The following is a 72,089-nucleotide window of genomic DNA, read 5'->3' as shown; positions in this document are numbered from 1 at the left end:
TCTTCCACTACCATCTTATTCCACCATATCCACCATCTTCCTCCCCTACCACAATTAACCACGTCTACCGTCTTCCTCCCCCACCACCCACCACAACGCATGTGTCTACACTCACAAACCCACACTACACACCAAAATTGGTGCACACTGTAACGTCCTAGTCGAAAATTACTTATAAAAATAAATAAGAAATAAATTTAAATAAAACCACGTCATTTATTCCCAATTATTTCCCAAAATACGAAAAACATTTAAAACTTTTATTAATGTGCAATAAATGCACTAATTCATAGTTTATAAAACAGAAATGATATTAAAAGGACTCATGAGAGTTTACAAATTTATTTCCTAAACATAATAATTAAAAGACTCCCATGCTATCCCCGCTCCGTGTCTATGCACCTGCCTGCTCACCTGCATCAACATCTGCTCCCATGTAACAAGTTACATGATCATCGCCACACACACACACACAAATAGGGTGAGCTCGTGTAAATAAAAGCAAACAAATATCATAAATAAATACATCAACTCAACATTAACCCTAGGTTAGTATTCTTCTCCCTTTTTCCTTTCTTCTCCACTTCCAGCACTTGCATTAGACATCTATCATTTCTATACCCTTTAGGTGAGATCAATGATTGATCTTTGCTGCACGAGTGTCTACTTGCCCCTCCGACTACAGGCCACCACCTGATAGTCCACACGTGGAAATAACTTTGCCATAACATCTCACCGTGACACCAAGTAGAGCTCCTCAAAACAAGCATAATGTTTGTAGCTTTTCCAGACTACCAAAACTCCATCAGAATGCACTGAGGAGGGCAATCACCCAAACCTCGCCGTACGAGCCACAACTCGCACACTCCACTGGACTTCCTAAACCACCAGGCTACAACCTAGAGTGGTCACGTGTTACTCCAATATGAGTTACACTCTTTACTGGACCCCTAGCCAAAGCCTCGTATCATGAACATCACCTAAAGCTGTGTAGAAACCGTTCCTCGCGCACCGACACTGAACCAAATCCGCCTGGTGCGTATCACACGTCATTAGGCGGAAACTGGGTCCAGACCGCCTAGCAGGCATCACACACCGCCAGGTGGACTCCACCATGCCGCCAGGCGCCTTGCACTGTCTGTCACTGCCTGACGCATCGTCACACGCCGCCAAGCGCCAGCCTCCCTCCAGACCTTCTGTTTTCACATTCCGCCTGGCGGGACCATCCCTACCGCTAGGCGCCCTGCGCGCAGTGTGACTATTGTCATTGTTTTATGTTTCTACCGCTTGGCGGCTCACTCACGCAGCCAGGCGCCATACCAGTAGCACAATGCTACTGGTTTCTTTGGTACTTTAACAGATAACAAGGATCCCAATTCATACAACACACTAAAGTATAGAACAATTATGTCACACCAAAAACGATTCTATTCCATATTATCATCCACACCATTTAATCATGCAAATAATAACTATCAATGTTGCACACACTTCTTAAAATAACTCAAACAATGTAACATATTAGCTATACCCCTAATAAACATAATTTTCATGCATCTAGGCCTATTCATCAAACTGAAGTTGCAATTTACACCTTGCACTTGGCATTTTTCTCATTTAGTAGCATACCATCTCTTCAACAATAATGCTACCTGCTTTTTCACACTCTTTATTTTACCATGATACCAAACTTTCTGTATTATAACTCATTTCATAAAAAAAACAACCAATTAACACATCTACTACATCATATCATCATTTCCACTTCGCTTGCATTAACCTTATTTAATCCCTATCATGCCACTTGCAACTACATACTCCATTCTAATCAGGTACATATTAATTCATCATTTAAATGACTAAAGATGCAAATTTCATACAAAATCACATAGCAAATTTCATACAAGATGCCAGGCGGTGCATGCATAACTGGGTTCTGCCAAGTTCTCTCAGCACAGAAATGCACCCCAATATCTCAATTACAACATCCATTATATTGTCATAAACTTCATGGCACACATCATAAAAGAATAATTGTATTTTCATGAACACTATTTGTTTTTTATACCACGAATCATCTATAAATTACCAATTCCAAACCGATTCATCCTTGATTCCAATATGAACCCTAAATTCTCAATTTCACACAACATTCATACCCTCAAGATATCAATATTCCCCACAGACATTTACAACATAGAATTCATGTTCATGCACATCACTCACCATGGAAATCATCACAGAAGACACCAAAAATATCAAAGCAACCAAAATTGGGCCACGCAGTATATGTCGTCTGGCAGGTCACCCCCGGCCGCCAAGCGGTTCATGGTGAAACCTAGAAAAAAAATGGCGAAAACGTATGTGTCGCCTGGCGGCTCACAAACTGTCGCCAGGCGGTTTTTGGAAAACCCAAAAATGCGGATAACACGAGGGAAAAACGGATTCCACAATTCCATTATGATTCAGATCATACATTCACAAGATAGATAAATAAAACAAGAAATAAGAACTCCCCTAACCTGGTTTTTCCTTCGCTTAAAGCTTTGCAAATTTAGAAGGTCTCCCTACACCAAGTGCCTTCTTAGCCTCTTCTCAATTTAGCCCCCAAAACTCACTCAAGCCTCACCACACTCAGAATTCGTGCTTGGTTTCTGGTTATAATTTCAGCCTTGCCAAAATCTTTCCTAATACTCTCATTTTACCTTTTAAATGGTGCTTTAAAGTTAGGTCAATAATGCAAAACGAAAATGCAACTTAATTGGTGGTTAATTGCCCTTCATTGTTCCATTATGGGCTGTTTTACAACCACCCTTGGCTGCTAGTTCAGTTAGGGTTTTCCTTTAACCCTTCCCATTCCATCCAAATCTAACATTAGCAAAAAAATAAAGTTTAATTTAGGTTCCCCAAGGCTTGAACCCATAACCATGCAATTACTAAGTCAATACCAAACCATCATGCCAATTCATATTTCATGCCAACTAATATAATTCAAATATTATATTCTTAATTAACACGCAAATCATGTTATTAAAACAATAATAATGAAATAACACATAATTAGCATACATAGGACTCAAACCCAAGTCCTCTCACACATTTAAGTACTCTCAACCATTTGAGCTAGTACTTCTTCACGTCATATCAACCACTATTAAATGCCATAAAGGCGTCCACGACCCGCATTTATTAATTAATTAATTATTTAATTAATTAAATTTCACGGGTCTTACACACACACTTCATTGGTTCACATGTTTAAAATGAGGGTAATTTCATAATGTCACGCAAATTACAGTCAAATCAACTCAATTTTGGGTGGATGAAATAAACCTTTCATCTCGCAAATTCGCACTCGCATATCGCTGCATATACGCTGAAAAGAACATAAAAAAGTCCAAAATTCGTCATTGGTTTTTCAAAAATGTAATCTTGTAAGGATTTTGTAAAACTTTTGAAATAGTGGAAAGTCAGGCTAAGGTTGCCTTAGCAATCTGGATGTTTCTCAATTACGAGTGAACAAGAAGATCATTTTTATAAAATCCTCAAGACTATCATTTTAATCAATCTTTTTGTGTAATTCAAGAGCTTTAATGTAATATGGTGTTCAAAAAGTGCTTCTACTAACAATTGCTATTAATCTTGCATTAATTTAGTTTTCTGCATAATTTTTCCTAGTATTTCAACTTATTCCTATTTCTCAATCTGTTGAATTATTCTGATATTTGTGTGAGTCTCTGTTAGTTATTTCAATCTATTGATCATGGTTTTAATCTATTAAAATGCATTTTCAGGAAGTGATAGATTGCTAAAAACTTGGCTAAACACTTCTTTTACATCTTATAATTGGTATCAAGAGCAAGTTCTTGAAAGTTAATCAACTTTGATCCTAAACCCTTTTTAAAATGTTAGAAAAAAGCTTTCTTTTATAAAAGGTGCCTGTATACATAAGCCTCTTACGTTTAGTGGTGTGAACTATCAATTTTGTACAACTCGCATGAAAATTTTCATAGAATCTATTGACCAAGAAATTTTGAATGCTATCATGAATGAACTACTCATTCCTAAGCATACTCTTAACATTTAGCAAGTAGACAAGCCTTGGAACCTATGGACAAAAGATGAGAAGAATAAAGGTCAATACGATTGTGTTGCGTTGGAACCTATGAATTTTTCAGAATTTCTCAATGCAATAGTACAAAGGATATGTGGGGATGTTCTTGAAGTTGCACATGAAGGAACCAATGATGTGAATAGCGCTAGGAAGCATGAATTGATTCAAGAGTATGAATTGTTTAAGATGCAACAGGGAGAATCCATAACTTAAGTCTAGAAAAGGTTCACATATATTGTTAACCATCTCATAGGCTTGGGAAAGGACTTTGACAAAAAGGAGCTAAACATCAAGATCTTGAAGTGTCTTTATAGAAGTTGTCAACCTAAAGTCACGACCATTTCAGAATCGTGGGATTTGTTAACAATGACTACTACAACCTTATTTGGAAAGCTTAAAGAACATGAGAATGAGATGAATAGGCTGAATGAATAAGAGAGTAGTGAAAAAAAGGTAAATAACATAGCCTTTAAGTCAAGCGTAAAGAAGAATGATCAAACAAATTAGGATGTGGCTAAATCTAGTGAGAATGAAAACCTGAATCTACTTGCAAGAAGTTTGGATAGTTTCTCTAGAAAAGAGGTAACATAGGTAAGTAAAGGAGGTACAACTCTAAACGCAACAACCTTCACGAACCAATAGTCTTGGTGGGAACTTTTATGCACTGGTCATAGTAGATGATTTCTATAGGTTTACATTGACACTATTTTTAGCATGTAAAAATGATAGTGATCTTGCTTTAAAAATACTTGACAAGGTCTTAGAAAATGAAAAGAATTCTATAATTGTTTTTATTCAAAGCTATCATTGAAGAGACTTTCAAAATGAAAAGTTTGAAAGCTTTTGTGAAAAACATGGTATAAAACATAACTTTTCTACTCCTAAAACTCCACAACAAAATGAAATGGTTGAAAGAAAGAATAAATCACTTGAAGAACTTGCTAGGAGCATGTTGAATGAAAATTTATTGTCAAAATACTTTTGGGCTGATGCTGTCAACATAACCAATTATGCTTTATCCAATAAGAGGGAGATTGTTAGCATAAATGGCTTTGAGGGATAAAGATTTGATGAAGACATTGCATAAAGATTTGATGAAGATATGAAGGATTGATAAAGATATGATGAAGACTTGATAACGTGATGAAGACGTGAAAGATTTGTTGTGTTGATCAAGCTTAAAGTGTGCTTAATCTGGCTGCATGTGAAGATCTTGAGGCTTGAAGATTGGAGCTTAACCTGAAGAATATTTGACATAGAATAGTTGTCCGTGTTTGGTTGCATTCTTTTAGTCTGTTGAAATGGGTTTTAACAGGCTAATTGACTTATTGTTATTGTTTTGGAAGTGACATATTGGATCGGTTAAAACAGTATTCAATCAGTTGATTTCACTTAAGTCAAGTGAAATTAACAAATTGAACAAAAAATTCAACTTGTTCAATAATAAGCTAAAAGACTGTAAAGCCTAGGTTTTCAGAGAGAATATGAGAGATTAATTTTACTAGCATGAAATCAGTGTGATCATTTTGGAAAACTCGTTCTCTTTGAACTTCACAGTGTTGCGACAATTCGTGATTGATTCTTGAAGTCTTGGAGCCTTGTTGGCTTGGTGTGGGTGCTTTAAAGAAAGCTCTTGGTTGACCAAGGAGAGCCACCACTGAGGTTTGATCTTTCTTAGGCTATTATGGTTTGTCTGGTATGATTTTAGATCTACAAGTGGGAGTCTAGTTGTGTTGTATTAGATTCAAACTACATATTTTTTTCAAATATAAAATTGAACTTAATTTTTAGAAAGAGCGAATCGCACTCCCCTGTCCCTTCTTGGCTAAATACTTATTTTACATCCTATAAACATAAGTTCTAAAAGGAACTCAAATTCAAAATAAAACATAAATGTATCTATATTGAGATTTATTTTTTTTTAGAGAAAAATATCTAATTATTAATGTGTATGAGATCTTTTTCCATGATCAAATACCAACTTTTAAAACACATTAAACAATTTCAAAATGTTGAATTGACTTAAGTAAACATGTTAATCTATGTCTAATTGTCTTGTCAGGTTAATGGAGCATGGGATAGGTAGTGCAACACTATTAGAGGGTAGAGGTGATGTGGAGCTTATGTGGAAGAGAAAGAAAGCACGAAAATCATAAAGCAAAAGTAAATGTACCTTTAGTGGTACACTTGGACCACATGAAGGCTCTTGGCAAAAAAATCCTAATATGAGTGCTTATCTCATTCCTTTTGTTGCACCATTTTGACATACCTTCTAGAATGTGGGGTTTTTTAATTGTTATGTAATGATTTTGGACTTTTTTTTTATTTCCTAAAGGCCCCTAAAACTCTCTTTATAAAGGGTGGTCTTTAGCTAGTAATAGGGTTGAACATTTTGAAGTATACATTTTTATTGTCTCAACCAAAACCATGAGCTCTCCTCCAACGAGTGATGTCTCCACCTTTGCCTTATTTTGCTTGCAAGTGGTGGCTATCCTCACTCATCTCTAGGATTGGTTAACCTTATGGCCCCCCTATGAGTGATATGCTACATTGCCATATTTACCATCTTCACTCATCTCTAGTTTATTTCTTTTTTTTCAATTTGGTTTTAATGCTATATTTTCCATTTTATTTTTTTCTTCAATCAATCCATTACTCTCCTTCTCTTTGATCCTTTTGAAGTGCACTTTCACATCTAGATAGCTTGCTATCTTAATTTTATATTAAGACAACATAATGAAACCTTAAATTTGCAAGCCTTTTTTCATTCATCATGTGGTCATTCAAAACGAAAATCCAATTTACTTGAAGCTTATTTCAAAAGCAATACATTAGTTCCAAGTAACATTCATTGAGTGTGCAATAGTTGCCTCATCTTGATGTGAGAAGTCAGGTTAATATGAAGACCAACAACTTTTCTTCCATTTTAAAGTTTCCAACATGAAATCCTTTGATTTCATCATTAGGCCTTCTAAGACATTGCCTATAGAATTGTACCTTATTGAACTCCTCCACGAATTTAATTCCTCATTTTTTAGCTTACAACCCTTTTTGCTTCAAACTAGCTACATTTTTCAAGATTTCACTGGTTATCTCCTTTTCAATACCTTTGACGCATGATCTTAACACACCACTATCAAACTAAAAGTTTATGAAAAATACCTTAACCAAGTCAGGGTAAATATTCACTAAAAGCTCCAAAAATTTTTTCAATCTTTGATGTTCCAGCAACTTATAGATATTATTAAGGTTTTCAGCATTAAGCCATGAAATTCGAAGCACCTTTGGAATGTTGATTTGCTTCCTAGTCATTTGAAGCAGGAAAAACTTGAATCTTCTTGATGAGCCATTATTTTCTCCTATTTTGTTACCTTTTTCTACCCATCTTAATTGATGTTTAGTACTTAATTATATATCCTTAATGCATTTTCATCTTTTGGGCTTCATTAAGCAAGTAATTTGGATTTAAATGGTCTAATTTTTGTATCTTAATTATTTTCAGGTATTATTGTCAAGCATTTCTGGCCTAGGACATTTGTTTTTGTGAGGAGAAGAGTGCCACATTAGTGTCACATCATCTGCGCCACATTAGTGTCATATCATCGGCGCCACATCAGCCCTTGTTTCCACGTTAGCATTAGTGTTGGGCCAACTTTTATTTCAATCCAGTGGCAATTTTGTAATTACTTTGAGCAGTGGCAATTTTATAATTTCCTTGAACAATAACTTAGGATTTAGGAAGGGGGTTTGATATGACCATATCCCAACCCTCATCTTTGATAAACAAAATTTGTTTTAGAGGAAAGGAGGCTTTCTTTCATATTTTGGCTTCTCCTTGCACCTAGGACAACACCTATTTCGTTTACTCTCTTCAAGTGGATGTTTGGAGCTCCTTTGGTTGAGTTTACTGCTTCCTTATTTAATTCCCATGATGTATTTTCATTTTGCAATGTCAATGGATAGCTAAATTTCTATTCTAATATTTTGAGGATAATGCAAAGCTTTGAGGTTTAGTTCATCAATGTTCAATGTTGTTTGAGTTTTCTCTTTGTTATTTAATCATCGTGCTTGAATGATTTTGTTTTAGGCATGCTTAATATCTAGTATCATCTCCATTCACTAAACTCATGCTTAATGGGTTTTGTTGTTGGCTGTTGATATTATTGAACTCACACCTTGCTAAATGGTATGATGAAACTCAGTTAATCTTCGCCTTGGTTGTTAAGTGGATTGACAGTAAACCCAAACTACGTAATCTATTTTTTTGAACCTAGGATAAGCTTCATTTGAATTAGGGAATCAATTATTTTAATTTTCTTTCTAATTTGTTTATTAATTGAATCTGTTTGAGTAATTGCATTTGAATCTGCCAATACCCCTTTGTGTTTGCGATTGGAACCTTTGATTGAAAACATTGGTCACTGGGAGACGATCTTGGGTTAGCTCCTAGGTACTATATTTAATCAATTTATTTTTTCGGGTACGACCCCAATCACTTCTCTTCATAACCAATGAACCAAGTGTCTAACCTTCCCTAATTTGAATCTCTTAATTACTTAGGAGTGGTAGGAGTGGATTTCTCTTGATCTTGTGGAGAATTGCGAGAGACATATCTAGGCATTTTGTTATAATCGGTGCAAAATGTATAAGTATGTGTAGAGTATATATGATATCAACATTTAAAAACAAATTAATTAATTCATACATGACACAAATTCATGTAAATGTACTTAAGGCTGCTTTATGGTCAAAATGACAAGAAAAAAGAATTAAAACTGTTGAAACAATAAGTGTACCTTGTAATATGATGAAGTTTTGACCGAGACAACTAAAAAGGTTGTGACACATCACACATTAGTTTTTCAAACTAAATTAACATGTACAATGATAAGATTAACAAGTTGATAATGCATTTAAGACACATTATTCATATAAAAACTTCTTAGTTCAGTTCTTACCTTGTAAAACCTATCATGTGATAGTGGTTTAGTGAATAAATGGCTAGTTGATTTTCCTTTTTATCAAACTTAATTTCACAATAACCTTTTGGTACGTGGTATCTTATAAAGTGATGCCTTATTTCAATGTGCTTAGTTTTAGAATGTTAAATACGATTCTTTGTCAAGTTAATTGCACTAGTATTATCACAATAAAGAGATACCTTTACCAACTTAACTTTATAGTCTAGAAGTTGATGCTTTAACTAAATAATTTGTGCACAACAATATCGAAAAGCTGTGTAATTTGCCTTAGTTGTAGAGAGTGCTACACATGCTTGCTTATTGTTATTCCATGAGGTTAGACTTGAACTTTTCCTTGTACTTTTCATATCCAATTTACCACAAGTCAAGTCTGAATCTGAAAAGCCAATCAGGTTGATCTGTGTATGTCCTGGATATAATAAACCAACGTCGATTGTTCTTTTTAGATACTTGAGAATTCTTTATGTTGCCTTATAGTGTGATTCCTTTGGATTGGATTTAAATCTTGCACATATACCCACAGTAAATTTAATATCATGTTTACTTCTAGCTAGGTGGAACAAGGAACCAATTAGCCCTCTGAATTTGGTTGACTCAATAGGTTATCCAGCTTCATTAGAGTACATATAGCAATTACTAGCTATCAGAGTTGCTATTTCCTTGCAATTTTCCATCTTAATTTTTTTTAGCAAACCACAACAATATTTTTAATGGCTTAAAATGTTCCATGACCAAGTTGTTTGACTTGTAGCCCAAGAAAGTAGTCCAATCCTCCTATCATGGATATCTCAAATTCACTTTGCACACCTGAAACAAAATCTTCACATAAGGAGTGATTATTGGAACCAAAAATTATGTCATCAACATAAACTTCAGCAACCAATAAATCATTTTCATGTTTTTTAATGAATAGTGTTTTATCAATAAAATTGCTAGTATATCCTTTTGGTAAAAGAAAGTTACTTAGCCTCTCATACTATTAACATTTTGTTTGCTTTAAACCATACAAGGTGTTTTTAATTTGAAGATGTGATTAGGGTATAACTGATCTTCAAAACTAGGTGAGTGTGATACACATACTTTTTCATTTAAGAATAATTCAAAAATGTGCTTCTAACTTCCATTTGGAATAATTTAAAATTACTCATGCAAGCATATACTAATAACAGTCTAATTACTTCTAGCCTAGCAATAGCTACATAGGTTTCACCAAAATCAATTCCTTCCTCTTGATTACAGCCTTTTGCAGCTAGCCCAGCTTTGTTCCAAATGATATTATCACATTGATATCATCAGTTCTATGAACTACCACACATAATTTCTAGTAAATTAATCAAGTTATTTGATGAGCCATTATTTAATGCTTAATTGTTTACTATAAGTGTATTTTCATTTTTTGAGCTTCATTAGGATAGTAATTTGGATTTTAATTAATTTGGATTTACTTGACCTAATTTTTGTTTATTAATTATTTTCAGGTTAGTGAAGCATTTTCACACTAAAGATAGGGGTGTCATATCAATGCCACACATGCGCCACATCAGCCCTATTTCCACGTTAGCATTTGGGACTAAAATGACAATTTTGTAATTCTACGTCGGGTTTAAGGTTTTAGGGGCCATAACCATTGTTTTTTTTTTCTGTTTTGTCTTCTTCTTGGGCGTTTGAACTCCACTTGGAAAGCCATTGAAGGAGCCACCACTATATTAGACATTTTTCTTCATCTTAGACAATACCCACTTAGGGTTTTCACATTTTTTGCATGGCTCCCTCTAGTTCACATTTTTTTTCTCCTCATCTCTTCAATTGAATGATCAATTCTCATTTTCTTTGAGTTACAATTCGAATTCCATGGCTTGTTAAAGTCTATATATTGATTCCTTGAATAAAATGAAATGAAACCTTGAGGTTATTGTCCTGTAATGCAATTTCAGTTCTGTTTGCTCATCATCTTCTTTAATATGCACTTTAATCAGCCATTGTTCATGCTGAATGAGTGAGTTGTGTCATAGTTGCTTAATTTGCGTGCGAAAAGTTGAATGATGTGTGCTTTGCTTAATTGCATAATGAACTTGTGTTTTAATCTTTGCATAGTTGCTTAAATCATGGGTTTCATGAGAGTTAATGTAACTGATTAATTTTATGATTCATAATTGGTGGATTTTCATTCGAACCGAGGAATCAATGTTGTTTTCACCACTATTTTATAAAGTATGAGTTTGCATTTTAAATTTGTTTAGAGTTTCTTACTTTGCCAACCCCCCTTGTGTCGTAATTTAAACCTTTGATTGAGAACATTGGTCACTAGGAGATGACCTTGGGATAATTCCTATATAACACAATTATTCTATTTATTTGTTTAGGTACGACATCAATCATTCATCTTGCATAGCAACAACATAATTACTATCATTCAATGCATGATTAACAATTTTAGGTTCAATTTGTCATACAAAGGCAACATGTTCACAAAAATTGTTAAGCGTGAGTCTTGTAGAAACTCCCTTATCAATTTCATCAATGATATTGTCTTTGATAGCCCTTTAGGAGTCTTCCAATCCTTAGGCAAGTTGTTTGAACAGGATTTTCAGTTGTTGGTTCATTGCTACAAGATGGTCCAACTTCATTTTCAATATGCTTTTCCTGAATACATATTCCTCATTTGCATCAATAGACATTTGATCTTGCAATTTTGGATTTGATTCATCAAACACATGTGGACACATTCTTCAACAATCATTAATCTCTTATTATATACTCTATATGCATGACTATTTGACGCATGACCAAGAAAGATCCCTTCATCAACTTTTGCATCAAACATGCCAAGTTTTTCCTCACTATTAACATTTAAAGCCAAATACCTTTAGATGACCTCGAACAAACTTTGCTCCCTTATAAAGGTCGTAAAGAGTTTTCTTTAATATGGGCCTAATCAACATAGTTCAACATATAATAAGTTGTGTTGACAACATTTGTGATCAAGGTCATACACAATCAAATAAAACTGATAAAATGTAATACTCAGCAGTTAACTGAAGGTCGTCTCCCAATGACCAGTGTTTTCGGTCAAAGGTTCCAACAACATAAAAAGAGGGGGTTTGGCAGATTCATAGAGTAACAATAGTTCAATAAAACAATGATTAAAGGGGTATTGATTCTCTAATTCGAATGTAATTCCACCTATCACTTATCACCAAATTAAATACTTTATCCACAAAACTCTCATGAAACTGCAATTAAACCACTAAGTGAAGATTAAACCAACTTTATTATGCAATTAAGCAAAGTATACATAATTTAATCGCACCCACTAATTAAGCATCCATGAGAACATCTAGAAACAACAACCCAAAAACATTAAACATGATTCAAGTCTCTTTCAAAATCAAGAACAAGTTCCCTAACATTAAGCATACCCAAAATTTGTAATCAACAATAAAGTATTGATTAAGATAAACAACGCAAAACATTCAGAAAATATAAAGATTTCATTCCATTCTATACAAAGATTCAATACTCAAAATTAGTTCACCATGGGATTTGAGTTATAACACAAACCAGAATGAAAATGCATCATAGAAAGGAAGAAATTGAACTAGAACATAAATAATCAAACCAGAATGTGAAACCCTAACTTCGGTGTTGTCCAAATTGAACCAGAACGTAAAAATAGAGTGGTTGCCATCAATGGCTTATAAAAAACTCTCTAAAAATACAAAAGAGAAGATTGAAAATGTGAATACCAAGTTTTGAACCCTAAAACCCTACAAAACTTGTGGTCACATCACCACACACGTGCATAATTACAAAAATGTCATTCTGGTAAGCAGAACTACGGAAATGCGACTATGGACTCAAATGCTAAGGTTGAAATAAAGGTTGATGTGGCACTCTTTGTAAGATCCGCTAAATTTAATTAATTAATTAATAAATACGGGCAGTGGGAGCCTTTATGGCATTTAATTCTGACAAGTACGACGTGGAAAAAGTACTAGCTCAAGTGGTTGAGAGTACTTGAGCATGTGATAGGACTTGGGTTCAGGTCCTATGTATGCCATTTATGTGCTATTTAAATTATAATTATTTTAATTATGTAATTGTTTTATATAATATTTTGGTTCTGGGGAGTGATATTACATTCTTAAATGATTAAGAATTATCACGAAACATGAATTGGTTGAATGGTTGTGCATTGAATTGGCATTGGCATGGTTATGGGTTCGAACCTTGGTAACTCTAAATTAAACTTCCTTTTTGCTAAAATTAGTTTTGGCAAGAAGGTGAAAGGGTAGAGAAAACCCTAGATGAATGAGCAACCAAGGGAGGCTGGAAAACAGTCCATAAGTGACTTTGAATGACAATTAACTTCAGTCTTAATGTCATTTTCGTTTTCCCTTCATCATTGCTAATTAAGACACCATTAAAAGACAAATTGTGAGAGAATAAAGGGGTTTTGAGGCTGGATTTTTGAGAGCATTTGAAGGTGCACGTTAAGAAAAAATAGTGATTAGAGAGTGAATTAGAGGAGCTAAATTGAGGTGGTGCTAAGGAGACCATTGGTGATCAAAGGGTGAGCTCTAGCATTGCGTTTTAAGCAAGGAAACTAGGTTAGGGGAGCTTTACGCGTTAATTCCACGTGTAAATCTGATTGGCATGCTAAATATAGTAGCTTTACGCGTTAATTTTATTTTAAGTCTGATTGGCATGCTAAATATGGTATGATTATGCATGAATTATTTTATTCTGTTTAAAGCTTGTAGTTCTGGAAATTTCCAAAAACTGTTTGGCTGGCGATGAATTGCCGCCAGACGACTCTTTCATTTTCTAGGTCAGTTAGGGTTCCTGTAGAGGAACCACCTACTAAAATATAGTGCCAAATAGTCTAGTTGACCAATTTTGACCAATCCTTGCACATATTTGATTGGTTAACCAGTTTTGACAATTTGACTACCCATTGAGAAGCAAACATGTGGCAGTGTGCTTTCTCTCTCCAAAATTTGGGTTTTCCCATGTGTTTCTTCCATGGTTAACGGCTATTGTGATGGTGGTTGATTGGGCTGCCACGGGTGGTTGGCGATGACTTTGAATACACTTCTGACAAGGCTCACGGTGCACCGCATGATGGTGGTTAAGTTTGGCTAGAATTGGTGCAGATCTGTGAATGTCGAGACTCGCGTGCAGATGCGAGATCTTGCTTTGTCTCCTCGTACTTGTGATAGGAATGTGAGCTTGAGGAGAAAAATGGAGGATGGTGGCGCGACAAAAGAAGCGAGCTGCAGCAGCGTGGCCTTGGCTGTTGCAGGTCGCGAGCAGTATTGGTGCAGCAGTGGTGGTTCAGCGTGCGTGCAAAAACGGGGTTGCAGTTTCCGACGTGAACGCGATGGTGGTGGCGCGATGGGAAGAGGCGAGTCGTAGTGACGTTGTGTGGCTGATGCAGGTTATGTGAGTGGTGCTACAATGGTCGTTTTCCGGCAACACGATGATGGAGGAAGAAGGAGGGGCGACAAATATGTAATGGAGGTTGTGTTGGGCTACGACAGATGACTACTACGATGGCGCGACGAGAAAGGGGTTGCTCCGGCGAGTTGCAGGCGTAGAGGAGGAATTCAACGACGGTGCGGTGATGGCAGCGTTGTGCACGGCGGCTGCGGCATGGTGAGGGTGAGAGAGGAGGAAAAATTAGGGTTAGGGTTTCTGAATGTGTGAATGAGAGAAGATGATGAGGTGTTATTCTATGATTGGGTATTTTAGTGAGTGGAGGATTGATGAGGTGGCATGTTTTAAGTTATTATTTTAGTGAGTGGAGGATTGAGGACGTGGCAAGCTTTAATTGGTTATTTTAGTAAGTGGAAGATTGCCACGTGACTTAATCTGGTTGAGTGGAGTTTAAGTGATATTAGGGGTGCAAATTAGTAAAAAGAAGGGGTGCAGAATAGAGTTAGAAGACCCAATTTCAGGAGGGGTGTGGAAAATAAAAACTCGTCGTGCATTTAGCTCCAGAAATATTTTTTTCAGAAATAGATAGCCTAATTGCAGAAGGGGTTATAAAAATGAAAATTGGGGGTGCATTTAGCTCCAAAAACATTCTTTTTCATAAATAGATAGCCCAATTGCAGAAGGAGGTGTAAAAATGTAAACTGGGGGTGCATTTAGTACCTGAACTATTCCTCTCCAAAATTATGATTTTGGGACTTATTTTATGACTTGAAATATTCCCAATTCACACATTAAGGACCTAAATTAAATTCCAGTTGCATTATTAAAGTCAAGAATATCCAATAATATATTATGCAACTAAAATCAATTCTTAAGTGCAAAAATCATATTAAATTCCCAAAATTTAAACACTTAATGAGAGCAAGGGTTCGAACTCATCATACCCTCCAGACGGTTTGGAAGTGGAAAATGCTTGGCGCCCCGTGCGTAGCGCCAGGCGGTATTGTTGAAGTAGAATTATATTTTGCTTGTATGACTGCATGGTCTGCAAGGCTTCTAGGATAACTTAAAGGTCAGCTAGCTGGTGTTCCTTGAGTTGTGGCTTGGAACGTATCCCTTGAGTTGTGGCTCGGGATAGGGGTTAAGCACGTGACATTCTTTGAGTTATGGCTCGGAATGGCATCCCTCCAGCTGTGGCTCGAGATGACGGATGAACACGAGGAACTCTTGAGTTGTGGCTCGGGTTGGCGAGTGGTGCCGGTGTGAGTGTGCGTGTTGTGGCCCACACGGATGGGTCCAGATAGATTGCCCTCCTCAGTAATTAGCTGATGAGTTTGGTAGTCTTGGGACGTTACGAGCTATGTTCGTATTGGGAGTTCCACCTGGCGTTACGGTGTGTGATCTGTGGCCGATAGGTGTGGCAGCAAGACACCTTAAGATACTCACTAGAAGACGTAGAACACGGTTGACATGGTAGTGGCCATGTGTTATGGAATCAAAAGATAGAAATTCCTTTGGTGTACTTGTGTGATTTATCTGATTAAAAATATATGGTTTATATATATGTTTATTCAGCTAGCTCACCCTATCTATTTGTGTTTGGCGATGATCGTGTACGCGGTACACAAGAGCAGATGATATTGCAAGTGGATCTGGTGAGCCCTAGAGATAGAGCGGGGCTAGTATTGGAAGAAGATTTTTTTTATCAGAGTTTTTATTATGTTTTGGAACAATTGTAATATTTTATATCATTAAACTTAGTTTTCATTATGGATTTTTTGTTTGAGTTATAGTAAAGGTTTTGAGATTATTTATTACTACTATAAGGTTTTAATTTTCCCGCGTTTTGGGAATATAAGTTATAATAAATGAAGTTTATTATTTATTTCTTTATTCTATTATTTAAATCTGTTATATCCGGTTGGGATGTTACATTTGGTATCAGAGCTTTGTTTTCAAAATGATTTTTGGGGTCTATGGGGAGTGAGGTTATCGTGTTATGCTTGTATAACTGTTTGATGTGTTTTGTGAAATTTTTGGCTTATATAGTTATAACTTAAGTTGTGTGATTTGAACGGCTGAAAATGTGGCTTGCACAAGCTATGGCAAACAGGAGGAGGAGGAATTCTGCTGGACTGGATGACATTACTCAAACGATTCATCGAATGGTCGACGCGATGCAGCCCATTGCAGCGTAGACTAGGGCCATAGTCGCACCTGCTCGCTCGATCACTATGGAGGACTTCATGAGACATAAGCCTTCTAAATTCACGGGAAGGCCACTTCTGACGAAGCAAATGCTTGGCTAAGGGAATTTGAGAAGATATGTAGGGTGATTGAATGTACTGATGCACAAAAACTTTCTTTCATCACATTCTTACTAGTGGTAGATGCTGAGTATTGGTGGCAGGGGATGCAACAACTTACGCAGACCCGTGAGGAGAAGGTGACCTGGACCACCTTCAGGACGAGGTTCCTGGAAAATATTTTTTGAACAGTGTGAGGCATGAGCGGGAAGCTGAGTTCTTGACACTTCAATAGGGAACTATGACTGTGAAGGCCTACACTAATAGGTTCGAGTACCTGGCGCGATTCTACTCGCCAACTGTCACTGAAGAGTGGAGGTGCAGAAAGTTCGATGGCAAACTTAAGCAAGAGTTGCGCAGGTTCTTGGTGCCACTCAAGATCAGAGAATTTCTAGTTTTGGTCGAGCAAGCCAAAACAGTTGAGCAGTTGGAGATGGGGCCCAGCAGAGTTGCACGACCGCAGAAGGCCACACATTCATTTTAATTAATTAAAAAGCAAAACAACATATAAATATTTAGGAAGAAAAGTATTCAAATTTCTTCAAATTGAGTCAAGGTAATGTAAGACCCGGGAAAAATTAAATAAATAAATAAATATTTATTTAATAAATGGAGAAAGAAGACAAGGAACAGTACTAGCTTAAGTGGTTGAGAGTACTTGGTTACTATGAAAGGACTTGGGTTCAAGTCTTGTGGATGTCATTGTGATGTTATTTAATTATTTATATTGTTTTGCATTATAGGAATAAGGTCCCGTGACTTAATGCATAAGCACAGGTGTGTGTAAAATATCAAGGAACATGTGATGGCTTGACGATTGCGCTTATGCTTAATTGGAAATTGAGTGGTTGTGGGTTTGAACCTTGGCTTATGTGAAATGATTTCCTTTTTACTAAAATTATTTTTGGTATGGATGAGAAGGGTCAGAAACCCTAGCCCTACAGAGAAGGCTGAAAGGTTGAGAAACCACCAAGTAATGGAGAATTAATGAACATTAATCTTCTCCTTAATTTATTTTCTCGATTTCGTTTTGATGTGTTGAGATATGAACTTGGACCAAGAGATGCTTAATAGGATCATGAGCGGGTAAGTTCATGGCTGGTGGTGAACACGTGATAATATGAGCAAGGAAGTTCATATTATGATGCTCTCGTGTGAGGATACGAGTGGGGAGGTTCGTATTTTTCGTGCTCACACTTGAGGGCTGCTGTGAGCGGGGAGGTTTGTAGCTGTTGGATCACGTATGTTGGACTACAAGCGGGGAGGTCTATAGAATTAGACTACGAGCGGGGAGGTTTGTAGAGGTTGGACCACGAGCGAGCAAGTTCGTGGAAGTATGATATATCCTGGGTTCATGGTCAAGTAATTATAATGAGTTCCTGTGTTAGTAGTTTCATTTGTATAATGAGGCAATAATGCAGGGTCAGGGCTTGTATGCTTTGGATGTGCGTGGTCTACGAGGCTTTGGGTGATACCTTAAGGATGGACTTTGTTGTAGCATTCCTTGAGTTGTGGCTCGTAATGGTATCCCTTAAGTTATGGCTCGGGATATAGGGTAAACACGTGGCATTCCTTAAGTTGTGGCTCGTAATGGCATCCCTTAAGTTGTGGCTCGGGATGGCGGATGAACACGAGCATTCCTTGAGTTGTGGCTTGGATTGGCGAGTGTTGCCGCTGTGAGTGTGCGAGTTGTGGCTCGTACAAATGGGTCCAAGAAGATTGCCCTCTTCGCCGTTAACCGGGGAGTTTGGTAGTCTTGGAACAAATACGAGCTATGGTTCGTATTGGGAACTCTCCCTTGCATTATGGAGTGTGGTCTGTAGTAGGTTTCCCACACGTGTTCTACAAGTTGTGGCTTGTAGGTGGAGGCAACAAAGGATATCTTGAGGGTATCATCTAAAGACGTAGAACATGAATAACATGGTGGTGGCCGTGTGGTGTGGAATCAAAGGATAAAGTTCTTTTGATGAGTGTATGCATATATTTTTGAATTGTATATATGTTTATATATTAGCTCACCCTATCTGCTTGTGTTTGGCGATGATCGTGTAATTCGTTACACGAGAGCAGAGGATGTTGCAGGTGGTGCTGGTGAGGCATAGCGACGAAGTGGGGCTACTTGGAGATTTTATTTATCATTGATTTTGTTTATATTGTAATCAAATTTAATTTATCAGTTTTGGAAATGTAAAGTATTGGAATTTAATTTACAGTTATTATTTTGATGCTTAATGAGTTTTTTTTTTTAATTTTCCTTGCTTTTGGAAAAGATGTTATAATAAAAGTGGTTTAAAATTCAATATTGATTTCTTTTTATTTAAATTAGTAATATTCGACGGGGATTGTAAGGCCCGTTATTTTTTCTCTGTCCTTTATTTTAAGGGGTGCCCGTCTAGTGGGCCTAAGAGCTGGCCCAATAAGGAAGATTCAGACTTAATCTGCCCTAAACCTAAACTTTGTGCTCACTTTCGAAAAACAGAACCCTTCCACCCTTTGAGCGGCTGTCGTTTTTTCTTTGCTAGGGTTTTGGATCTCGTTCGTTTCCAAGTGCAAACAAGCTCTCTTTCGTCCATGTAAGTTGATCTTAGCCATACTCTTCTTCCTTCAACGTACTCCTTGTAAGTCCAGCTAGGGTTCGTACTTATAAACTCGTTTAACTTTGTCCGTTTCACTTTTACAGTGTTGTGATCTCTTTCTAGAGCCGTGGTGTCCCGTTGTTCGGTGTCGTGACCTTATTCTACCCATTCAAGGTAAGGGAAGCTAGAGACCCTTGTTTGAAAATTGATTCTTGCACTTTTGTCGCTATTTCTCATGATTATATGGTTGTGGTACTAGTGTAAAACATTGGATGAACTGTGTTGTTGTTGGGATGTGATTGTGTGGATGTTGCGGGATGAACAGTGGCGAGACCCGAAGTTCTCACCCAAGCAACCCAGCCTCACCTAGGCGAGACTTGCAAGAACTGGTTCGAACCCGCGCTCGAGCTCTCGCTCAAGCGGAGAGCTTTTGTTTGAGCGAGACCTAGTCTCACTCAGGCGAGAGAGGCTCGCCTAAGCGAGGACGAGTGAAGGGTTTGAGGCACATTGCTGCAAGAGTAGCTCAGGCGAGGAACCTCGCTTTTGAGCGAGGGGCACTCTCGCCCAGGCGAGCAGTGGCTCGCTTAAGCGAGAACCCGTGAGTCTCGCACGATTCCCTGATGACTGTCTCGCCTAAGCGAGACCCTGTGGCTTGAGCGAGACTGGCACGGGACTCCTCTATATAACTGTACCTTTCGTGTTGTTGGGCCCTTAATTGTATGTTTGGCTTGTTATGCTTTGTCTTGGGTATGAACTGTATGAATTGAGTGACCTTGTATGAATAAGATGAAATTATGATTCATGAGTTTTAATATGAGGTGAGCATGATGTTTGTATGAGGTGATTCATGGAATTAAAATGATGGGTTTGGTATGGGTTTGACATGAGATATAAGGGTATGTGGATCAATGAAAGTGGCATGGTGCTGGTAGGAAATACACTCCTACATTGTGATTTGTGAAGGATGAGTGGAATGGATTCAATGTGAAATACAAGTGAGGATGGATTGTGAAGGTCGACATGATATATATATATATATATATATATATATATATATATATATATATATATATATATATATATATATATATATACCTGTGCATATGTTAAATACTACTGGTTTGATTATGATTGGTCTGTGTCAGTATGTAATTCCTTGGAGCCTCTAGGTGAGACCTTCAGGATCGCTTTTCAGTGGTCGGGACGTAATTCCATGGCCCCTGTTAATGGGTGTTCATGGTGGTGCCCCATCTATATGGTCTGGTATGGATTCAAGGTAAGGTTGCATCCTGACGCTCTAAGGAGTCAGTTAGTCTCACTTAGAGCAGACTGACTCCTGTGGTGAGAGTAGTAGGAGGCCTGAAACTCATTAAGGGCTAACCTTATGCGTGAGGGAATTGATTCATTGTAACACTTGTAAGACATAGCTCGGGGTTGAGCAGAGGTATCCACCACAAGTACAAGCATCTGCTGAATCCGACCAGACTATATATATTCGGATGAGTCGAGTTAGAGTCTAGTGTATTGTTTGAGAAGTCAGAACATGTTTGGATGATATATAAAATGCTTGGATTGTGTAATGGTATGCTACTATTTGATGAACTGTTTTACTCTAGCTTACCCTATTTGTTTGTCTGGTTGTCTTGTATGTGGCTCTTCTCTTTTGCGATGATCATCAATTTATTGATGAGAGCATATGCGAGTGGTCCTCGCGGTCAACAGGGGAACGGTGACTCTGCTGCTTAGCCATCTGGGCTGGATTTTCTACTTTGGGCTTTCTTTTAGGGCCACGACCCATGTATTGGCTGTCCTTTAAACTTCCATTTTATTTCTGTTAAATTTCGGTATCTGGTTTAGTTTGGTATCGTTGTATGCCTTGGATTATTGTAAGGTGTTATGTGGAAACTCTAAGACTGCGCTATTATACTATTTTTGTGTGACACTTTCTTTAATTACAATTATTAATTAAATGGGGTGTTACAAGGATGTTACATTAAGCAATCAAGATTGATTCATAGTGACAATTTGAATGATTACAATTTTGGTTACAAAATTTTAATGCTCAATTTTGATTTATTAAAGTTCTTTGATACAATGATTGAAAGACAAGTATTCAAGATTAACAAAAACTTGAAGATAGACGTAAAAAAGCCTTTTATGTGTTAGTGCTTGCTCCAAGAAGGTAAACAAATTGAATCAATAGACTTGTATTGCAAGTGTTTGATCGTTTAGAAAAAATTGTTAGCTATAACGAAATTGCACACCTTCTGAAGAGACAGGAAGATATATATATATATATATATATATATATATATATATATATATATATATATATATATATATATATATATATATATATATATTGTGTATAAAGTTGTTGACTCACACATTTAATTAGATAAAAGTAATCCTCAATCAGTTGATGTCACTAACGAAATCAGCTGACTAAATGATAGCTAAATGAATATGTTGGTCATCAAACATACATACATGGTTGCCTAATATCATTTAACTTGTTGATCAACACTTCAACAAATTGAGACTAACATACTAGCCTGGACTAAGCTATTAGAACAGGGATAAATTCGAACAAAAATTCTTCTAACTTTCCCTTGGATTCATCAAATCTTCAATTCAAGGAACTTAATGTCAATAGATACGACACTTGTGAGGAGTCATCAACACCATAACTGGTGGGTTAGCCGAAGGTGATACCTCGACCTCGACAAGAAAAAAACTTGTACATGTTGCTCAAACTATTTGTGCGGTAACTAGTCCTGCAAGATGGGATATGCCTTTGATAACATTTATCGATGCAGATTTTAAGGCGATCGACCTCATGCAAAGTTGATATAGAAAACTTCTAAATTTTGAAAAGTCTTATTGATCAAGGTAGCTAAATGAACATCTTATACTATAAAACCTTCAAGAAGCTTAAAATTCTCGGCACTAAAATACATCAATATGATGATCAAATAGTTGGGTTTTCGACCGAGAGGGTAGATATGAAGTGATACGTTGATTTATATACAAACTTTGGCAAAAAGGAGCTCTCAGAAGCTGGACGATTAAAATTTGATACCTCATCAACAATGGACTCACCTCCTACAATGTTATTTTGGAAAGGTAATCCTTAACACAATTTGGGAGCGATGGTGTCAACTTTACACTAATTGATAAAATTTCCATCAGCTTCCGATGACATTATCACAATCCATGTTAACCAAAGCTTGACAAGGAATACTATGGAAATAGCTTGAAAATAGAATTGCTTAATCTAGATACAAATCATAGCTGATAAGGAAAGAAAGCACAATGACAATGATTGAGTCAGATTCTAAAATAGTAATGATATACATGTTGAGCCAGAAGAAGGGACTACACAATTGAGGCTTTAGGACGAAAAAAAATGTACAAGACTAGGCTTGTCACCCAGTAAAGAAGAGGCTGACATGATATAAAAAATATTAGTAAAAATGTTGACTTATTTACATGAACACTAGTTGATATGCCTGAAATCGACTGATGAGCCCTTATTTTGCTTTATTTTCTTACCTTTCTTGATAATGACCCATTTTTCATTTTAGAGATTATGGTGTTTATAGTGGTTAAGAAACCCAATGAAGATTCCCACTACACATTAAGATAACCAAGGTTATCTAGATGTGAAGGTTCACTTGAATGAGCTTTAGAAAGGAAAAGAGATTCAATTAAGGAAAATGAAGCATATAAGCAATTAAGTAACCAAAATGAAGCAAAGATGAAGTAAATATGGAAGACATGAAAAGGGAGGTTAAGCTCAAGGTATGGCACGCCACTAGGGAGCAAAAAGGCAACCATCGTAAGATGATTGAGTGATGCCACCACTTGAGTTGCTAACTCAAGCTAAGGCTAGTGAAGAACACACTCCAAGGAGAGCACCTCATAAGATATAATGTACAAAAGCCAACTTCGAGAAAGTCAACATAAAGAAATAGAAAATAACGTCAAAGAAGAAGGGTTAGATGCCTTCCTTCATGTCATGCCTCTAGTAACTCTTCTAGGAAGGTCTTCCATTGCTTCATGGTGAGTCATGGACTCATTGTAAGTATTGAAATGGTTGAAATGCTTGTTAATTGAATTTGCTAGTTAAAAAATAAGTTGACTTTTGAAGGCCTAAAATAGATTTTAACTAAATCCAATTAACCACGAAGTGTGGATGCAAACACTCTTTGACTAGATACTTTTAAACGATTAAAAATAGAGACAGTCGATTGATTTCATTAAATAGATACAATAATGTGTTAATCAATAGATTGAATCACAAAACAGTCAACAGAAAAACTGGAAAAACTGCAAAAATGCAAATTTATGATTTAAACCAAGAGCAACAAACAAGATCGAACTAGTGCAATAGATTATGCTAGAGCAAACAAAAATATCAAAAAGATGATTCAAACCAAAATTCTTCGAACTTTAAAGTGCAATACAAAGTGGGAAGGTTTAAAGACAAGCACAATGCACAAGATTTTTATACTGGTTCGCTCAAAGTTGAGCTACATCCAGTTAGTCAAGGTAACCCAAGCCTGACTTTGCACTATTTCAAAAGATTTACAAGGTTTACAAGACTACACTTTCAAAATGTGCAAAAACAGCACACAATGACTCTTGAATCACACAAGAATCAACACAGACACAACAAGACTACCCTTGCAGACCTAGAAAACCACCAAGCGCAACCTAAAAGCTTGAGAAAGACCAAACCTGAGTGGTAGCATAACATACCCTACCAAACCTCTTCCTCCAAGCTTCAAAAACCAAGCTAAAAGCTCCAAGAATGATCCAAGATCAATCTTCAACAGTTGTACATCTATATGATTGTAACACCCTAGGCAGATACTACTTGGTAAAGCAAAAATATAATTCAAAAAAATGCAACCATCTAATACCATTCCAAAACGCGGGAAAATTCAAACTTTAACGATACACTTAGAATAACAATCCTTAGTTCATAATTAAATTGTTAGAAATCCAAAATCCAAACCAACTTAAAGAAAAATACAAAATAGTCAAATCGTGTTTCTTTAATAAAATCCCAAGTTATCTTGGAAATCTGCATCTAAGTATCACCAGCATCACCCGAAATCTCATATGCTCTTGTGTGACAAGTCACACGATCATCATCAATCACAAACAAAAAGGATGACCTCAAACAAAATAAAACATGCATAAATAAATCAATACCTCAACCAAAATAAATAAATTCACTTGGCAAGACTCACACACTTAGAGACCTTATTACACAAGGTAAATATGCATCCATAGTCTCATAACCTATATGAGACCAGCACATCCAATCACATCGTGAATTTACTCGACCATGGCCTTAAGTGTAGGACTCGGGTGTTGACAAAAGAAGAAGATTGATTAAAAAGATTTTGATGATGATAAAGATATTGAAGAAAATACTTGAAGATATTGAAGACAACAAATTTTATATTTAAATTTCTTATTATAATAGGCTTAACTTTCTCTAGTTAGTTGTAAGATTGTTAGAACAACAACCAGCTAGCAAATCCTCTAAGAAAAACTAAATTTTTGCAAAAATCAGTGTGGTAATCGATTACCAACTTATTATAATCGATTACCAACTCAAAACTTTTATTTTTTGAAAATCCATTTAAGATAATTGATTACCACAAATGGTAATCGATTATCACTAGCAGTTATAACTTGGCTCTTCCAAAACGACTCCAACAAATCGATTACCATTTCTGGTAATCAATTACCACTAGAAGTTATAAAATTATTTGTTCAAAAATGTACATGAGATAATCGATTGCCATTTTGGGTAATTGATTACCACTACAAATCTTTGTTTTTGAAAAGCACTAGAATAATCGATTATCTTTGGAAGTTTCAGCTCAACTCTTCATTTCTAACTTAGCTTTCGAAAACCTCTTTAAATAGAACTCAGTTTCCAACTTCAAAAGTACCTTTTTTTAAGATTCAGAGTTCTTATGTTGTGACTGCAAAGTGGTGCTCTGTGAGATTCTTAAAAATAGCTTTGAAAAGCGTAGTGTGAGTGAGCGACAACTTTTTCTAAGTGAGTTGTTGCTAGGAAAGTTGGTCATCCTCTGTGTGACTCAGGGGGGAGTTTTTGTTCATTCTTGTGTGATTCAAGGAAGGTGTTTTCATCCCTTGTGGATTTCAAGGGAGATGTCTTCATCTCTTGTGTGATTCAAGAGAAGTGTTTTCTACTTCTTTACTATTTTATAATTTGTTTGTACTCTGATTATTATAGTGATTGAGTTAATCTCTTTATTTAAGAGATTAACAACTGGACGTAAGGTTCTTTTATCCAAACCAATATAAATATTAGTGTATATATCTTCTTCCCTAAACTCTTTATTAATCTACACTTGCAATTAAAGTAATTGTTACTTGAAGTTAATCAATAAAATTTTGAGAAACGTTTTTAATTCTGTTAAGTTTTATAAAAATCCAATTCACCCCCCTCTTGGTTTTTCACCTCTTGCAACATCATATGCTCCTGTGTAACGCATTACATGATCATCACCAAACACAAGCATATATGGTGAGCTAATAGATAAACATATATATATATATATATATATATATATATATATATATATATATATATATAATTAAAATATATGCACACACACATCAAAGGAACTCTATCTTTTGATTCCATACCACATGGCCACCACCATGTTATCCATGTTCTACGTCTTTAGATGAATACCTCAAGATCCCCTTTGCTGCCACACCTACAAGCCACAACTTATGGAACACGTGTGGGTAACCTGCTACGGACTACAATCCATAACACCAAGTGGAGTTTCTGATACGAAGCATAGTTCGTAATGTCCCAAGACTAACAAACTCGTCAACCAAGTCGAAGAGGGCAATGTTTCTAGACCTAGTCGTACGAACCACAACTCGCACACTCATATCGGCAACACTCGCCAATCCGAGCCCCAACTCAAGGAATGCTCAGGTTCATCCGCCATCTTAAGCCATAACTCAAGAGATGCCATTTCGAACCACAACTCGAGGAATGCCATAAACTAGCAGCGCATAGGAACCAAAACAACCATGCACCTCGCCAGCAAATCGCGAGCACCACCACGTCGAATGTTGTCATCTACAATAGGCCAACACACAAGTTAAGGAAGAAACTCACGCAGAAACCCTAACTTAGGGATAGAAGAAGCTACCACGTGTCAGTTTGCCATTGCACAGTCAATGGGTTAAATGGTCAAGGCAACAGTCAACTCTTGGCAAATCCTGGTCAAAGTTGGTCAAATAGTCAAACAAGAGGGGCAGAATTAGAAATTGCACAAAAATTAAGTTGCTAAGTAATTAAATATTTTTAATTAATTATCTTTATTATATCTCAAATTATCAATAGATAAAATCTTCCAAATATTTTAAAAATTGATAAAAATTGTTAATTATTTGAGAGATATTATATAAAAAGATAAAAGATTTTAGGAACAAAAGTATAAGATCCAAGTCCAAACAAGGCCTATATAGAGACCTAAGGGAGCGGAAAATGGACACTTAGTAACTCTCTAGTTTTGCTCACTACCATCTACCACATCTCTCATTTTTCCATCCTTTTATTTTTTTTCTTTCATTCATCATGATGTATTCCATCCAATCGATGGAGGGGTAAGCTCTTAAGGTTGGTTCCATTGTAATTTCATTATAGATTCTGAGGTTAAATTAAAATAATGTCTTTGTTCTTTTGATTATTTTTTATTTTAATTCATTTATGTCTTTTATCTCTAAATCACGTGAAAGGTAACGCTTTTACATCATAGCTAATTAGTGAGATGTTTTAGTCTACATGTATGTTAATCACATGAATTCAAGGGTTTTTAACTTTAATTGAGAATTTACTTTGATTAAATTTAGAAACTTTCATGTATTTAAGTAGTTTTTTGCTAATAATTGAGAATAATAATTGAGAATGTACTTTGATTAGAGGTAAAAACTTTAAATATAATTAATCAAGAATTTACTTTGGTTAATTAGCTTTTTGCTTGCTTTTAGAGGATAAAAGAATAGACATGATTAAGCATAGTAATATTTAATTGAGAATGTACTACGATTGAATCTATTATAATTAATCTACAAATTTCCTACTTGTGATTGAGAATTTACTTTGGTTAATAATCAGAATGACAACAAATTAATTAAGAATTTACTTTAATTAATTTGAAGTAAAAAAACAATAGTTAATTGAACAATAATTTGAAGATAACCGATGAAGAATCTATATTGAAAGCAGTGAATTTAACCTGTTTTATTATAATTGTTACTACAAGTCTTTTATTAATTTGCTATTTCATTCTTAAATTCTTCTCTAAATTTTTTCATATCATATCATCTCGAAATTAAAAATTAATTTTGTATTCATTGGGATACGACTCAGGGTTAGCTTAACCATATCTAGTAGGTTCACTACTAACTTGGCAATACTGAAGTTGCTAGACTTAAGTAGTGTTAATTTGATCACTTAACGATAGTGATATCAAATTTGGCGTCGCTGTCGGGGAGGTGCATGGTTGTTCTAGTTCATGCGTGCTGCGAGCAGATCTGCGATGGAGATGGTTGTCTCCAACAAATTCGTGGCTACTATTGCAAAACGGCTCGTATTTTCTCTACAGATGCATGGTGGAACGCCATTGACATTGTTGGTTCGCATGACTGGCACTACAACGATGGTGGTCCATCTCTGGCATGATGCTTCCATGGTTGCTGCTATTTTGACTCGTTCATTACACGTGGTGGCCGCATGAATCGGGTGTTGCAATAGTGGCTCTTGCATTGGCGTAAGGTGATGCACAAAGATCGAGGTTTGTGGTGGAAACGTTGCTCCGGTGACGTGAGCGTGGATGGTACAGTGGTTGGCTACGAGTTTGTGGTGGCTGCTAGTGAGGTGCAGGTGCGGCATCATGAAGAGATGGAGGCTAGTGTTTATGTTTTTAGGAGATGATGAGGTGGCAAGCTCTAATTGGCTGGTTAATGAGTGCTTGGATTTAGACACACGTCATGTTATGGTTGGCTAGTTTAATTAGTGGAGGATTGTCAAATGGCATGATCAGGTTGAGTTGGGTTCAAGTGGTAGAAGGGGTGCAACTCAATAGAAACTTGGGGTGCAAAACAAGTTTTTAAGTGGTCCACTTAAAGAAGGAGTGTGTAAAATAAAATTGGGAGTGCATTAAGCTCTTGAATTATTTCTTTCCAAAATTTACTGATTTTGTACTTATTTTGTAACTTTGAATATTTCAGATCCACACTTTTAATGACCGAATTAAACTTCGGCTGCATCAACGAACGTTAGAATATCCAATAATATTTTATGCAACTAAAATCAATTTTTACATCATTTTTAACTTACGAACTCAATAAATCCAATAATCACAAATCATGTTTAAATCAATCCTTAAGCACAAAAATTCTATTAAATCCCCAAATTAAAATATTAAACGAGGGTAAAAATTTGAACTCATCAACCCTCTATCCCAAGCCACAACTCAAGCAACACTCTAGCACGTTGATATTTAAGGTATCACCCAAAGCATACAAACATTATGCCCTAGCATTATCACTAGACACTGTTGTACAACTGCCAGGCGAAATCCAGTTCCTGACCTCCTAGAAAAACTCCTCTACCGCCAGGCGTTATGCGCCTCTAAAAGTCTCTGGTTTCTCACTCATTGCCAAGTGGAACCCACCTTGCCACCAGGCGCCCCACACTCTAATGACCTTCTATGATTGTCTCTATTGCATGGTGGGACCATGTTCATTGTTGGGTGCTAAGCGCTCCAGACCTTACTGATTTTTGTAGCTATCGCCTAACGGTTTGTCCTTACCTCCAAGCGCTACACCAGTACTAGGAGCTTACTAGTTTGGTCACGATGTAGCAGCTTGTGCTCTCACTCAAGCACCCAGTACATTTCCAGCGCACTCACAAGCTACCAATTTCATGCTCACTTATGTTTCTAGTCTCATAGTGCAGTATTCCTAGTTCTACTTATAAATTAGACATGAATACTCTAACTCTCCCAATCTAGATAGTTGCCCACACCTAACTTAACCCTAATCAAGACCCACCCAAGTTATCAATTGTATCCAAAATATATTTCCATGTAAACCTATGAATCTCTTTATCTTCACCTGGACTCCATTATGATTATAACCACTCCATAGAGGATCTATGAATCCTAAATTATTTATGCATCCACTTATGCTTAACCCATAGTTAACTAAACCTTGTTCGTCTAGTATCAATATCCCAAACCTCTCAAAAACTCAAATTATGTTAATCCCTTCTCATATCCAAAAGAACTGATAATTAATTCCACATAGTTAATTCTGCTAACATTTTTCCAACGTACTACCATTGAACCATAAATTCAAGCTTAATTATACTTATTAACATTGATATATTCCAAGGTTCCTACATCACCAAATCGTCAAAATCACTATGTGAATCATCACCTCAGGTATACATCCATTAACAAAATTCCAATAATCATTTTCGCTCCCATTAGAACCACCCAAAAATCCCAAAGTACACGAATTCAACCAATATTTGCTCGTGTCGCCTGGAGGGTGTTCACTACTGCCAGGCAGATCATTTATAAACTTGGAATACTGGATGGGATAGGTTATGTTGGCTAGCAACAGGAATTGGCTGCTTGGCGGTTCCTCGTAGGAACCCAGAAAACACACCGAAAAATATGAGTCGCTTGGCGGCTTTGAAGGTTTGCTAAGCAGGTTTTGGAAAATTTCCAGAAACCCAAAATTTCGAACTTATTCAGAGGAATTCATATATTATTATCTTATACACCATACAATATATCAACTACCATAAACAAATTCGGGTTCAGCTCCCTTAACCTGCAATTCTTTGCTACAAGTGCCTAAGTTGGAGTCCTTCTTGCACCACAATTGCTCTAACATTGATCTCCTCTCCAAATAAGCTCTAAATCTTCAATATTTTCTCTAACTAGTGTCTAGAATGCTATCTCAAAAACCCTCACAACTATGGTAGTCTCAAAACCTATTCTCCTCTCTCCTAAAGGCTCTTAACTACACCTTAATTACGTTTAATGGAAGTAAAACGAAAATGACATTAAAATTATGTTTAATTGTCATTCAATGGCTATTCGATGGTGATTTTCTAGTCCCCTTACTTGTCCATGCCAAAAATGATTTTAGTAGAAACAAAGCTTAATTCGTGTTTACCAAGGTTCAAACACACTACCAAATAGTTACAATTCAAATGCATGACAAATTCAACCAATCCATATTTCATGATAATTCATATAAATCTAGGATTATATTATCTTTCATCATGACCCATCCAATAACACACAATTGACATACATAGGACTCAAACCCAAGTTTTATCATAACAATCAAGTACTCTTAACAATTTGAGCTAGTACCATTCTACGTCATAAAAGTCAGAATTAAATGCCATAAAGACTCCCATTACCCGCATTTATTAATTAATTAATTATTTAATTAATTAAATTTCTCGGGTCTTACAGGTAGTAGTTGGGTGCAGTAATCACAACTAATAGCCATTAAACCATAATTTTTTTTAATTAATTTCGTTTTTGTTATTATTTTCTTTATTTTGTGCTAAATTTGTGAGAGAGAATAGAGTAAGTGAGGAAGCAGAGAGTCATAATAAATCATCAGAAAAGAGAGTGAGGGAGACTAAGAATGTAAGATCCGGGAAAAATTAGAATAAACATAGAAAAATTGATGGATTGTTTGAGATTATGGATTTATTTAAATTAAGTATTATATTTAATTTTGATATATGATGAAATAATTAATTGATTGATTTAAGTTAAGTGTTGTTTATTTATTTTAATTAGTTTATGGAAATATTAAATATGGAATATAAGTGTATATAAACAATTGGTACGCTATATATCATGAGAATGCGTTTACTTCAGTAGCTAGCGCTTTGAAAAATTTGTGTGCAAGTACAAGTGTTCGATCATGGTTAACTAATATGCGTTTATATTTAATTTGTGCACAATATATAATGAGAAAGTATCTCGTATAGTGGCAGATGCATATATGTAGTATGACACAGTGCGTGAGTTTGAGTCCTGGTTGCCGCATGCACTAGGCTATTAATGTTTATTTTTTCTCTCTTTCTTCCTTAATTATGTTGTGGGGCCCACGAATTTTCTATAGTTTTCTCCCTCCTCTTTTTAATCTTTGAGAAGCATGGTTTCTCTTTCTGTTTCCATTTTTCATGTTATTGTATGAACTTAAATGTTCTTTGCTTTCGCCAAACCACAAATTTTGGTTTGTTTTTATTTTATAGAATCTTAACTAAATTTTTAAAAAGAAAAAAAAAACCCAGAATAGGAGGGTAGTAGTGTTAGGTGAAGGCTAGGGTTTTTGATAAGAAAAACACTCTAGGTTATTTGGGGATGGAAGTAATGAGGGGAGATGAAGAGGAGAGAAATTGGGAGTAGGGTGTGGAGCCGAGAGAGAGCACAACTACAAGAGGTAGGGGAAGCCAACCTTGTCTTTTAAATTTTCATAGATGGCTTGTTTTTGTGCATGGAAACTTGATGGCTTTACCTTGTTTGGTTGTTGTTTTTCTTGTGAACCCATACATGGGGTAGTATGTTTTCTTCACTTTTATGTTATTTTCATATCATGAAAAGATGGGTTCTAGTATCGTGTTGGTTTCGTGATGGTAGTTGGGTTCCTTGAATCTTGTTTATGTATGCAAATAGGTTTGTTATATCTCTTGAATAGGGCCATTTTTCATTCACATTTTCTAGTGGTTGATGGGTGCAAGGTTTCTATATTTTCTTAGCCATGGGACTTTTGCTTAAGGTGTAGATTCTTCTTCATAGGTTTCAAAATTTGTTTAAAGTGCAGTACTTTTCTTCCTTTGTATGTTATTTTAAATTTAAATTCATGTTAGGGGTGGCTTGTTGAAGAACCCATACCATTTAGTTGATTCTTTAGCTCACGGTGCAGCATGCAAAAGCAACTTTAATTATTATGAGCATTTTTTCTTTAAAACTCTTATGGTGCAGACTTTAGGGAAAGGCATGATATCATATGGCAACTTTCTTCTTTTCTCATTTTACGTACATGGAGTCACAAACCTTTTGTTTCAAAAGCTTTTGGTTTTTTATAGATACACCATTTTTATGCACAAGGAACCGTGGAGGTCCATGTGTATGGTGCAGTGAAAGTTTTCGTTGATGAGCCATGTATTTTAATGTATCAAATGTAGAGAAAGTGATGGATATATGCTTACGCAGTAGCTGGTGCAGGTGGCTGGTTTTCGTGAGTTTTCATGCATGTGTGAGAGGTGTCACGCATTGGTTGGAGGATGGGTGTATGTTTTTTCTTTGTTTCCGTTAGCCACACACATAGTTCTCTTTCTTCTTTCTTCTCTTTTATTCACGCTGTAGAGAGTGAATGGGTTCATGGTTTTTGCTTTCTTTTTCTTACTTTTCAATTCTCTTTCACATAAATTGCATGGGTGTGGTCCACGTGCAAAGGTTTGTTTCCTCTTTAAATTATTGAATTGCATTGTGATTTATGAAGGTGCAACACTTAAGTTTTGGGTGTGAAAAACCAATTATAGTTTGATGGGATGTTTGTGGTCTTTCATTATTATATTATTGTTTCTTACCACATTGCTTTTCTGTTTCTTCTCTCTTTCTACTCTATTTCACGTGTTTGCATGGCCTAGTTTAGGGTAAGTTTGTTATAAATTGGAGGGTTATTGTATGGTGGGCCCAAGGTGGGAAAGTTCTCCCAAATTTTCACGTTGTCATAGCATGCATGTGCATTTTCTTTTCATTTCGTTCAAGTTGGTGGTGTTTCTTCATAATTTGTAAAATAGTGTTTTAAGAGGTTAAACTTTGTGAGTTATATAGTCATAGTTGCCAAATCAATGTTATATCTTTTGCTTGGATATATTTTAGTTGCATAGTTATGTAATTAAAATAGTGGCTTGGTACTTTAGTTGTTGTTTATATTGGTGTGGAAATTATTAATAGGGTTCATTGTATGAATATATTATTTGATAAGTTGATGGGTTTATGTTATGAAACTTTATTTCCCATGCATGATGTGGTGGTGAGTACTTTGTTGGCAATATGAAATTTTCATGTGTTGAATGTTGGGAGTGTTTTGCCTTGCTTGAAAGCTCTTGATGGAATTAAGTGTTGTGTGAGGTTTTCCGTACCTAGGAACCCAATGAAGACTCTTTCGCCTGTGTGAAACAGTGGAAAAGGGTCCTCTTCTGATGAAGGATTGACCCCAACCAAGGATGAAGGCACATGCTTAAGAAGACTAAGCATGTTTAGAAAGGAAGTTCACTAATCCTTCATCCCTTTCATTTGTGTTTGTTATTTTTGATTCCCTAAGTTGACTTAGTTGAATCAACTTTAGTTGACTTGTTGACCTTTGACTAGGTTTGACTTGTTGACTATAGTTGACTTGACTTAAGCCAACATGCTAATCTATGTTTATTTGCTTTGTAGGTTAATTAGGAGTAAGAAAACAATGCTAGGTGGCGCATGGTGATTGGGGAGCATAAATGATGTGGATGAGAGAGTAAAGCAAAGGCATAAAGCATAAAGTAAAAGGCATAAAACAAGTGTACCTATGTACCTTTGGTCTCCTTTGTTTTTAGCACACTTTGGCCACTTTTTGGAGACATATGAGACACATTCTTTGTCTCCTTTTATGCTAGAACGAAATTAGCCTTGCACACACCATAGTTAGCTCTTTTGTCTCTCATTTTTGTAACCTTATTTGACCTAGTTTCTAGAAGCTAAGATTAGGTTTTTGTAGAGACATCCTTAGGTATCTTTTATTTGCTTAGAGGCCCCTAAACTCTTCTATATAAGGGGTGCTCCTAGACATGTAAAAGGGTTGAACATTTTGAAGTAAAAACACTCTTGTGTCTCAACCATTTGTGAGAATTTCCTCCCTTGGGAGTGAATACTTTTAAGCCTTATCTTGCATAGCAAGTGGCGGCACACATCCACTCATCTTCAAGGTTGCCATGGCTTATAGCCTAGCCTTGTAGTGGCGTGCTTCTCACATTTTTACCATTTCTTTGCTTTCCATTTTATGTTTTCTTCTTCCTTTAATTGTTCTTTGTTTTCTATGGTTTATTTGCTTTCCATTTCCTTTTTGTTTTGAATCAATCCATCATATTCTTCTCTTGAGCTTTGTGAAAGGAACCTTCACATCTAGATAGCTTGCTATCTTAATGTCCAGTGGGGATTTCACTTAGCTTTCTTAATCAACTCACACCATATTCAATATTCTTAAAAAGGAACAAGATAATCCTTCATCATCTTCACCTGTGTGAAGCAGTGGTAGAGGATTGGTTCGAGTGTTGTACCCTCTCGCCTGTGTGAAGCAGTGAGGAGGGGAAATATGTTTCACCTTATTTCGGCTCGTTGTGAGAATAGTGCCCGATGTGTGATGCATCGACGTTTTTACTCATAATTCCTTGAGGAATAAGGGAGACAATCTGGCTGCGATTGTGGAACATATTGAACAATCTGTTCTAGGAAACTAGATGTTGTTATGGGTGATAGGCCGCGGAAAACCAAAGTTTGATTATGATCACCATGTGTGAAGATTTTAAATGAATGTGATGTTATGTTTGGTTTGGTATGATTGTTTGGATGTTGGGGGTTGTGTGTTTCAAACCAAAGATTGATTATGATCATAATGCTAAAGTGTTATTTGAATGAGATGTTAAGTATTGTTTGTCATGTTTTATTTACGAAATTCTTTTATATATCATTATTTATGGTTAGCTTACCCCTATTTGTTTGTTTGTGTGTTTGTTGTATGTGCGATGATCGTATAACGTGTGTGTTATACGGGAGCAGATGATATTGTAGATAATCTTGGCATAAAGTAGATTGATGAGAGACTAGGGTGGACTCAGGAGTTTTTATAATATATTTAGTTGTGTTTTAAATCAGATACTAGAAATTATATAATTTTTTTTTGGTCGCAAATGTTATTCGAAGTTTATGACAAGGTAATGGTGTGAACTGTGTAATTTAAATTAAATAAAAAGTTTTTATTAGTAAATTTTCAATGTTAATTCTTTTTTCGCTAAACGCAAAAATATTCTAACGTTCCATGACATCCCAAAAATTGGGGTGTTACAAAGAAACTGAGTTGGGAGAATCATTGAGTGTTGGAAGGAAGTGGAGTGGATTCAAGGGTTGAAGCATTGGAGACAAGAAAGAATCATTAGGATTGTACTCAGAGCAAGGAAACTTGGTAAGGGGAGTTGTCCTTGTTTATTTTATTTTCACTTAATTTGGTATTGGATGATACTTGGTCTAAATGTTTGAATCCTCTTTCAATTTCCACTAATTTTCGTAAATTCTGGGTTTCTGCCCAGAACCCGCCTGGCGGCTATGAAGGCCTGCCAGGTAACGCAACCATTGTTCATAATTTTTTTGGGTTCAGTGATGAACCGCCTGGAATCACGTGCTCTTTGTAAGTGTTCGGTGTTTTCAGGATGGGTTAGGTGTTCTGCAATTTAGAGGACCTTACTGATATTTTTCTTGCCATAATCGATCGATAATAATTGCCTTTTTCTCTAATTTTATGATTTGGGGGTTTGATGAACATAAGGGTTATTAAGGGTTTGTGAAATGGATACGAGATGGTAATATGTTACTGTCAAATTTGATTATGATTACATTATATGCATTAATAGAATATAAGTGTCTAGTGAATATGTAATTGGATGCAATCCACTAGCATTAGGAGGTCAAATCGCAATTTTGGGGGATTTTGGGTTTTCTACAAGTGCAAGGAAATCTAGAAATTTCATAATCCTGATGCACTGCCTGGCAGTATCAGCGTACCGTTAGGCGATGAATGGTGGCCAACGACTGGTTTGGCTTTCTAAGTGGAAAAACTGAAAGTGGAGTCCTTGGGGATGATTTAGTACTAAAATTGGTATGTTTGTATGATGACTAAGGGTTTAATTGGTGTGAGTTGATGCATGAGTTTAAGTATTGAATTTACATGAGATTGTAATGGCTCAAGTTGTGGAAATGAAGGAAGGCATAAGTATTGTTGGTGATAGTAGATTGATTGCATGTGTAAAATTTTAGGAGTAAGTTGTTTGGGAGCATTCCACTTATTTATATATATATGATCTACTAAATGAATCAATTAACTTTTAAGGCATCCAGGAGTTTATTGTCATAGGGCTACATGAATCTTGAAATGAGGTGTGGTGCATTTGGATGCAAAAGTAGTATTAGTGTAGTGATGTTGGTGAGATTGTATGCTTGATTGTACTGCTCGACCTAAGATCACATGCTTTATATGTATGCATGACTACTTTCAAGTGATGCCAAATCCTTCACGTATAAATGCATGAATGCTTACTTTGATTGATGTTTAGAAACTATGATGATGTATATTATGGTATGTATTGATGTGATAAAGTATAAGTGGCATTCCTGATGTGTAGATATGATGCTTGATGTGTTAGAATCCCTTACGCAGTGCCTATACTAGTAAAAATCCGCTTTACTGGTGTGGCGGCTGGCGCCGAGTATGTTTCCGTCAGGCAATAAGCCACAAACAGAAGGGTCTTTAGGCGTGTGGCGCCTAGCGGTAGGGGAACAACGCCAAGCAGTCTGGAGCACAATTTCACCTGGTGGCGCTTAGGCAACGTCAGGTGATAGTGCAAGGGTAGGGGTCTGTTGCAAATGGTTTTGCATGGATGGGTTTGATGTGTTAGTTAGGGATATGATAGACTAGTTACGAGCGGGGAGGTTCGTAATGGAGATTAGAAATGCGTGATTGATGCGGACGAGGAGGTCCGTATTTGATTATACTCTTGTGTGGGGATATGAGTGAGAGATTCGTATGTTCCGTGCTCACACTTAAGGCTGCTATGAGCAGGGGGTTCATAGTAGGTATTCACGCATGTTAGACTACAAGCGAGCATGTTCGTAGAGTTGGACTACGGGCGGGGAGGTCTGTAGAGTTGGACCATGAGCGGATAGGTTTGTAGAAGCATGATAATCCCTAAGGACCAAATTTGTGAATGGATCTTTCTCATATAGATATGAGATTGGGGTGGAACGTTACAAAAGAGTCGATGAACTAAGAATTTCATAAAAAATATTTGATAGGGATTAACTTTCATTACTTAATAATTATGTCATTTTTCTTTCTCAGCTTACCTTTCTGTTTTTGATTGGCGATGATCATGTGAGTTATCATGCGAGAGCAAATATGAATACAGGTGAGGACATTTAATACACGACGAGACAAACTTTGGGGAATTTACTTTAAGTTTTATTTACAAACATTTTTAATAAGTTTTTATGATGTTTTCCTCTATTCTGGACTCGTAATAAGAATGATTTAGTGTATTTGAACTGCAGCGGTATAAGTTTTAAATTTTTCCCGCGTTTGGGAACTTTCTATAGATTATTTTAATTCCATAATTTATATTTAATTGATTTATCAAGTAATATCCGCCTAGGGTGTTACATTAAGGATATCATACGCTTCTACGAACCTACCTGCTCGTAGTCCAACCTCTATGAAACTCTCTGCTCATAGTCCAACCTCTATAAACCTCCCTCATCGTAGCCTAACACGCGTTAACACATCCAATTACAAACCTCTTCACTCGTAAAACACTCAAGTGTGAGCAAAGAACATACAAACCTCCCTACTCGTATTCACACAAGAGTACCACCAATACGAAACTCTATGTTCGTATTAATAACGCGTTCAAACTCAATTACGAACCTCCGTACTCGTAATACTGTTGCAATTGAAATCGCAACGGGACGGCGAAAACAATTTAAAAAAAAATAAAGGAGTTGGCACCATAGTTTATTAGGGAAAACTATAGAAAAACCTTAGAAATAAAATAGTCTTTGAAACAATATTTGGGTTCGGGAGTTGGTTACGTGTGGGGAAGGTATCAGCACCCCTGTTACACGCCCTATGTTTCTGTCCGATCAATTTCTCAAACAGAGTAAGTTGATTTTCTGGTCTTTTCTTTGGTTTTGTCTAAATCTACTCGCATGCGGATCATTATAGACCGCATGTGTATTTTGAGTTCTCCTTATGTTTGTTCAATGATCAGTGGTTCTATTGATGCACTTTTATCATGTTATTGTTGTTCTCAGGGAGAGTTGGGGACTTTGTTGGGTTGTGAGGTGTATTGGAACTCTTTGTGAACTGTTTGTATAGTATCTCACGTAAGGGAAGCTAATATCTATCATGTGTCACAAACCTGTTAGGAATGTTATTATATGATTATTCTGTAATTGACTAATGTGTTTGATATGTGAACTGGGTTGTGATGTTTAAAAACAATAAATACTTAGGTTTTATCTGTTGTTTGAGAATAATTGTATGTTATGGGTGCAATTGGTGTGAATATTTTGATAGAATTAATGTTTGATACTCAAATGGTTTCTGTAAAGGTTTTGGAGTTGTATGGATTGGTTGAATAGGTATAATTTTTGCTTAAATCAATTTCTGCAAAATTTTGCAGATTTGCTCAATCGTTGTGCGAGCCTACTCGCTAGGCGAATGAGTTGATCTGCAGAATTATGCAAAACACTGATTTGCAGAATTATGCAGATTCACAAACTCGCTAGGCGAATTTCCAAGTCAAGAACTTCCAGACTTGGGCGAGTACTACTCATTGGGCGAGCATGGATCAGTGGTTGGGCAAGTGCAACTCGCTGGGCGAATTTCCAAATTAGGAACTTCGAGACTTAAGTCAGTGGTTGGGTGAGTGCTACTAGCTGGACGAGAATGGGTCAATGGTTGGGCGAGTGCTACTCGCTGGGCGAGTAAGTACGTACCTAAAACTTGCATTCTTAAGTGATTTGAATGGTATTTTGTGGTTATACAAATTAATTTGGATAATGATTGATAACTCAATATATCTATGCTAGTACTAATTCAAGGAGAATTAGCTATGTACTATAGTAATGTATGCATTGAAGTAGAGATTGTCTTGACAGTTATCTTGACGCCTTAATAACCATTCAAGTTATCAAATAGGAAAGAAATGGGGTATGTTGTGAAAGGAGCAGGAGGTCCTAACCTAGGGGTTTTTCCTTGACCATAGGTGTTAACAGACTAACCTTGTATGTGGTAGAGTTTTACTCTGTATCTGTCGCTCTGTAGAGCATGAGATGCCACTACAAGAATTGAATTATGTTTTCTCTTTAAATCATTAACTTACCCTTCTTTTGTCTCATTTGTTTTTTATGTCTGTTATTTCTTGCCATGATCACCTGATTGGTTTGAGGAGTTGTAGATCTTGTAGCTAGCCCCATGCAAGAAAGAGGAGGAAATGCTGCACAATAGAGTTTCTATGGAAATTCTAGTGTTTTTGGTTTAGAATTGTGTCTTCTCTTTTCAAAACTCTAAAGCAATTTGTGTATAATAATTGTAAAGCAGTTTATCTAGTTTCTGTGAGATAATTGTAACATATTGTTTATATTTTAGATTCTATGCTTTGAACTATCCGATATGCAATGTTTTGTTTGATGGTTTAGACTATTAAATGGGATGTTACAATTCCCTTTAACTTAGTATGCAAAATAAAATAAAGTTTTAATATATTTGTTGTTCCCAAAAAATATCAAATAAAATGCATATACAAAATAAAAAAGATCAAAACAATTTTTTTTTTATTTTTGTTGGTCGGACAAGAATTGACATTGCTCCTAAGTATTCTCATTCAAAATGAGAAATCAAGGTTACGTAGTTCTGTGTAAAAATATTTGTTGTTTGATATTTTTTTTTTTAATTTTAGATTTTAATATTTTTATTATCAAGAGAATATGAGATTCAACATGATTAAATTATCAAGCAAATCCAAGACTTGACATGATATCCAAAAATGATAAAAAAAGAAGTATAATTTATAATTTATAATTTTTTTATTTTAGATTTTAATATTTTTTATTATCAAGAGAATTCGAGATTCAACATGATAAGAGACTTAGTTATCAAGCAAATCCGAGACTTGACATAATATTCAATAATTATAAAAGAAATAATTTATAATTTATATGTTTTATTTTTTATTTTTTATTTTTTAAAAATAAGAGAATTAAAACCTTACGAAGGAGTATTTTAATTATCAAGCAAATTCAAGACTTAACATGATATTCAGTAAAGAAATGTAATTTATAACTTTTATTTCTTAAAATAAGAGAATTAAAAGCCTACAAAGGAGTGTTTTAGTTACCAAGCAAATCCAAGACTTGACATGATATTCAATAATTATATATAAGAAATAAGAATTAAAAGCCTATGAAATATGGTTCTAATTACCAAGATAAAAGTAATGGCATCCTAAAGAGAACAAAAGAGAAAGGTCGTGCATATAAATTAAGTTTGACGTGGATTTATCACTCAAATAGAGACATTCATTCACAATCAGAGTAGTTGCCACAATCAAACATTAAACTTCAATCGACACATATCAATCATGAATCCAAACCCAAAGTCATCTAACATCCAAACCACAAACGCTTTTAGCCATATAACAGGTCAATCAATCATACATACACTTTATATTATAAAAGAATAATAGAGTCAAGATTCACATCCCATTAATTTTATTATTCTCACCAATACATGAATAACATTAGGAGCAAAAAATTACGTACCTTTCAAGGCAACGAATAGACATGTCAAAGTGAACCAACCTGACTCACACGGGTTAACTCACCACGAGTCAGGTTAAAAATGAGTGAGCCAGAAATTTCGCAACTCGGCTCAACCCACCACGAGTTGGTAGGTTAAGTGGGTTGGTTCACCAACCCACATAAAAAACATGAAAAAAAAATGCTTGAATGGTACGATCCCGCCGTCACCCCAGAATGAAAGGGGCAATCTCGTAGTTCTTGGTATGTGAAGATACATTGTTAGGCGCTTCGTTTTTTTCCATTAAGGCCAAACCTTTTTTTTATTTTTAAGTATTCAAATATTTAAATAATTTTTTAAGCAACCCATAAGATGACAATCACAGTAAAATCAAGAACCAATGTCTTCATCATGCTCACCACCATTATGATGAATTGTTTCCAAGAAAGTGTTCATATAGTCCAAGAAAACATGACTAATATTACACATTTTTTATCATGCTATTCAACAAAGCATAAATGAAAAAACAAACTACACATTTTTGTCATGCTAATTTAGAAAAATTTGCTTATTAGACGGTTCCTTGAGTAATTTACTATAAATATTGTAGTTAAAGATTAAATTATCAACGTATATTACTTGAAAATCAAATTAGTTAAACATTCAAACTATTCAAATATTATTGAACAACATTCTAGCATTTAAAAATATGAAATTGTGAACCTATATAACTAGGAGTTGTCACTAATTATAAAAAAATTTAAAAAAATGTACAAAAATGTTGGTTCATGAAGATCCTGATGCAACATATTACGTAAATCAAATCATAACATAATATTCATATAATTGATTCTAATTATTACCCAGAATATTTGCTTCTAATTATTAAAATTGTACCTTTCTTTGAAAAACATTAATACCGGGAATATTTGCTTCTAATTATTAAAATCTTACCCTTCTTTAAAAAAACATATATTTTAAAATATCCTGTTTTAACATGTCATGTGGGGAGAGTAAATAACAAATAGTGGTGGGTGAAGATATGCATAAAACATTTGGGCTCAAGTAAAGGGTGTGATAATTAAACTAAATTGGACTCTTCCTTCTTTTTTTCTTTTAATGCTAGAAAGTCTAAAGAAAAATTATTACACTTTATTTTCCTTTCTTTTTGTTTTTTCTATCATTAATTAAAAATATATTTTTTAATTTTTTGAGGACAAACTTATTTGTTGAGACAAAATTGGGTATTGACAAATACAATCAAGCCTATCTTAGACCCAAGGCCATCACATATATGCGTGAAAGCACACCAAATACGCAAATTGCCACTAGACCATCACCTAACAAAGCCTAAGCGTCGACAGGCGATTTTGTGTTGTAGACCGCCTGGCAGTTCAGGAGCATCGCCTAGCGCTACACCTTCCAAGGCCTCCTTATTCTCAATTATCGCGTGGTAATCCAATCAGCACCGCTAGGTGCTACACTAGTAGTGCGAAACTACTTGTTTTTGCACCCCTAACACAGGTTTTAACACACCAATCATCCCAAGCACACATCTAGAATACCAAATGCATGTTCATATACTTTAGCATACCTCAAATTGTATCATCACAGCTCATATGCATCAATCATGTATATGTACACATGCATTCACAAATTGAAACCATGTCAACACTTGAATTTAACCAAGAATAAACCCTGCTCATAGGAGTTATAAAATAGCAACCAAAAATGCATATATTCATACAAGGTCTAAGACCTATCTCAAACAGTACCTACAAAAGTCCCTTCTAACCAATCCTTCATATCAACCCAAGTTTAACATCAACACATAATCATATATATTCACACATTAGTCCCACAATAGTTTCCTTAGGTCCATTTTTATATCAATATTTTATGCGTTCCAAAAGATGAACTCCAAACTAGAAACCATATTCTGCATCCAACTCAGGCAAAGTCATAATTTACCTATATCGCATCTACACTAGTTCCTTTATTTAATACCTCAAACAATTCAAGTTTAGCATCATCACACGATCATATTTCATGCATTAGACCCTAACAATAACAATTTGTCCATTTTATATCCATACCATATGCCTAACAGAAACTCAACTGCAACCATTACCACCGAAATGCAACATGTTGGTGTACACAGGTTGTCGCTTGGTGTTACATACTTGTCGTCAGGCGGTCAATTGGAGTTCTTAGTTAGAAACCAAATTTTTGTATCAGCGAGAAACCCCAAGACCCCCAAAAGACTCGATCCAATCATCCAATTGCACAAAAAACACATTAAATCATGTTTCCAGCATTCATACATATTCAATTAACTCCTAGCTTTCCTCTTTGCCCAGAAATCAATCCACCCTTTTCTTCTCCCACATAGCACTCTTTCTAGCCTTCTAACTCTCTCTTAGGCTTAGTTTCAGTGCTCTCACAAACTCCTCTCAGCTGCTACACGAACCTCACTCTTTCTCCTTCTATAATTCACTCTCTCCCTTCATTTTCCAGCCCAAAAAAGTAATTAAATAAAATAAAACGAAAATTAAAAGGTTAATGGCCATCAAGTGCCATTACTTAGAGTTCCAACACCATAATTGCCATTCCTTTACCCTTCTAGCTAGGGGTGTCAAAATGGGTCAGCCCGGCCCATATTAACCCGACCCGATTCTGGCCCATCTAAAATGGATCGGGACGGGCTGACCCACTAACTGAAAATGGGTTGGACTATTCAACCCGGCCCATGAGTTGGTGGGTTGGCGAGCGATGCTAGCAGGCTGACCCACCAGCTTTGACTTTTTTTTTCAAATTTTTGACTAAGGCCCAAATTTTCAGATTTTGTACTGAAGGCCCATATATTTGTCAGAAAAGAAACACATGGATTTAAGAATACTATTTTGTTGGAAGATGGGAAGAGTGAAAGAGTAATTAGGCTTTTAGATTTACTTTGAAAGTATTTCAAAAAGGGCAAAAATTTAAATGCAAAATAATAGAGTCTAATAAAACTATGCAGACTAAATTTTTAGATTCACATTTCATTAAATTTACGTTATAATAAAACTGCAGACTAAATTTATTAAAAATTATGCATTGAAAGAACAACTACTGGACTCTTTTATTGCTGAAGAAAATTATAAACTTTGAGATCACATTATTGATTAGTAGAATTCAAAATACTAAGTACGAAACAATGAGCAACTTTCGCAACCATAAACGATTAATGAACATATGTATCGTTTTAATTCTTAGACTAATACAATACTTTTGAAATCTGATTCCAAATTCGTTTATCAAGTATATTAACAAAGACAGGCAACAATTACAACACAATTATAGCAGTAGCAAACTTAAGGCAAAAATATTCAAATACCCAAATGTGCAGCAAAATATCCAAATGATCCAATTACAGTCTATCAAATATCTAAAACACAGTCCTTTAAATGGCCTTACTTAAAGCAATGAATCACACAACAACACCTTCAACTTCAATCGAGAGAAATCAAAATTAAGGTTAGGGAATTTGCGAATTAAGGTTACAAATCGAAAATTAGGGTTCAAAATTTTGAATAGGAACGAACCTGCATCATGGTGGTAACCCTTCGTCGGAATCGTAGTTGTCTATCACGGTGTGGTGGCTCTGCGTTGTCCTCATCATGTCATGGTTCTCCGTCAAAGTGGCGCTCGGTGGTTGGGTTGCCTTTGACGCCATTGAGGTCTCACGGTGGACGGAGGAGAAACACAGAGGAGAAAATAAACTCTACGAGAGTAATGGAGTTTTGTGATGGACTTTCATAGAGGGTTTTGGTGAATGCTGCAGAAAGAAGAGTGTTTTGCAAAGGGTTTTGGCGACAATGTTTTCTTTTTGAGTTTGTTTCTAATGCCTGAACGTTTTTCTTCAAGGGAAATACACAACACTCATAACACACGTAGCACGTTGATGAGTCATTATTTTCTTCCATTTCACTAGCCTTTGTGTACCCATTAGACAGTTGATTAGTGCTTAATTGTTCATCATTAGAGTGTTTTTCATCTGCTGGGCTTTATTGGGCCACTGTTCCGAATTTGGACTAATTTCACATTATTTGGCCTAATTTTTGTTTTTAATTATTTTTAGGTATTTGGGTGAAGCAATTTTGGAGCTTGGACATTAATATTTAGTTGAAGAAACTTTCCACATCATTGCCACATCATTTCCATGTCATTTCCACGTCAGCAAAGTCAATGGGTCAACATTTGATTAATTTAATCTATTGATTAGCATTCCAAATCTGTCTGCCAACCCCCCCACCTGTGTTTTATTGTTGTGTTCATCTGGAAAATTCGCTTTGAATGAAAATATTGGTCATTGGGAGACGACTTGGTTCACTTTCATGTACTGCATTTAATATGTTTTAATTTGGTGGGGTACGGCCTCTATCAAATTTGGCGCCGTTGCCGGGGACCAATCATTTTGTTCAAAGTAAAATTTCTAGTGTGTTTGTGTTTTGTGTTTTGGTGTATGTAGTTCAAGTGTGGTTGAGTTGGTATATGTTCATTGTGATGTTAATGTTGTGTTAAGTTCAGTGCCTGTTTCCATTCCTGTGTGTTTCTGTGTAGTGTAGTGAATAGTGTCGCGGCGCGCATGAATAGTGTCATTTGTAGTAGTGAATAGTGTTTGAATAGTGTCCGAATCTGGCATTTAACTTCTGGATTTTTGTTTTGGTAGCTACGGAGCTTGTTTTGACTTGAAATTTTTTCCCCCCACTTCTAAGACATTGAACTTGATAGGAAAAATAGCTGGAGCAGTTGGTATGGTCTGAGTTAAGAGATTCAAAAAAAATTGGGACTGATTTTTAGTGAAACTTCAGAGGACCATAACTTTTGCTCTAGTTATCAGAATCACTATTATTTTATATGGATTTGGGGTAGAATTTGATTTCCTACCTTATCGTAACCTGCTTTGCCGGTTTGCAAACTCAGATTCTCCAGAAAATGCCATTTTCTACATTTCAGCAATGTTTTTTGTGATTTTTCTTTATTTTTTTTACTTTTGAAAAATTGAAAAAAATACTTGTGCTTTGAGTTTTGATCTGATTTTTTTTGTGCTTCTGTTTGACCACTCAAAGGAATATCCTACCAATTTTCAAGTCATTTGAAGGTCGTTTAAGTATACTTGTAGTTATACCCTTTGTTATGCCAATATCACTACAATTAGTGCTTTTTGGTGCATGACTAGGGGAAACCCAAGTGAATTACAACCATTTGACCCTGAGATTGATAGGACATTCCACAGAGGAAGTAGGCATCCTAGGAATCCATCTTTGCATGCTGAATATTCAGTGACATTTCCTGATTCTTCTGATTCTCATCACATTCCTAACATCCTTATTCTTTGCATTCTGAGCATACTGTATATTCTGAGCATTTTCATACTGATAACATGGCTCAACCTCCTCCACCTCATGAGAGAACCATGAGTGAGCTCACTGCACCAGAGTTCACTTATGATAGTTTATGCATACAATACCCTGAGGAGGAGGTTCCATATGTGCTGAAAACTGGTTTGATACACTTGTTGCCAAAGTTTCATGGTCTTGCAGGTGAGGACCCGTGCAAACACTTGAAGCAGTTTCATGTCGTCTGTTCCACCATGAAGCCTGCAGATGTACAAGAGGACCATGTATACTTGAAGGCTTTCCCTCATTCTTTGGAGGGTAATGCGAAAGACTGGTTGTACTACCTAGCACCCAGGTCCATCATAAGCTGGGATGACCTGAAGAGATTGTTCCTTGCCAAGTTCTTTCCTGCTTCAAGGACAACAGCCATACGGAAGGAGATTTCTGGCATCAAGCAGCAATCTGGGGAGACCCTTTATCAGTACTGGGAGAGGTTCAAGAATCTTTGTTCAAGCTGTCCACACCATCAAATTTCTGAACATCTCCTCCTGCAGTATTTTTATGAAGGCTTACACCACATGGATCGAAATATGATTGATGCCGCAAGTGGTGGTGCCCTTGGTAACATAACCCCAGCTGTAGCCAAACAATTAATAGAGAACATGGCTTCAAATTCTCAACAATTTGGCACAAGGAGTGATGCCATAGTTGTTAGAGGTGTTCATGATGTAGGAGCAGCCAAGTACACAAAGAAGTTGGAAAGTAAGATTGATGCTCTTACCACACTGGTCAATCAACTTGCTTCCAATCAGAGAGCTCCAACTGCAAGAGTTTGTGGCCTTTGTACATCTGTTGATCATTTTACAGACTCTTGCCTAGCATTGCAACAACAGGCTTCTTCTTCTACACCAGTGGATACCCCTCAAGCCTATGCAGCAAATATTTTCAACAACAATAGGCCCCAACAGCAACAACAAAACCACCATGATTTGTCAACCAACAGATATAATCCAGGATGGAGGAATCACCCTAATTTGAGATGGGGAAACCAGGGTAACCAGCAGCCCCAACAATTTCAAAATGTGCAACCACCTCCACAATAAAGAGTTGCACCTGCACCACAAGCTGTTCCTGTTCCACCTGTACCCACACCAACTCATGCTGCAGCACCTGCACCTTCTTCTTCTACTTCATTGGAGGAGTTAGTCAGGATGATGACCCTTCAAAATATGCAATTTCAGCAAGAGACTAGGGCCTCAATCCAGAGTTTGACAAATCAAATGGGGCAGATGGCCACTCAGCTAAACCAGGCACAGGCTCAGAATTCTGACAAGCTTCCATCACAGACGGTGGAAAATCCTAGGAATGTGAGTGCCATTACTTTAAGATCTGGGAAGAACATTGAAGTTCCGACTTCCGAGCCTACACCTCAAAAGGAAGTTGACCTTGCCACACTTCAGAGAAAGCGTGATGCTCATGCAGCTGGTCCTTCCTCTGGTGCGACTTCTACACCTTCCACCTCTACTGCTGCACCTTCCATACCTCTTCCTTTCCCTCCAAGAGCCATTCCAAGCAAAAAGATGGAAGAGGTTGACAGGGAGATCTTGGAAACTTTTAGGAAGGTGGAGGTGAACATACCTCTGTTGATGCCATTAAACAGATTCCCAATATGCAAAGTTCTTGAAGGAGCTATGCACGCACAAGAGGAGGCTAAAGGGAAACGAAAAGATCAGCATGGGCAGAAACGTGTCAGCATTGATAGGTAAATCTGTTCCTCAGATTCTTGAGAAGTGCAAGGACCCAAGTACATTTTGTGTACCTTGCATCATAGGTAACAATAAATTTGAAAATGCAATGCTTGATCTTGGTGCTTCAATAAATGTAATGCCTCTGTCTATTTTTAAATCTCTTTCTCTTGGACCCCTACAACCTACGAGTGTGGTGATTCAGTTGGCAAATAGAAGTGTTGCCCACCCCGTAGGTTTGGTTGATGATGTTTTGGTTCGTGTTGGTGAATTGATTTTCCCAGCTGATTTTTACATTCTTGACATGGAAGAGGGATTTTCACATGGTTCTGCACCAATCATTTTAGGCAGACCATTTTTGAAAACTACACGAACCAAAATTGATGTCCATGTAGGTACTTTGTCCATGGAGTTTGATGATATTGTTGTGCGATTCAACATTCTGGATGCCATGAAACATCCTTCTGAGGATCATTCTGTTTTTCACGTGGATATTATTGATGATGCTGTTGATGGATTGATTTCTGATTTCCACTCTTTGCATACATTAAAACATTCATCCGTGTCTGAGTTATCTGAATTTGCATGCATTGATGTTCTTGATTCTTATTTTGATTCTGATGATGCTGAATATGATGTGGATAATGTTGAGTGTACAGAGTTTGACTCTCTGGATGTTGTACCTATTCACTTTGATGTTATACAATCAGGTTGCACTAACCATGTTGCAGGAAGTACATATGCATCTAATTGTTATGCTCAGGTATAGGCTGTGGAACCCATTTCTCCCTCCCCTCTGGTTCCTGATATTCAGCCAGCATCCAGTACTCTAGAGTTGAAACCACTGCCAAACAACCTCAAGTATGTCTACTTAGAGGAGGAGAACAAACTGCCTGTCATCATTTCCACCTCTCTCACTGCTGAACAAGAGCAGAGGTTGTTGCAAGTTCTTAAGAAGCATAAGAAGGCAATTGGATGGACATTGGCTGACATCCCTGGTATTAGCCCATCAACATGCATGCATAGGATATTGTTCGAAGATGGAGCAAAGCTAGTGAGACAGCCATAGAGGCGACTCAACCCTGTCATCTCGGATGTTGTAAAGAAGGAGGTAACCAAGCTTCTACAAGCTGGGATCATCTACCCCATTTCTGACAGTCAGTGGGTTAGCCCTATCCATGTTGTTCCAAAGAAGACTGGCCTCACTGTAGTCAAGAACGAAAAAGAGGAGCTAATTCCAACAAGAGTGCAAAACAGTTGGAGGGTTCGCATTGACTACAGAAGGCTAAACCAAGAAACCAGAAAAGACCATTTCCCCCTACCTTTTATTGATCAGATGCTTGAGCGCTTGGCAGGTAAGTCCCACTATTGCTTTCTTGATGGGTATTCTGGTTATTTTCAAATTCACATTGCACCTGAGGACGAAGAGAAAACCACATTCACCTGCCCCTTTGGCACTTTTGCCTATAGGAGGATGCCGTTTGGCCTATGCAATGCCCCTGGCACATTCCAGCGGTGCATGCTAAGCATTTTTAGTGATTTTCTTGAAAAATGCATAGAGGTGTTTATGGACGACTTTACTGTATATGGGTCCTCATTTGATGCATGTTTGGATAGTTTGGACAGAGTTTTAAACAGGTGCATCCAATCTAACCTTGTTCTCAATTTTGAGAAATGTCATTTCATGGTAGAACAAGGCATAGTGTTGGGGCACATAATTTCAAAAAAGGGCATTGAAGTTGACCCTGCCAAGATCTCAATTATTTCACAATTGCCTTACCCCTCTTCTGTGCGAGAGGTTCGTTCTTTTCTTGGCCATGCAGGGTTTTACAGGCGCTTCATTCAAGACTTCAGTAAGAAGGCCCTCCCACTGTCCAACCTATTGCAAAAGGATGTTGACTTCATCTTTGATGAAGGATGCAAAGAGGCTTTTGATTGCCTCAAGAAGGCCCTGACCACAACTCCAATCATTCAGGCGCCCGACTGGACAGTCCCATTTGAGCTTATGTGTGATGCATCCAACTATGCATTAGGGGCTGTTCTAGCTCAAAGGATTGATAAGCAGCCGAGGGTAATCTACTACGCCTCCAAGACATTAGATGTTGCCCAATCAAATTACACCACAACAGAAAAAGAGCTCTTTGCGGTAGTTTTTGCACTTGAAAAGTTTCGATCTTATCTGCTTGGTTCTCCTGTTGTTGTGTTTACTGACCATGCAGCTCTTAAGTACCTGTTGAAGAAGGCAGAATCAAAACCTCGGCTGATAAGATGGATGCTCTGGCTCCAAGAATTTGATTTGGAGATCCGTGATAGGAGCGGAGCACAAAACCTGGTTGCAGACCACCTAAGCAAGATTGAGAGGTCTATCGATGATGCTTCACCGATCCGGGATGACTTTTCCGATGAAAGTTTGTTGACACTCTCTACTTCTTCCTCACCTTGGTTTGCTAACATTGTTAATTATCTTGCTGCTTCTTTTTTTCCTCCCCTAACATCCAGAGCTCAATGTGATAAACTCAAGAGCGATACTAGGTCCTAACATCCAGAGCTCAATGTGATAAACTCAAGAGCGATACTAGGTATTACATTTGGGATGACCCCTATCTGTGGAAAATGTGCAGTGATCAGGTTACCAAGAGATGCATTCCGGACCATGAGATTGACTCGGTCCTCAAATTTTGTCATTCATCTGCACCTGGTGGTCACCTTGGCACACAAAGGACAGCTCGTAAGATGCTAGATTGCGGATTTTATTGGCCCACCATCTTTAAAGATGCGTGGAGGATTTGTAGCACATGTGAGGAATGCCAACGAGCAGGACGAGCCATTTCTTGGAGACAACAGATGCCTCAACAACCCATGCTATTTTGTGAGGTGTTTGACGTCTGGGGTATAGATTTCATGGGCCCTTTCCCTGTCTCTTTTGGTTTCACTTACATCTTGCTTGCTGTTGATTATGTTTCAAAATGGGTGGAAACCAAAGCCACTAGAACTAATGATGCTCGAGTTGTTGTGGATTTTGTTAGGTCTCACATATTTTGCAGGTTTGGAGTTCCTCGAGCTATTGTTAGTGACCAAGGCACCCATTTTTGCAACAGATCCTTGGGGGTTTTACTTCAAAAGTATGGGGTTGTGCACAAACTTTCTACACCATATCACCCCCAAACTAGTGGGCAAGCTGAGATCTCAAACAGAGAAATCAAGAGGATCTTGGAGAAGATTGTGCAGCCCAACAGGAAGGATTGGAGCAATAGACTTGAGGACGCTCTATGGGCTCACAGGACTGCTTACAAGGCACCTATAGGGATGTCTCCTTATCGGGTTGTGTTTGGTAAGCCATGCCACCTTCCAGTGGAGATAGAGCATCGAGCCTACTGGGCTGTCAAGTCATGCAACTTCTCTCTTGATCAAGCTGGGGAGGAAAGGAAGCTGCAGTTGAACGAGTTGGATGAGATCCGCTTGGAGGCATATCAGAACTCTATGTTCTACAAGGAGAAGACCAAGAGATTCCATGATAGCTCCATTGCTAGAAAGGAGTTTGTTGTTGATCAGCAAGTTTTACTGTATAACTCCAGACTTGGACTCATGGGGGGTAAGTTGAGATCAAAGTGGATTGGTCCTTTTGTTGTCACTAATGTTTATCCTTATGGTGCAGTTGAAATCAAAAGCCAGTCCACAGATAAGAGCTTCAAAGTGAATGGGCATCGTCTTAAGCCATTCCTCAGCAATCCTACCTTGGTGGATACTGTTGTGGAGGAAACTTCCCTGCTTGACCCCACTGCTGTTTCACCATGATTCAGGGAGTTTTCTTTCCCCTTCTTCTTTACTTTTATTGCACTTGTCCAGGTCTGTCTATCTGTTGTTGTTTCTGTTTGTTTGTTTCATTATTGTTAATTTGTGTTAATTAGTGTGATGTTTTTGTTTTCTGTTTGGGACACTCACTTCACTTTTGGAGGATGAGTTGTTGGTTATTCTGTGAACTGTTATCCTTGCTTTGTCTTTGCATGTCAACTTGGTTTTGGAATTAGTTTACCCTGTGTAAGAATTTGAGCCACTCTCTGTTCTTTGATTGTGTGATATATGGCTCTTGAATGCTTGCACAGTGGCCTTGGCTTGACTCTTTCTGAATGCCTTTCTGATTCACATGCATGTTGGGATATGATTTAGGCAATTTTGTTCTGTGAGCCTACAACCAGATGAGCCTACCTTGAACTGTTTCCGTTGATACCCCTTTTTGAGCCTGCATACCCTTTCATTGTTTTACAGCTCATTACAAGCCCTTAGCCTGAAAAACCATGATTATTCCCACCTTAGGAAATTTTGGAGCTTTGGAATTGTTTTGGAAATGGGTGCTCAATTAAGTGTGGTCGCGCACAACAAGTGTGGTTGTGCGCGCACTTGTTGGTTCTTGGAATTGCTCATTTGTACACCAAAGTGGGATTTCAAAATTGTTGTTTCTCTGCATGTTCTCTGTATATAAAAAAAAGAGAAAAAGAAAAAAAAAGAGAAGAGAATAAAGAAAAGAATTAAAAGGAGTTTGGATTTGAGCATTGTGTGAGAACCGAAGTTGGAAGTGTTGGTGTTTGGGATTACTTTCATGATTGATTGAGACTTATTCCCCACTGCTCCTCTATTTCCTTGGTTGCTTAGCTACTTATCCATATGTTCCACACCTTGTCCTCAGCCCCATTACAACCTTGAAAAGTCCTTCTGATCTTGACCTGCATGTGTTTCTGGTTTGGTTGTTCGTTCTAGAGGCTTGCCAAGTCTGTTTGATGTTTGTTTTTCAAGGGTGCTTTGAGAGTAAACAGTAGCCTAGAGATTTGAGTGATACAGTGCATATTTTGTGAGGTTATGTTGCTTTCAATTCTCTCCTTAAGCTGAACTGAGTACTTGACATGTTTTGAACTGCTTGGATGATGTTCACGGATACCTTGCAGCTTTGAATCCTTCTGTGTTAGATGTGTTTCCATTTGTTTGTGTCGAGTCCGTTTGTCATGTGTCTGTTTGTCTTGTGTCTTTTTGTCTCTCTTGTTATGTTTGTGATGTCCTTGCTTTGCTTTACTCTTTAATTTTGCCCAGGAGTGCAAAAGGGTAAGTGTGGTCAATTTTGATGAGTCATTATTTTCTTCCATTTCACTAGCCTTTGTGTACCCATTAGACAGTTGATTAGTGCTTAATTGTTCATCATTAGAGTGTTTTTCATCTGTTGGGCTTTATTGGGCCACTATTCCGAATTTGTACTAATTTCACATTATTTGGCCTAATTTTTGTTTTTAATTATTTTTAGGTATTTGGGTGAAGCAATTTTGGAGCTTGGACATTAATATTTAGTTGAAGAAACTTTCCACATCATTGCCACATCATTTCCATGTCATTTCCACGTTAGCAAAGTCAATGGGTCAACATTTGAGGCCCATAGTGGCATTTTTGTAATTTTGTGGCTCATAATGGCAGTTTTGTAATTCTAAGTGGCAGGGGGTGATATGACCACGAATTAGATCTGCATGAGGGAGGGCAGCCGCTCCATCATCTTCAACCTCTCTTCAAAACCTCCATTTTTCATTCTCCAAGCTCCCATGGACGCCCACCTTGCGGTTTTTCATGTTTTTGGCTCATTTTTACCGTTTTTATGCATCTTTGACAGCACCCATTGAGGGTTTTACGTTTTGAATTCGTTTTCTTGCTTGGACAGTTCGTTTTGTGGGTTTTATTGACTTGGAACAATACCCATTCATGGGGTTTTCGCATTTATATATGATATCACCGTTTTGCATTCCATTTAAGCTTTGAAATCTCAATTTTTGCTCTTAAATTGCGTTTTCAGATTTGATAGGTTAGGGTTCTTGGTTCTGATTTTTGTGATTTCAGTTTTGAAGTGTTTAATTACTCATTTCCATGTCAATACGATTTTAGTCACTGTAGCATTTAATTTAATCTATTGATTAGCATTCCGAATCTGTCTGCCAACCCCCCCCTATGTTTTATTGTTGTGTTCATCTGGAAAATTCGCTTTGAATGAAAATATTGGTCGTTGGGAGACGACTTGGTTCACTTTCATGTACTGCATTTAATATGTTTTAATTTGGTGGGGTACGGCCTCTATCACACGTGCACATTTTTTTTAAACTTAGACAGGCTACAAGTTGGCCCATTTTAGCTTGCGGGTTGACCCATCGAGCTGGTGGGCTTGGCGGGCTGGGTTGGAGTGGGTTGGCGAGTTCTGATTGCTATCCCAGCCCGATTTGTTTTTACAAGTCAACGGGCTGGTCCGTCGAGCCTAACCTGATTTGACAACCTTACTTCTAGCTTCTCAAAAGATGACTAGGATTTCTAGACCTTCACCAATGTAGCAAGAATAATAAAGCGTAAAAATAAGAATAATTTGGCATTAACCAAGGTTCAAACTCTCATCCATCCAATTACCAAGCATATGCACAACCAACAAGTCATTACATGTTTCATGATATTTCATGCACATATATGATTATAAGATCACCCTACATAGCCATGCATACATGCAAAATAAATAAATAATTAAAACATCATACTAATGGCACACGCAAGGTTTGAACCCAAGATCACCCAATAACACCTAACATGCTCAACCACTTGAACTACAACTATTAATTAAATATCTACTCTTTATTTAATTTTGCCAAGTCTTATAATGACAACGAAAGAGAGAGTTCCACTGAATCCAGATAGTTTTTGCGATAAAAAATTGTTGTTCTACCTCTCTTTCAAGAAAAAAAAAGTTATAGTCAAATTGTGGTTGATTATCAAATCAATCAGTTGATTTCACTTAACTTAAGTGAAATCAGTCGATTCCAAAATAAATCAACTAGTTGAATATGTAACAATTAAAACTACTGCAACAAACCTTCTAATATGTTAAAAACCCATTCAAAAGATTAAAAGACACCATTCAACTTGTTTAAAAACATTTCAGCAGATTAAAAGACACAACTAAGACCATATACATCTATACATTGTGAAATGGTCTACAACATGAACATAAATCTCCAATCTTGTTTTCTTCATGAATAATCTAGATAGAAAGCACGCACACAAGGCTTGATCAACACGGGAAACATCAAATCTTCTCATCTTCATTAATTTAAGCATGGTTCCAACATGTTCCAAGACAATAACTTCATGCACCTTCATCAAACCTTCAAGCACCAAATCATCCAGGATATTTGTGCTAACACTCATCATTCTTGTACCCATCTTGATTATTGATTAGTGTTTAATTGTCTATTTTTAGTGTTTTTTTCATTTATTGGACCAATAATTTGAATTTAAATCAATTTAGATTTACTTGGTCTAATTTTTGTTTATTAAATTATTTTCAGGTTTTGTTTTGAAGCATTTTTGGGCTTGGACATTAAGCTAAAGAGAGGAGAGTCCCATGTCATTTATGCCTTGTTAATCACATTTTTCCACGTCAACATATGACTAGGCTACCATTCCACGTCAACTACCATGTTGGATTAGTTTAAGGTTTTTTTTTTGTTTGTCGTTTTGTGGACTAGTCTTAAGCCCATTAGGGTTGTAGTTGCTTTAGTGATGTGACTATGGGGGTATATTGTCTAGACTACCACCTTACATTTTTAACTATTTTGCACTTCTTTTTCTTGTTCTGGAACGACATCCACCACCCACCAGGGTTCTTCACGTTTTCAGCTTATTTGGTTCAAAATTTTCTTCTCTTCTTTGCTATACTTGATGTATTTTCATTTCTGTTTTGGTTTGCTTTTCATCTCTTAATCTCTCTGTCTAATTTGGAATTTGTGTATACTTAATATGCAGCGGGTACTTTAGTGTTTGACTCGACTTCTATTCATGCTTAATGAATGTGGATATTGTTATTCATATTGTCCCAGTTACTTATTTTTTGTGTAGGATTAATTGATGTATGCAATGCTTAAATATATAATTGAATTATTTTTAATCGCTTAATTGATTGAAAACGAATGGATTAAGAGTTAACCTAATAGAGCATTAATTTTGCAACTTAACAAAGTCAACATGTTTTATTCAGTATTTTGTTGAATCTATTTTTGTATTTTTGAATCTGCCAACACCCTTTGTGATATGGTTGGAAATCTCTACATGGTCTTAGGCAAATTGCATAAATCTAATCATGTTTGAAAATTGCATAAATCTCTATGTATATGGTCTTATATAGGCAAGCAAGTCGTTAGTGGTATGAAATGCTCACAACTTTATTACAAGCTCAAAATTTCAAAATAGCTAAAGGTGATCATACTTTTTTTTCATAAAGCAATCTGATACAAATATAACAGTTCTTTTAATACATTTTGACGATATCATATTAACTTGAAATGGTATATGTGAATTTAACAACATCATCATGATTCTAGATAATACTTTTAAAATTAAAACTTTAGGGTTTTGACTTTTTCCTTGGTTTGGAGATGGCTCGGAGCAACAAAAGCATACACCTTTCACAATGCAAGTGCACTTTAGATCTTCTGCAAGAGACTGGTATGCTTGCCTCAACACTAGTTTCCACTCCCATGAATTTCTCTAAACATGCTGCAGTAACTCAAGGAGTTCCCCTATAGGATCCCACGTCCTTCAACAGACTTATTAGTAAACTCCTATACCTAACAAATACTCAACCAGACATCACATACGTTGTACACAACTTGAGTCAACATGTTTCCTCAAGCTACTCTTTGTGTTATGAGGTATCTAAAGGAAAGTCCAAGAGATGAAATTTTTATTGCTGCTAATAGTGAGCTCAAGCTCAACCATTTTAGCGACTTCGATACGTAGATGCCTTGATGCGTAAACCAAACATAGTTTCGAGGAGCTCTTCATAGGAGCTCTTGTTTCAACAACATGTGAACTACAATGACAAATTTATTTGGTTGAAGATCTTAATGTCCAACATACACAACCAACACTCCTATTTGCGACAATTAATTAGCTTCACAAATTACTTTGAACCCTGTGTTTCTGTTGGAAAAAACTCATACACACTAAAAGAATATGCAATACAACTCACTGTGGTGTTTTTCCTTGATGAAGAATGGGCTATTATATAGCCAATTACAAACCAAACTAAATCTTAATCTAATCTAATCTAATCTAATATGTCATGTTGACAAACTAAATCTTAGATACACCAACTGACTAAAATAATAAGTAACTTAAATCTAATTCATCAAATATAAAATACCTCATCACTTTACTAAATAAAAACAACTCCGTAATTTAAAACGTAATCTAAAGATTATCTAACATAATTAAAGATTAGCTAACAAAATTAAAAATTATCCAATAGTTTCTTGAACAAGAGAAAAACAGATTGATTGTTACGTTGTGAAAGAAAAGGTTCGACAAAGAATTATCAAGCTTCTACTTATTAGCACAAAGGAACAACATCCGGATATTCTTACTAAGGCTCTGGCTTTATCGGTCTTCCATTTCATACGTTGCAATTGCTCAACATTATTCACTCCCAGATTGAGGAACTTGAGAAGGGCTGTCCAAAAAATAATAATAATAATCAAGCTTGAAAATAACGAATGCGAATATATGAAAACTAATACGTGACTTTTGCTCTCTTCACTCAACCGACATATTGTTCCGCTCGACCCCATTATATCTGTTTCATGAGTCACGTGTGCATGGGCTTGTTTATGCACTGCATGAAGTCTATTTATAAGTGATTCTCTTTCTCTTTGGACATAGGCATTTTTCATTTCATAGTTTATTTAGTTCTTCCTTTATGCTTCTTCTCCTTTTGTATATATTTCATCAAGTATACGAATCTCAGTTTGTCTCTTTCACGAGTTATTACGTCTCTGTGTGATTCAACCAACGTCATGCGATTCTAAGATTTAATAAATTATTTATGGTTTCTTTTAACAAAAATAAGTTAAGAAAACTCTTATGAAGTATTCAATTTATAATGACAAATAATCTAACAGTAAAATTCTTGGAGCATTGGTACCGCAAAAATAATCCATTTTAGTAATTATTAAACCTTTCTTATAGTTTGTTTAATTATGAATTCCTTTCATCGAGATATTATCTTTAATGTTATTTTTTTCTTGAGATATATATATTATAATTTAAACTATTTTAATTTTTATGATTGATTTTTATAAACTGTTAAACTATCTTCTCACGAGCTCATCGATATCTCATTGATTTTTATGTTTGTCTATATGCATATTATTATGTGGATCAGTTCAATTTCTATCACTCACATCTCTATCTTTTATTGATCTCTCCAACTAATTTCTCCTACAAAGCACTCTCAAAAAAAAAAAATTCAAAATTTAAAATCACTTCAATTAAACATTTATCTTTCCCTCAATTTCATATTTATGAAGATGAAATGGAAATTATAATAAAATGTGAAAATCGACTTGGGAGCAAGAGTGTGCCTCCTGAGTGATGGTAGATGAGTTGAGGAGATGCATAAACATTCTATATCTCTTATTTGACCAAATACACGAAGTACGAAATACTTTATTATATGGTTAGCTAACATATAAAATATCTTATTATTACAAGTTTTTCAGTTTCTCTTTCACTTTTATAATTAGATTGAAATTCATATAAAAAAATTGATGGAGGTTTCAAGGTATTAGTCTCTTTGCATTGGTACATCTCTTCGAGTGAAAGCATTTTTAACCATAAGTTCACATCACAAGATATTTTGATTCTATTTGTAGGTTTTTCAAGAGAGTTCATAAGAGAGACACAACATTAATAAGAGATGAACTCGATACACATAAGTGATCGGCATTTACTCCAACCTAAAACCTTGATAAGTCTATAGGTCTTATTCTTTGTATGTTGCCCTACTTTATCTTTTCTATAATGTGAGACTTAAACATTGATAGAATTTTTAGAGATTTTTTATATAAGAGATGTATAAGGGATAAAACTGAAAATATTTTCTAAAAAGTAATTTAAATAAAAAAAATATTAAGTAAATGATCTCAACATTCCTCCTTGTTTAATATTTGTTTATTTAAATTTCAAATCTTCAAATTTCATTAATTCTTCTTCTTTTTTTGTGCTTGATTTTCTCCCATTTTTTGCTTGTAATTTTTCTTTTTTCTTTTTTTCATAGAATCACATCTTCATTTAATTTGTCATTTTTCATTGTATTTCTTCTTATATTAGCATCATCTTCTTTGTTAACAATGGATTTCCTGATATATCAAGATACATTATTCTTATGGGATCTATAGTGGAAGGAAATTTCTCACAGGTCATTATTTCTCTCTTTAGTGATGAAAGCTATGATCTATGAGTGTTAAGAATGCAAACTTATATAGAGAAACTAGATTTATAGAAGACCGTGAAGAAAGATGACTAGTTGTTGTCATAAATTTTCACCATGACTCATATAAATAATACAAACAAAAAGAAAAACAAAATAAAAATATAAAACAAAGGCGAAGTAAATTTTGTTTTCTGATGTCTCACAAGTAATCTTTACTAGAACCAAGTCTCTAAAATCACCCAAAAGAATTTGAAATTATTTAGAAAAATCTATAAAGAAAATGAAAAGATTTGATGCATGAAAATTTTAAAAGATTGTCTCACAAAAACAATTCATCATAAAAAATATATTTTTCCAATTCCTCATCACACCACTTAATAAATAAATAAATAAATATATATATATATATATATATATATATATATATATATATATATATATATATATATATTCTAATGAGTAATTAATTAAAAACTAATTTAGAAATCAATTGCTTTGGTAACCAAAATCTTAATAACTAATGTTTAGTAATCAATTTTGGTAGCTAAAACCTTGATAACAAAAATTTAAAATTCAATTTAGAAATCAATTATAATTTTTTATTCAAATAATAACTATTTTAGTAAATAAAAAAAATCAATTTATTCTGAAAAAAGAACTTCATACCGGCCACAATAATAATATATATCAGCGTTTTCTTCCTACCAGCAAAAGCATTAAACGTCACTACTATCTTTCACGAAAGATGTGCACTAAGAAGCCACAAGAACAACGAAATTGTTAAGAAAGCTACGTGTGCAACGGACCCCCTCCTGCCACAAGTCCTTTGTGTCTTTGTTTCGAACGTTTGTTTGGTTCTGCCTCATAATTCAAGCTACGTGACCACCATGGTCCCATGGAATCCTCTCCCGTGGTCTTGCATACAAGTAAACCAGACAATGTTGTTGCTTTTCTCAAGAAAAATCATCAAACTTACCATCGCACTTAAGATTTTATAAATGAAAGAGAATAAAGTATCACGTAATCGTTCACTTTCACCTCAATTAAATACATGTAATTGGCTGGGCTAAGATAGTGCTTGCTGAGTCTACAAAAAAGTGACCTTTAATATGATATGTAGGGAGATAAGATGAGAAAAAAAAATCAGACTAGGATATCATAAAGTGCAGATAAGTTACACCATATATATGGAGATTATAAGGCATTCCCTCTATCTAAGTGTGGAAAGAATTCGAACAAGTGGTTAAGTGGCACAAAAAGACCAAGAACTTGTGTACAGTGCCATTACAAATGGGGCTCTTTGAAGGGTTACTTTCTAGGTAGGTGACCACCACATGTCTAATATCAAGAAATAAATGGGTCCAAGTTTTGCCAATATCATTGCCAAACCTCGCACACTTACTTCTTATCCAATTTCAATCAATATAACTTTTAACATTGACAAAGATGCTATTTTTAATAAGATGAATTTACTCAATGTAACTGATGGTAAATTTACCTTTGAAACTAATTTTATATCGTTGAGTTGGGTTTAAAGTTCATTACTTAAGATGGTATGAGAATTATTTAAAGGTTAAAATATACATCTAGTCCTTATTTTTGTTCAGTTGTGTCAATTTAGTCCTAATTTTATTATTTTTGTTTAATTAGGTCCCAATTTTCGTCAATTTTATTCAATTTGATCTTTTTTACTAATTTTTTTTAAATAATTAACGGTAATGAACGGTGACAAACCGTGTCACTTCGTGGTTTTTCTTTTATTTTGTTAATTTTTGAAAAAAATGTTCACGTGTCAACCCAACAGTGTGTTGGAGCTCCAAAGGTGCGTGAAGAACTCCATGGCAACGGAAGTTGGATGAAGGAATGGATGCAAGTTTTGAAGGCACTTGCAAGCTATAGAAAGTGAAGGAGGTGATAGGATTTCCTAATCTATGCTAGCCTAAAGAAGGTGGCTAGAGGTAGAGAGAGGAAACCTCTAGAAAGGGGTGACTCTCAAAGGCAATAGAGGGAGGAGTGCTTTCAACTCAAGTAGCATCTATTGCATAAAATTTCAAGAGTGTCTACAAATGAGTGAAATTTTGGCTTCTATATGAAGTCATTTACACATGAGAACGGAGAGCCATTGGATGGAGTGGGTCTTGATCTTAGCCCTTAAATCAAGCTTAGAGAAGGAGGCGAGGTCATGCCCCTTGGATCTTGGCTTGAAGAACAAGAAGGATTCTTAGCCTTTAGATGTGATGACCAACCTTAGTCAAACCATGAAGCAAAAGGAGCCTCATTGCCTTGCTATTCTCGGCCATGTATGAAGAGAAATGGGTCGAGTCCAATTTGAGCCCCATCTTATGTTTCTTTCATGTCTTATGTATTATTGGAAAGCAAAGCCCAAAAATGGCCAAATTTAAATCTATACTACTAGATTTACATGCACTCCTTCAAGTCTTTGTGATCTCTTTGGTCCATGTAAAGAATGTAAGAAGCCCATTGAATTTGTGATCATCTAATGGGAGGCCCTTTTGAATCTTCTTCATCATTGATCTTGTAATTGGGCCTTTTAATGGGCTTGGGCTTGGGCTTGAAGGTGCAATTGGGCTTGGTGGGGTCACATCATCCCCTCCCCCTTGAAGAGGATTTGCCCTCAAATCTTGGTTGTCATCCTCATCAGTTATAGTACCTGTAAAAGGAACTAAGTCAGTGATATTAAAAGTAGGATGCACACCATATTCAGCTGGAAGATCTAATTGATAAGCATTATTGTTGATCTTCTTTATGATTTGGAATGGACCATCACAACGGAGACTAAGTTTAGATTTTCGTAATTGAGGAAATCTTTCCTTGCTTAGATGAAGCTAAACTAAGTCACCCTCATTGAATGACCGAACTCTCTTACCCTTGTTTTTAGAGTTGGCAATCTTTTCCATTTGAGCTTGAATATTACTTTTAACCTTCTCGTGAAAGTCTTTGATAAATTGAGACTTAGAAACCCCTTCTTTATGAACAAAGTAAAAAAATGAAAGAGGTAGCAAGTCTAGAGGAGTGAGAGGGTTAAAGCCATAAATAACCTCAAAAAGTGAGAGTTTGGTGGTGCTATGGACCACTCTATTGTAGGCAAACTCAATGTAGGGAAGATACTCATCCCAAGATTTATGGTTCCCCTTAAGCACAACCCTAAGCAATGTGGAGAGGGATCTTTTGACTACCTCTGTTTGCCCATCAGTTTGAGGGTGACAGGAAGTAGAAAAAGAAAGTTTAGTTCCAAGCCTAGACCACAAGGTCCTCCAAAAGTGGCTAAGGAACTTAGTATCCCTATCAAACACAATTGTCTTGGGTAAGCCATGAAGACGAACCACTTCTCTAAAGAACAACTTTGCAATGTGGCTTGCATCATCGACTTTGTGGCATGGAATAAAATGTGCCATTTTTGAAAAACGGTCCACAACCACAAAAATCGAATCAACACCCCTAGAAGTCCTTGGAAGCCCTAGGACAAAGTCCATGCTAATATCATCCCAAGGAGTGGAAGCCACAGGCAAAGGAGTATACATCCCAACAAGCATTGTGCTAGACTTAGTATGCAAACAAGTCAAACAACTAGCGCAATGTTTTTGAATATCACGTTTCATATGGGGCCAAAAGAATTTCTCCTTAAGCATTGCCAACGTTTTGGCGACCCCAAAATGTCCCATAAGTCCTCCCTCATGTATCTCAATGATTAAAAGTTTACGATGAGAACCACATGGAACGCATAGGCGGGCTTCTTTGAAAAGATATCCATTTGAGACATAGAAGCCGCCTTGGGACTTATTTAAACAATTAGAATAAATAGGGGCAAAGAAGGGATCTTGACTATACAATTCACATATATTGTCAAACCCAAGAATTTAAGATCCAAGTTTGGCTAAAAAGGTATATCTTCTAGAAAATGCATCAGCCACAACATTGGATTTCCCTTTCTTGTATTTGATGATATAAGGGAATTGTTCTAAAAATTCAACCCACTTTGCATGCCTCTTGTTAAGCTTGTGCTGGCTTTTCAAATACTTGAGAGTTTCATGATCAATGTGAATTATAAACTCTTTAGACACAAGATAGTGTTCCCAAGTATGAAGAGCTCGCACAAGGGCATATAACTTTTTGTCGTAGGTGGGGTAATTATCAGAAAGGCCATTGAGTTTTTCACTGAAATAAGCAATTGGATGGCCTTCTTGTAATAAAACCACACCTACTCCAACCCCAGAAGCATCACATTCTAGCTCAAAAGTTTTCTCAAATTTTGGAAGAGCTAGAACTGGTGCTTGGATGAGTTTAGCCTTGATCTCCTCAAAGGCTTGTTGTTGCTTATCATCCCATACAAAAGGTGTGTCTTTCTTGACAAGTTCATTGTGGAGAAGTGGGGTACAAATCATCTATAGAAGCTAGCTAGTCCATGAAAGCTATGGATGTCCCCAACATTCTTTGGCACAGGCCATTCTTGGATGGCTTTGATTTTGTCGGGGTCAACATGTACCCTACTTTTATTAACCACAAACCCAAGAAAGATGACACTCTCTACACAGAAAATGCACTTGTCTATGTTTGCATAGAGTTGATGGTCTCAAAGGAGAGACAGGACTACCCTAAGGTGTCCTAGATGAACTTTGAAGTTATGGCTATAAATTAAAATGTCATCAAAATAAACAACCACAAACTTCCCCAAACAATCCCATAGGACATGATTCATTAGTCACACGAATGTGCTAGGAGCATTGGTTAGGCCAAAAGGCATGACTAACCATTCATATAGACCAAATTTAGTTTTGAAAGCGGTTTTCCACTCATCACCTTTGGCAATTCGAATTTGGTGATCACCACTTTTGAGGTCTATTTTTGAAAACATTTTGGCCCCATGCAATTCATCCAACATATAATCTAGTCTAGGGATGGGGTACCTATACTTTGTGGTAATGTTGTTGGTGGCCCTACAATCACAACACATGCGCCATTTGCCATCCTTTTTGGGCACCAACAACACGGGAACAACACAAGGACTAAGACTCTTTTGGACCCATCCTTTGTCTAACAACTTGATCACTTGAGTCTCTATCTCTTTAGTCTCAATTGGATTTGTCCTATAGGTTGGTCTATTAGGTAGACTGGCCCTTGGGATAAAATCAATTTTGTGCTCTATTCCTCTAAAAGGTGGGAGGTCTTGGGGGCCATCCTTAGGGAAAAGATCCGCAAATTCATGGAGAAGAGCACGGACAGAAGGAGGTAGATCCTTAAGTGAAGGATGTTGGAGACATGTAAAGACAGCATGACATAACAAAAGGTAGGAAGGGTGTTCAACATGAAGAGTTTGTAAAAGAGTTTTATGAGTGAGAAACACTTCATGATGAACATCCGTAGAAGGAGAGACTAATGAAGGATTGACCCCAACCAAGGATGGAGGCACATGCTTAAGAAGACTAAGCATGTTTAGAAAGGAAGTTCACTAATCCTTCATGCCTTTCATTTGTGTTTGTTATTTTTGATTCCCTAAGTTGACTTAGTTGAATCAACTTTAGTTGACTTGTTGACCTTTGACTAGGTTTGACTTGTTGACTATAGTTGACTTGACTTAAGCCAACATGCTAATCTATGTTTATTTGCTTTGTAGATTAATTAGGAGTAAGAAAGCAATGCTAGGTGGCGCATGGTGATTGGGGAGCATAAATGATGTGGAGGAGAGAGTAAAGCAAAGGCATAAAGCATAAAGTAAAAGACATAAAACAAGTGTACCTATGTACCTTTTGTTTCCTTTGTTTTTAGCACACTTTGGCCACATTTTGGAGACATATGAGACACATTCTTTGTCTCCTTTTGTGCTAGAACGAAATTAGCCTTGCACACACCATAGCTAGCTCTTTTGTCTCTCATTTTTTGTAACCTTATTTGACCTAGTTTCTAGAAGCTAGGGTTAGGTTTTTGTAGAGACATCCTTAGGTATCTTTTATTTGCTTAGAGGCCCCTAAACTCTTCTATATAAGGGGTGGTCCTAGACATGTAAAAGGGTTGAACATTTTAAAGTAAAAACACTCTTGTGTCTCAACCATTTGTGAGAGTTTCCTCCCTTGGGAGTGAATACTTTTAAGCCTTATCTTGCATAGCAAGTGGCGGCACACATCCACTCATCTTCAAGGTTGCCATGGCTTCTAGCCTAGCCTTGTAGTGGCGTGCTTCTCACATTTTTACCATTTCTTTCCTTTCCATTTTATGTTTTCTTCTTCCTTTAATTGTTCTTGGTTTTCTATGGTTTATGTGCTTTCCATTTCCTTTTTGTTTTGAATCAATCCATCATCTTCTTCTCTTGAGCTTTGTGAAAGGAACCTTCACATCTAGATAGCTTGCTATCTTAATGTCCAGTGGGGATTTCACTTAGCTTTCTTAATCAACTCACACCATATTCAATAATATTAAAAAGGAACAAGATAATCCTTCATCAGAGACTTCCCCTACCTTTGTCTTAGAAGCCTTAGATAATTTAGTAGAGTTGGTGGAACTCTCTTCCCCCCTTCTAGCTCTCATTTGAGCTTGGTCACTAGCAACTTGAGTAGGAGTGAGAGGATGTAACACAAAATTTTTGGAATGATGTTGGAGGGTGATCTCATTGGTACGACCATGGTGTGTGGTTTTGCGGTCAAATTGCCACGGCCTACCTAAGAGAATATCACAAGCTTCCATTGGAATTACATCACATAAAACTTTGTCTTTGTACTTTCCAATAGAGAACTTAACCAACACTTGATGCTTGACTTCGAGATCCCCATCTTCATTAAGCCAATGAAGTTTGTAAGGTTTGGGATGGGGTAACAAAGTCAAGTTCAACTTCTCAACCATTCTTGTGCTACAACAGTTGCAACAAGACCCACTATCAATGATCAAAAAACAAGTATTGTTCAAAACGTCACAGTGAGTGTGAAAAATGTTTTCTCTTTGATGATTGAGAGGAAGGGTTAGTTGGTTATTGAGAAGCCTCCTAATCATTAAGAGAGACCCTTCTTGAGGGTAAGAATGAAGTTTGTCTTTGGACGACTTGTCACTATGGGAGTCACTAGAAGAGGAAGATTCCTCAGAAGACTCCTCTTGACTGTTGTAGGGGTCTTGGACCTTTAGCACAATGGTGCGCTTGGTAGGACACTGTGATGCCACATGACCTCTACCTAAAAACTTAAAACACTTGATCTCACTACCTCGCTTGGAGGTCTCACCCTTATCTTGACCTTTTTTTGGGTGTCTATGAGCGGTCTCCTTGACATGAGAAAAATCTTTCTTTTGAAAATCAGATTTTGAAAAAGAGAGTGAATAATCCTTGCGAATAGGTTTCCTCAAGAGTTGTTGCTCCACTTTGATGCACATTTGAACAAGTTCATTTAAATTTTGATGTGGGAGTAATTCAACTCGATCTCTTATGTTGTAGTTTAGACCACTCAAGAACCTAGCAATGGTTAGATCTTCTTCCTCATCTATCCCAGCCCGCAAGATGTACAACTCCATCTTTTGCCTATATTCCTCCACAGACATGGTTCTTTTGTTGGAGCCTTTGGAGTTTATCCATAAGCTCTCTTTTGTAGTATGAAGGAACATGGCGAGCATGGAGGCCCTCTTTGAGATCAAACCAATATTCAATCTCGGGAAGGCCTTTTTTTTTTTGGAGGACAAATGTTGTCCACCAATTTAAGGCATGACCTTGGAAGGTGAGGACAACAAGAGAGACAAGTCTCTCTTTCTCAACCACGTGGTTGTCAAAAAGTTGTTCAACTTTTGCCACCCAATCTAGATATGCCTCAACATTGTCTTTTCCATGGAAAGGAGGCAAATTTATTCTTGTTTCTTTGGGTGAGGAGGAACACGCCTTTGTCTCCTAGTGTGAGGAGATTGCCTTGGAAAGGGGCGTTGTAATTCCTTCTCCTCACCACTAAGATCATGATGATGTCTTGATGGGGGCGAGAAGATCTAGGAGAAGCACACTGAGTGTGTGGAGGATTCCTTAATTGCTCAGATATGAAGTACAAATTGGCTTGCATGGCAGCCATTTGAGCCTTGATGTCACTCACCTCTTCGGTGAGTTTGTGAAGCATACGGGGGAAACATCACCTTCATCATCCGTACTGGTGTTATGTTGTGTGGGTTGTGGTGAATTTTGTTGAGTTTGCACCCTTGCACATGTAGCCCTTCTAGTGCTCATGATTGACACAATCTAGAACTTTAGACAAAGTGTGAATATAAGTTTGAAGAACACAAGTGAACCTCCAGGTAGGCGAGGTGAGTCTAAAAAGACCACTTAATAACCAAGGCCAATCCTAGCCAAGGCACACTTGGGCAAGTTTTAAAGAAATTCACACAATGGCTAAGTGCTAAATGATGAGAATCACTAGACACTAGTTGTCAACAAAGAACAAAGAAATCTATAAAACACTAAAGACGGACCCCTAATTGGCCAAAAATATGTAGAGACTTTGGTCTCAAAATTTTAAGCCACTAAACAACGTTAAAACTTGAATATAAGCTATGCGGCCTAATGTAAAGTGAGAAAGCACTTAGAACTTTCAACACACTTACAACTAAAAGTGAATTACTAATGGATGGTAAAGGTTCTACTTAAGAGATGGGATTGAACACCTTATGGTTCCCCAAGACACCTAAGTAGGCCAAAATTACAAGTTCAAAGAGAGTTAAAATTGGTACCCAAAATTTTAGGCAAAGAGGAGCAACCCGAGAGCACCAAACTTTTAGAGAACTTTGAGTAGAAAATAAGGCACAAAGGATGCTCCAAGTTGACCAAAATAATTGACCAAATTGTAGAAAAACTAGTAAACTAAAAAGATGCAACAAGTACAAGCCACAATGGCCAACAAAAATGCTTGAAATTGGTGTTGGAAGCTACTCCCGAGGCCAACTTGAACACCACAATTTTGGACAACAAAGTGATGCACTCCCAAGAGCACTTTGGTGCCAAATGAAGCCTTAGTTGATGGCTTTGAAGTATACACCAATTGGAGGAATATTTGGACCCCTTGTGGATACAAAATGCAACACCAAACAGCAAAAAAACCTGGGCAAAATAATGAACAAAAATAGCAAACAAACTATGCCAAAAGCATTGGTTAGCTCTCACTCAAGCAAGAAATTGATGGCTCAAAACTTTCCAAAATATGGTGAAGGTGAGAGGAAGAATTGAAGCACACTCTATAGTTTTACTTCTCAACCACCACCTAAAATGCTACCTTAGACTAGCAACCAATTTGGAAAATAAAATCGCTTAATTCACAATCAAGAGCATTGAAGCCAACATTACTTGCCAATTGAAATGTATAATACAAGAAAAGCTAATTAAGAAAGCTAAACCACAATGAATATGATTTGACAAAACTGAATTGAATAGCCAAAAACAAGGACAAGCAAGAAATTAAGGCTTGAAATAAAGGAAAGCACATCAAAAGGAATCCTAGAATGGAACTAGAATGGAGTAAAAACTAAAAATAGAAACTGCAGTGCTCATAAAATGCTTATGGTATTCATTGCATGTGTGCCAGTGTGAGGGAAGTAATCCACTCCAAATGAAAGCAATTGATGGAAATATGGAATACACAAATAAACAAGCAAATGTATAGAACAAGAGCACTGAAATTCTGAAGCAAAACACACCAAAAACGCACTAAACAGTGATTTTCCCGAAAACACAGCACCAGAAAACGCTGACAGATGCCTTAACTTTGAAGATTTATCATATTTTTTTTACTGGACATATTTGAATGATTCTTTTTGCTAATTTTTCGTCCAGATGTTAAGAAAATTAGGAAAAAATCAGAAAGTGATTCGGTGCTATGAATCATTTCAGTTAAATCACACAAGAAAAATGTGCGTTAGGACACAAGTGAAAATAGCAGCAAATTGGCACTGAAAAACGCAGAAAGTTTCTTCTACTTCAAAAATTTCTATAGAATTCAATTCTCAACATAATTGAATGATTCTTGTTGGAGAAATTTCGTTTATGACTTAGCTTTTCGAAGCAACAATCAGCTTAAAGTTTGGTGCACTGAGTCACTCGTGACACTTCTTAAACAGAAGGTGTGCAGTGGAAAAAAAAGGTTGAAAACTGAAGCAAAAGCAGAGTGAAAGTGGAAGATGTTCAATAGTCAAATCAATTCGATTTGGAGCTTGATTATGATCTAGAATCAAGCATAAATGAAGATGAACATCTTAGGACACTCTAAGGCACAAACCAATCGGTGAAATGGCATTAAAATAGTGAGGAAAGCTGACTCAAACAACCACACGCATAGCATGAAGCTTCATTGCGTTTTGGAGTGGAGTTTGGCATGGTTTCACTCAAGAAAGTGCAGAAAATGATTGTAAACGGTGGAAAATTGAAGAAACATGTAAAAGAAAGCATGAACAAGACATAGAACACAACTTGAACGGTGGAAATTGAAAAGAAAAAAAAGACTCACCGAATAAAAATGACAAGAAATACAATGGAAGCAATAAAATGGTGCTGAAATGTAAAGGAAAGCTTGTAATTGATGTGAACTATAGCAAACAAGGAAATCTACAAAAAGAGTGTAGAACACTTTTGTAGTCTCATAGTTGCATGGAATCAATAGAGAAACACAATGTAATAGACAATGAACTGTAAATGTGAAAGAGAAAAAACAAAATAAAAGGAGAAGAAGATGAGAACAAGACGGAAAAAATGAAGGAAACACAAGAATAGGAAAGAACCTTACCAAACCGTGAGACACCATGGTTTGATGGCTCTTGATACCATTATGGTGGAGCTCCAAAGGTGCGTGAATAACTCCATGGCAGCAAAAGTTGGATGAAGGAATGGATGCAAGTTTTGAAGGCACTTGCAAGCTATGGAATTGAAGGAGGTGATAGGATTTCCTAATCTATGCTAGCCTAAGGAAGGTGGCTAGAGGTAGAGAGAGGAAATCTCTAGAAATGGGAGACTCTCAAAGGCAATAGAGAGAGGAGTGCTCTCAACTCAAGTAGCATCTATTGCATAAAATTTCAAGAATGTCTACAAATGAGTGAAATTTTAGCTTTTATATGAAACCATTTACACATGAGAAAGGAGAGCCATTGGATGGAGTGAGCCTTGATCTTGGCCCTTAGATCAAGCTTGGAGAAGGAGGCAAGGTCATGCCCTTTGGATCTTGGCTTGAAGAACAAGAAGGATTCTTAGCCTTTAGATGAGATAATCAACATTAGTCAAACCATGAAGCAAAAGGAGCCTCCTTGCCTTGCTATTCTCGGCCATGTATGGAGAGAAATGGGCTGAGCCCAATTTGAGCCCCATCTTATGTTCCTTTCATGTCTTTTGTATTATTGGAAAGCAAAGCCCAAACAATGGCCCAATTTAAATCTATACTACTAGATTTACATGCACTTCTTCAAGTCTTTGTGATCTCTTTGGCCCATGTAAAGAATGTGAGAAGCCCATTGAATTTGTGATCATCTAATGGGAGGCCCTTTTGAATCTTCTTCATCATTGATATTGTAATTGGGCCTTTTAATGGGCTTGGGCTTGGGCTTGAAGGTGCAATTGGGCTTGGTGGGGTCACATCACAATGCAGCATGCAGAGTCAATATTTTTTATATTCAATTTGGTTCCTATATTCTTTAATTTTGTCCAATTTAGTCTCAATTTTTTTAAATGAAGCAATTTGATCTCTCTCTAAATTGAGATCAAATTTAATTTTTATATAAATGTTCCAATGATATTTTTATTAAAATTCACATTTTTATTAAATATTTTTTTAGTTTACAATTAGTTTAAAATTAGAACAAAAATTTTAAGAATGAGACTAATATCGTTGATCTAAAATTTTAAGAGGTTAGCAATAAAATAATCACATAAAGTAATGGTGTTCCCCACAGTAAAATAATCACATAAAGTACTCTCAAAATTTTAAAAATCATATTAGATTTTTAACCTTTTAAAATTTTAGATTAATAGTGTTAGTCCCCACACTTAAAATTTTCGTTCTAATTTTAAATTAATTATAATCCTAAATCTAAAATATTTAATAAAAATATGAATTATAATAAAAACATAATTATAACATTTGTATAAAAATTAAATTTTGAGGGATAAAATTATTCAAAATAACTAATATCAGGACCAAATTTAATATAAAACATTGATTTTGGCATGTGACATGTTGTTACATTGACACATGGACATTTTTTCAAAATTAAAATAATTAAATTAAAATAAATAAAAAAACATAAAAACCAAAGTGACATGTGGCATTCACTATTCATTACCATTAACTATTTAAATTGCATTAGCAGAAAGGGACCAAATTGAACAAAAAAAAAATATTAGGACTGAATTGACATAACTAAACAAAAATAGGGACCAAATGTGTATTTTAACTTTATTTAAAAAAGAATATCCTAAGGAAATTTGTTATTTATTGAGCCTATCATGACTATCAGTATTGTACATATATACTCCCAAGATTTTTATAGTTGATATCTTATGATTCTATTATGTTTCGAAGATTTTTACGACT

General features: G+C 36.3%; 1 long non-coding RNA gene and 1 pseudogene across 1 annotated transcript; one reads left to right on the top strand and one right to left on the bottom strand.

Annotated features, from left to right (window-relative positions):
• Nucleotides 1–21,820: 21,820 nt before the first annotated feature.
• LOC146886261 (uncharacterized) lies at nt 21,821–45,072 on the bottom strand. The gene is made up of 3 exons (XR_014995403.1): nt 44,728–45,072; nt 26,641–26,710; nt 21,821–26,567 (listed from the first exon to the last, which is right to left on the bottom strand). It is a non-coding gene; the product is annotated as an uncharacterized LOC146886261 (long non-coding RNA).
• Nucleotides 45,073–46,334: 1,262 nt separating this feature from the next.
• LOC146886260 (uncharacterized) lies at nt 46,335–47,627 on the top strand (annotated as a pseudogene).
• The last annotated feature ends 24,462 nt before the right edge of the window (nt 47,628–72,089 follow it).

This window comes from Vigna unguiculata, chromosome 5 (assembly GCF_037176805.1).
Source record: "Vigna unguiculata cultivar grain cowpea cultivar isolate G323 ecotype 2 chromosome 5, ASM3717680v1, whole genome shotgun sequence".
NCBI classification, from domain to species: Eukaryota; Viridiplantae; Streptophyta; class Magnoliopsida; order Fabales; family Fabaceae; genus Vigna; species Vigna unguiculata.
Note: the sequence above shows the minus strand (reverse complement) of the source record. Positions and strands in the feature narration are given on the sequence as shown.